The following is a 72,089-nucleotide window of genomic DNA, read 5'->3' as shown; positions in this document are numbered from 1 at the left end:
ATTAGAGCCACAAAAAGAGAAATGAGGAAGAAAAATAAAATAAAAGGCAGGAATTATAAGGCCTAAGATCCATGTGCTTGCACTTAACAGGATGCAAACTTTCGGATTCATAATCAAATGGTAACATAGGGGTTGACATATGGCAACATAACGGTCATAGGCCATGATTGAAAGAATGAAAAACTCATTGCTTGCCATATACAGATAAAAATACAGTTGTATAAAACACCCACTCATAGAAATATAATAGTTCTTTCTTAGCAAGATATCCAGCAGTTTGGGGAGAGTGACTGTAGTGCAAAAGATGTCTAGAAATGACAAGTTACCGAGGAAAAAGTACATGGGGGTGTGTAGGTGAGAGTCCAGGCACGTAATAGTGATCATAGTGAGGTTCCCCATTAGGATAATCAGGTAAATCAGTAAAAATAGAAAGAAGAGAGGAATCTGCAACTCTGGAAATTCAGGAAACCCCAAGATGATAAATTCTGTCACTGTGGTAAAATTGACCTTTTCCATTGGATTCTGCGATAACAAAAACAATCAAATATTTATTACTTGTTCATCCATTTTCACGAGTGAGGAGGCTTGTTTGAAAGACTTCTAGGTCTATGGAGTTTTATGGGGCTTTTTTAAATTTCTCACTTTGCATTAACTGCATGTAATACATGAAATCACTGAAGAAATAAATAATCTCTTCTTCTCTGAATTCTCTTAAAATGTATTTATTTTCCCATTTTCTGAATTAAGACTTTTGTATCCTATTTTCTATGTTCATACTATATAAAGCATTACAGACCCTAATTTTATTTGTATTACTCTTGTTGCATTACTAAGACTAATCGTGCACCTTGCTTTTATTAGATTGTAAGCAGTAAAATGGGCAAATAAATTAAATCCATTTTCTTACCTTTAAAATACCAGACGTTTTTCCATTATCTCTGATCTGATCATCCTAAGCTGTACCGTAACACTTATACTCTTTTGTAGGTCCATCTGGGAATTGAGCCCAGAAGCTGGAAATATGAAATTAAAGTGCAAATAGCAAGATTGAAAAGAAATTGAAGGCAGTTCTGTGACTGGCTGTATTCAGCTGTGTGCACCTTGGTTGAGTGCACAGAAAAGTGATAACCCACAAAGCACTGTGCACTATACTATACAGGACAATTTAAGTTCTTTCTTTCTTTCTTTCTTTCTTTCTTTCTTTCTTTCTTACATTTGTATCCCACATTTTCCCACTTATGAGTAGGCTCAAAGTAGCTTACATAGTTCCCGTGAGGTGGTTACAGACTCCGGTGTGAACAAATACAGTAAAGAAATATCAGTAAACATGTTGGGGAGTTTCATCTCAGTCGAAATGCTAGGGAGTGATCATGTGCCGGGGATGAGCACTGTCCATTTCCTGATTAAATTGCCATATAAATTGCTCACCCACAGGATTCCTGCCCCAACCATTATTTTACCTTTGACCATGTCTCACAATTCTCCTTATGCTCATTCCTCAATCTCTTCCTCTCCATCCTTCCTACTCCTTACCCCATCCCAATCTCTTCTCCTTTTGCTCATCCTATCTTTGTTTACCTCTCCATGCTCAATTTACATATCCTCAAAACCTCACTACTACTATGTTTACTACAACTTGTAACATTCTCCTTCAAGACTTTGTAATTCTATTTATTACGTAAGCTACATTGAACCTATGTGTGGGAAAGCGCGGGGTACAAATGTAATTAATAATAATAATAATAATAAATTATTCGGTATTTATGTCAGATCTGTGGGGTATACCTTCTTGAAAAGGTGAGTCTTTAGGTTTTTTTCGGAATTCAAGATGATTATTCGTGGGCGTTTTGGTAGTGTATTCCAGAGCTGTGTGCGTACGTAGGAGAAACATGATGCATTTGTTGATTTATACTTCAGGTTTTTATAACTTGGGAAATGAAGAGTTTCTAATTGGTAAGTCGATTAGTTCAGTCATATAGCTCGGAGCTAGACGATGTATTCATCTTTAGGGGTCTTATACTACAGTGCATTAAATCTATATTTAACGTGCTGTAATGCAGGATTTTACCATGTGACAACTCCAGATCTAAGGTGGCATGTAGTAGTGGCATGTGGCATGTGGCAATTTTGCCATTAATATGCAGGACCAACACACTGTTAATGCAGATCCACTTAACACCTCCTATTGAGGAGCAAAAAGTGCTTCTCCATTACTGGCATGTCATTTGGTTAGCACACGGTAGATCCAGTGTATTAATCCCAGATTCTATAAAGATGATCAAAAATTGTGAGCATAAATTTAGGTGCAACCCCAATTTGCAGGTACAGTTTATTTAACACATTTATATCCCACATTTTCCCACTTAGTTGCAGGCTCAATGTGGCTTACACAATACCGGAGAGGCAGGCTCTGGTTCGATAAAATACAAATACACAATCAACATGGAAGAAACATAAGCATAGAGCAACAGAGAAATAAAGAGAGGGTGGTGATAGAAGTCCAGTAAGGTCCATAGTTTTTCTGTGTTGCAGGAAGTAGAAAGTTAATTTGGGTCGGGGGGATAGGCCTTCTTAAACAAGTAGGTTTTCAGTACTTTCCTGAAGTTGAGATGGTTATGAATAGATCTCAAGGTTTTGGGCAGAGCGTTCCACAGTTGTGTACTTATGTAAGAAAAGCTGGATACATAAGTTGATTTTTATCTAAGACCATTGCAGTCTGGGTAGTGCAAATTTAAGTAAGTTAGGGATAGGCTGGTATGGTTTCTGGGTGGTAGATTTATGAGGTTTGACATATAACCAGGAACTTCACCGTAAATAATCCTGTGGACCAGACAGCAAACCTTGAAGGCAATATGTTTAATAGAATAATGAGACAATTAGTGCCAGTAATTGGATTTTTAATAAGCAATTGGTATTAATTATAGTTAATTAGAACTAATGCAGATACATTTAGATGCAGAATCTATACCTAAAATTTACACACAGTTCAGAAAAGAGAACACGGAAATGGGAAGGTCAAAAGCAGATCAGACTCCACACAGATTTCATCAATGGTCTTTTTAAAAACCACTATAATCAATCATCTTTGGATTCGCATCATATTTCGAATAAACATATAGACTATTTCAAGACTTTCATCATCATTTTTTCCTTGAACATTAAGACTCCTGATGTAGGCCTTCTGGTCGAAACACAACGTTGTGTCAAGTCATTTATTGTTCAATAAACGTTTGCTTCATTTCCATCATCACTGTTGTCCAGTCTTTGGAAATCCTGGTTCTCATTCCCACTTCCCTTTTCTACTTGAGTTTGTCCGCGGGACTTTTTGAGTTCTTCACGTTTGTGGATTCTCTTTTGTGTTATATACATAATTACAGAATATAGCTGTTCCACGCTTAAATTTTAGTGCCTAATCTTACACATGAAGCACAAAACAGCGAAGATGACTCGCAAAAATAAAAACTAAAATTAAAAAAAGACTAATAAAAAATAAAAATTATAAAAAAAATATGTAATAAAGACAACAATTCTTATGCGAAAACTTAAAAATATTTATTAACCATAAAAAATAATACGAAAATAGGGAGCACAGGACTCGACACAGCTATGTTTCGGCCAGTCAGACCTGCGTCAGGAGTCTTCTCACCATATAAAGGTCTCTTTCTCTATTTGTACATCAGATGGTTTTTTTGTATTGGTATGGAGAAAACCTTATAGGTGACTGTGTTGGAACGTATATGTAAACAACGCTCCGGTTGTCTCTTCTGAAGTTTTGTGGCACTAAAATTCACTCAAAAGTCTAGACTGGAGATGCTCAAATCAGCGTCTCGTATCTATGACCTTTTTACATAAGCATTAATTCTATAAACTGCGCTGAACTTTAGGTGCAGCATATAGAAAACTGTGTAAGTGGGGGTGGGAGGTTGGTGCCAATTTTATAGACGCCATTTATAGAATTCCTCACTGACTGATAACATGAAATATCTCAGTTGGCATCAACAGTGCCTTGACTTTCTCTTCGCACATCTCTGCGACTGTTAAGAGCTGATTTTATGCTCTGCGCCTAGTGTTCTCACTCCATCCGTTTCTCTCCACTGAGAGCTGTGCCACTCTTCTTGTTGCTCTGCTTGCCTAAACGTTAGACTACTGCAATGTTAAATATGCCAGCCTCCCAAATGTTTCCCTCCATAAATTGCAACAGTCCAGAATACCACTATCCATCTTCTCTCTTCCCTGAAGTCTGAGCTTTTGCTATCTCCCTCCTTAAAGCTCATCTGCTTTCCCAGGTGTTTCCCTAACCCTATGGCTTTTCAATTCTTTGATGACAGGTTCCAATAGGCGGTTGGTGGTCTCTGCTTCCTTAACCACCTTAGCTGTTTCTCCCCTTTTCTGACATACTCTGTTTATTTCCCCTGCTCTCCTGATATTGGTGTTTTCCTATTCTCTTCTTTCAATTGTTGATTTGTTGTGAAGGCGCTAAATCAAGTCTCAAATACCACTACTGCTAATCATTTCAATAGCGCTACTAGACATATTTAGCACTGTATACTTTATATGCAGGTACTTTCTCTGACCTTAGAGAGCTCACAAACTAAGTTCTCATACCTGGGGTAATGGAGAGTTAAGTGACTTGCCCAAGGTCACAAGGAGCTGCAGTGGGAATCAAAACCAGGTTGCCACACTCAAAGTCCACTGCACTAACCATTAGACTACTCCTAAATGCAGGGAGCCCATAATGCACCCAGAAAAGCCTCCTAACAAAAAAAAAAACCTCCATTAACATATGACTTGCCATGCACTAGTAGAGCTTTTCCCACAAAAGCAGCTGTCCTTCGCTATGCCTCCGTCCCTGCCACTGCAGTTGAGGATATCCAAAATGTGCATGTTTCTGTGAGAAGGAAGTCCATGCCTTTGCTATGCCTCTGACATCCCCTTTATTTATTTGGATTTTGGATCATAAGTAGTAGCAGTGGAATTTGAACTGACCACCTCTGGATTGCAAGACCAGTGCTCTAGCCACTAGGCCACTCCTCCAGGCCACTCCACTCCCTTGAAATTTGGCCGCCCTGTGTGTGGGGAAGTTCAGGACGTCCAAAATGTTTGAAAGAAGGGCGTCCATGCCTTCGCTATGCCTCCACTGACACACACATACCTCCCCCCCCCCCCCCAGGGACCTGAGTATGACATTTCAGGCTGGCAATAAAAGGTTTTTAGGTTGTTTTTTTTAATTCCTACAAGATCAAGACAAGACCAGGAGCTGAATGATGAAAACACAAAGCTTTCTAACTCTGCACTAACATTTAACAGTGCATGTTATTAAGGCATTTAAGTAAATTAGTCCCCATTCACATAAATGCCAATCTCATTAATGTAACCACTAAAGCACATTATAAAGACACAGTTTGATAGTCAGCTGTGGGAGTTAGCATTTGCTTAAACACCATCAGACTGTATTCTGTTCTAAAATACTTGTGAGATGGACGTCCATTTGTGATTCACAAACTGGAATGTCCATATTCTGAGTTCTACATCCTTTCTAAAATGTCCTTTCATATTAAAAGGGCCAAAAAGCCTTCATTTAACTACTTTACATATACATAGTAACATAGTAGATGACGGCAGAAAAAGACCTGCACGGTCCTTCCAGTCTGCCCAACAAGATAACTCATATTTGCATTTAACTACTTTGAAAGTTGACACCAAATAGTAGAAGTGGAGGAGTGGCCCAGTGGTTAGAGCACCGGTCTTGCAATCCAGAGGTGGCCGGTTCAAATCCCACTGCTGCTCCTTGTGATCTTGGGCAAGTCACTTAACCCTCCATTGCCTCAGGTACAGACTTAGATTGTGAGCCCTCCTGGGACAGAGAATATCCAGAGTACCTGAATGTAACTCACCTTGAGCTACTACTGAAAAAGGTGTGAGCAAAATCTAAATAAATAAATAAAGATTCTGGAATCTTAAAGAGTGACAAGGTTCCATGCAGAATCTCAAAGAGTAGCGACATTCCATGTAGAACCCCAAAGAACAGCAAGATTTTGGAGTGGAGGAGTGGCCTAGTGGTTAGAGCACTGGTCTTGCAATCCAGAGGTGGCCGGTTCAAATCCCACTGCTGCTCCTTGTGATCTGGGCAAGTCACTTAACCCTCCATTGCCTCAGGTACAAACTTAGATTGTGAGCCCTCCTGGGACAGAGAAATATCCAGAGTACCTGAATGTAACTCACATTGAGCTACTAGTGAAAAAGGTGTGAGCAAAGTCTAATTAAGTAAATGCATTTTATTTCTTCACATTTATTTGTTAAATGTATTTCACCAAACCAAATACAGTTTCTTCAGAGTGAAACATAATAAAACAAGCAAGCTATCAAGAGAATAATAAACTTGAAATGTGATAATTACAACTACAACAATCAATCATGATACACAGTGAGGATGTTTTATATTAAATGTCAAAAATCTGACTAGGAAATAAGCCCATTTTTTGAAAAAAGAAAAACAACTCTCCCCCCCCCCCTCACAAAAAATGCCAGGTATTGAATACTTGGGACTCAATGGTCACATAGAAGTTAACTGGGCATCAGCTAGTCGTCACACCAGTGCATGGATAACGTCAATGTATATGTTAGGGAAGCCTTTTGATCGTCCTAACTTTGTGCAGTTACTTATGGCTTCTTTCACTAAGGTGCATTGAAAAATGGCCTGCACTAGTAAAGATGCATACAATGGATGCACGAAAGGTCCATTTTTCAACGCACCTGCCAAAAAAAGGCCTTTTTTTGTCCAAAAATGGACATGCGGCAAAATAATAATTGGCTGGCGTCTATTTTGGGCCTGAGACCTTACTACCACCCATTTACCTAGTGGTAAGGTCTCGCGCATTAACCAGGCAGTAATGATCTATGCGCTTACAATGTCAATTACCGCCCAGTTTGCGCTACGTGCCAGAAAATCTCCAGCTCACTTAGTGGACGTGCGTAAAAATGTAATTACTGCCCGGGTCATGCGGTAGCTGGGCGGACGTTCAAAATTGATGCACGTAGGATGTGTGTAGGCACCTACGCAGCTTAGTAAAGGGCCCCTAAGCCGGTTACTGTACTGAAAATTGCTGCTAATTGACCAAGTAGAGGCTCCTCCCATAGACCTCTCTTGGCCTGCTCTAACTTTAACCAGTTAGGAGATGGCCAGATTGCAGAGATATTCAGTGGCATTAACCAGTCAAGTTTTTTTGAATACCATGGGTCAGGTCGCTTAGCGGGGTTTAACCAGGTAGGTGCATCTGCTGCCCAGTTAAACTCTTTTGAAAATCACACATAGTTTTCAATGGAAACCTTTTTCCAAGCGCTGTTTTCACATCCTTGTTTTTCATACTGTAAATTAAAGGGTTAAACATTGGAATTAGACTATTATGCAATACAGAAATAACTTTGTTTTGATTCATCGATTGCATGGATTGTGGTCTCAAATACACACATATCAAAGTCAAATAGAACAGACATACGACCGTGAGATGGGAGGAGCAGGTGGAGAAGGCTTTACGTCTTCCCTCGGTGGAACGGATCCTCAGGATGTTGGAAATGATATAGACATAAGATGTGATGGTTGCCATAAAGCAAGGAAAAGCCAGAAATGCCCCCAAAATGTAAACTACACTTTGAAGAGTTGAGGTGTTGGAGCAAGAAAGCTTTAGCAATGCTGAGCAATCACAGAAGAAATGATTAATCTCATTAGAGCCACAAAAAGAGAAATGAGGAAGAAAAATAAAATAAAAGGCAGGAATTATAAGGCCTAAGATCCATGTGCTTGCACTTAACAGGATGCAAACTTTCGGATTCATAATCAAATGGTAACACAGGGGTTGACATATGGCAACATAACGGTCATAGGCCATGACTGAAAGAATTAAAAACTCATTGCTTGCCATATTCAGATAAAAATACAGTTGTATAAAACACCCACTCATAGAAATATAATAATTCTTTCTCAGCAAGATATCCATCAATTTGGGGAGAGTGACTGTAGTGAAAAAGATGTCTAGAAAGGACAAGTTACCGAGGAAAAGTCATGGGGGTGTGTAGGTGAGAGTCCAGGCACGTAATAGTGATCATAGTGAGGTTCCCCATCAGGATGATAAGATAAATCAATAAAAACAGAAAGAAGAGAGGAATCTGCAGCTCTGGAAATTCAGGAAACCCCAAGATGATAAATTCTGTCACTGTGGTAAAATTGACCTTTTCCATCGGATTCTGTTATACAAAGACAATCAAGTGTTTATTACTTGTTCATCCAATTTTACGAGTGAGGAGGCTTGTTAGAAAGACTTCTAGGTCTATGGAGTTTTATGGGGCTTTTTTAAATTTCTCACTTTGAATTAACTGCATGTAATACATGAAATCACTGAAGAAATAAATAATCCCTTCTCTGAATTCTCTTAAAATGTATTTATTTTCCCATTTTCTGAATTAAGACTTTTGTATCCTATTTTCTATGTTCATACTATATAAAGCATTACAGACCCTAATTTTATTTGTATTACTCTTATTGCATTACTAAGACTAATCGTGCACCTTGCTTTTATTAGATTGTAAGCAGAAAAATGGGCAAATAAATAACTGCATTTTCTTACCTTTAAAATACCAGAAGGTTTTCCATTATCTCTGATCTGATCATCCTAAGCTGTACCGTAACACTTATACTCTTTTGTAGGTCCATCTGGGAATTGAGCCCAGAAGCTGGAAATCTGAAATTAAAGTGCAAATAGCAAGATTGAAAAGAAATTGAAGGCAGTTCTGTGACTGGCGTATTCAGCTGTGTGAGTGCACAGAAAAGTGATAACCCACAAAGCACTGTGCACTATACTATACAGGATCGTTTAAGTTCTTTCTTTCTTTCTTTCTTTCTTTCTTTCTTTCTTTCTTTCTTTCTTTCTTATCCCACATTTTCCCACTTCTGAGTAGGCTCAAAGTGGCTTACATAGTTCCCGTGAGGTGGTTACAGACTCCGGTGTGAACAAATACAGTAAAGAAATATCAGTAAACACGTTGGGGAGGTTCATCTCAATCGAAATGCTAGGGAGTGATCATGTGTCGGGGATGAGCACTGTCCATTTCGTGATTAAATTGCCATATAAATTGCTCACCCACAGGATTCCTGCCCCAACCATTATTTTACCTTTGACCATGTCTCACAATTCTCCTTATGCTCATTCCTCAATCTCTTCCTCTCCATCCTTCCTACTCCTTACCCCTCCCAATATCTTCTCCTTTTGCTCATCCTATCTTTGTTTACCTCTCCATGCTCAATTTACATATCTTCAAAACCCCACTACTACTATGTTTACTACAACTTGTAACATTCTCCTTCAAGACTTTGTAATTCTATTTATTACGTAAGCTACATGGAACCTATGTGTGGGAAAGCGCGGGGTACAAATGTAATTAATAATAATAATATTAAATTCAGTATTTATGTCAGATCTGTGGGGTATACCTTCTTGAAAAGGTGAGACTTTAGTTTTTTTCGGAATTCAAGATGATTATTCGTGGCCGTTTTGGTAGTGTATTCCAGAGCTGTGTGCGTACGTAGGAGAAACATGATGCGTATGTTGATTTATACTTCAGGTTTTTATAACTTGGGAAATGAAGAGTTTCTAATTGGTAAGTCGATTAGTTCAGTCATATAGCTTGGAGCTAGACGATGTGTTCATCTTTAGGGGTCTTATACTACAGTGCATTAAATCTATATTTAACGTACTGTAATGCAGGATTTTACCATGTGACAACTCCAGATCTAAGGTGGCTGATTCAATTGTGTTTCTAATTGGTAAGACGATTAGTTCAGTCATATAGCTCAGAGCTAGATGATGTATTAATCTTTAGGGGTCTTTTACCACAGCGTATTAAAATTTAACATGCTGTAATGCAGGATTTTACCATGTGCAAAGTTCAGATCTAAGGTGGCATGTAGTAGTGGCATTCTGGGCATGTGGCAATTTTGCCATTAATATGCAGGACCAACACACTGTTAACGCAGATCCACTTAACACCTCCTACTGAGGAGCAGTAAGTGCTTCTCCATTACCGGCATGTTATTTGGTTAGCACACAGTAGATCCAGTGTATTAATCCCAGATTCTATAAAGATGATCAAAAATTGTGAGCATAAATTTAGGTGCAACCCCGATTTGAAGATACAGTTTATTTAACACATTTATATCCCACATTTTCCCACTTAGTTGCAGGCTTAATGTGGTTTATACAATACCGGAGAGGCAGGCTCCGGTTCGATAAAATACAAATACACAATATAGTAATCAACATGGAAGAAGCATAAGCATAGAGCAACAAAGAAATAAAGAGAGGGTGGTGATAGAAGTCCAATACGGTCCATAGTTTTTCTGTGTTGCAGGAAGTAGAAAGTTAATTTGGGTCAGGGGGATAGGCCTTCTTAAACAAGTTGGTTTTCAATAATTTCCTGAAGTTGAGATGGTTATGAATAGATCTCAAGGTTTTGGGCAGAGCGTTCCACAGTTGTGTACTTATGTAAGAAAAGCTGGATACATAAGTTGATTTTTATCTAAGACCATTGCAGTCTGGGTAGTGCAAATTTAAGTAAGTTCGGGATAGGCTAGTACTGTTTCTGGATGGTAGATTTATGAGGTTTGACATATAACCAGGAACTTCACCGTAAATAATCCTGTGGAACAGAGAGCAAACCTTGAAGGCAATACATTTAATAGAATAATGAGACAATTAGTGCCAGTAATTGGATTTTTAATAAGGAATTGGTATTAATTATAGTTAATTAGGACTAATGCACATACATTTAGATGCAGAATCTATACCTAAAATTTACACACAGTTCAGAAAAGAGAACACGGAACTGGGAAGGTCAAAAGCAGATCAGACTCCACACAGATTTCATCAATGGTCTTTTTAAAAACCACTATAATCAATCATCTTTGGATTTTCATCATATTTTGAATAAACATATAGACTATTTCAAGACTTTCATCATCATTTTTTACTTGAACATTAAGACTCCTGATGTAGGCCTTCTGACCGAAACACAACGTTGTGTCGAGTCATTTATTGTTCAATAAACTTTTGCTTCATTTCCATCATCACTGTGGTCCAGTCTTTGGAAATCCTGGTTCTCATTCCCACTTCCCTTTTCTACTTGAGTTTGTCCGTGGGACTTTTTCTCTTTTGTGTTATATACATAATTACAGAATATAGCTGATCCACGCTTAAATTTTAGTGCCTAATCTTACGCATGATGCACAAAACAGCGAAGATGACTCACAAAAATAAAAACTAAAATTAAAAAAAGACTAATAAAAAATAAAAATTATAAAAAAAATATGTAATAAAGATGACAATTCTTATGCGAAAACTTAAAAATATTTATTAACCATAAAAAATAATACGAAAATAGGGAGCACAGGACTCGACACAGCTATGTTTCGGCCAGTCAGACCTGCCTCAGGAGTCTTCTCACCATATAAAGGTCTCTTTCTCTATTTGTACATCAGATGGTTTTTTTGTATTGGTATGGAGAAAACTTTATAGGTGACTGTGTTGGAACGTATATGTAAACAACGCCCCTGTTGTCTCTTCTAAAGTTTTGTGGCACTAAAATTCACTCAAAAGTCTAGACTGGAGATGCTCAAATCAGCGTCTCATATCTATGACCTTTTCACATAAGCATTAATTCTATAAACTGCGCTGAACTTTAGGTGCAGCATATAGAAAACTGTGTAAGTGGGGGTGGGAGGTTGGTGCCAATTTTATAGACGTCATTTATAGAATTCCTCACTGACTGATAACATGAAATATCTCAGTTTGCATCAACAGTGCCTTAACTTTCTCTTCGCACATCTCTGCGACTGTTAAGATCTGTTTTTATGCTCTGCGCCTAGTGTTCTGACTCCATCCGTTTCTCTCCACTGAGGGCTGTGCCACTCTTCTTGTTGCTCTGCTTGCCTAAACGTTAGACTACTGCAATGTTAAATATGCCAGCCTCCCAAATGTTTCCCTCCATAAATTGCAACAGTCCAGAATACCACTATCCATCTTCTCTCTTCCCTGAAGTCTGAGCTTTTGCTATCTCCCTCCTTAAAGCTCATTTGCTTTCCCAGGTGTTTCCCTAACCCTATGGCTTTTCAATTCTTTGATGACAGGTTACTACTACTACTACTACTACTTAACATTTCTAGAGCGCTACTAGGGTTACGCAGCGCTGTACAAATTAACAATTAAGGACGGTCCCTGCTCGGAAGAGCTTACAATCTAAAGGACGAAATGTCAAGTTGGGGTAGGTAAGTTTTCCTGAGAAGAGGTGAAGTGGTTAGGTGCCGAAGGCGATATTGAAGAGGTGGGCTTTGAGCATTGATTTGAAGATGGGTAGGGAGGGGGCACGGCGTATGGGCTCAGGGAGTTTGTTCCAGGCGTGGGGTGAGGCGAGACAGAAGGGGCGGAGCCTGGAGTTGGAGGTGGTGGAGAAGGGTACTGAAAGGAGGGATTTGTCTTGAGAGCGGAGATTACGGGTAGGGACGTAAGGGGAGATGAGGGTAGAGAGGTACGGAGGGGCCGCAGATCGAGTGCATTTGTAGGTGAGTAAGAGAAGCTTGAACTGTATGCGGTATCCGATTGGGAGCCAGTGAAGTGACTTGAGGAGAGGGGTGACATGAGTATATCGGTTAAGGCGGAAGATAAGACGTGCGGCAGAGTTCTGGATGGACTGAAGGGGAGATAGATGGCTACGTGGGAGGCCGGTCAGGAGTAGGTTGCAGTAGTCAAGGCGAGAGGTAATGAGAGAGTGGATGAGAGTTCGGGTGGTGTGCTCGGAGAGGAAGGGGCGAATTTTGCTAATGTTGTAGAGGAAGAAGCGACAGGTCTTGGCTATCTGCTGGATGTGCGCAGAAAAGGAGAGGGAGGAGTCGAAGATGACACCAAGGTTGCGGGCAGATGAGACGGGGACGATGAGGGTGTTATCAACTGAGATAGAGAGTGAAGGGAGAGGGAAGTGGGTTTGGGTGGGAAAACAATAAGTTCAGTCTTAGACATATTCAGTTTCAGTTCCAGTAGGCGGTTGGTGGTCTCTGCTTCCTTAACCACCTTAGCTGTTTCTCCCCTTTTCTGACATACTCTGTTTATTTCCCCTGCTCTCCTGATAGTGGTGTTTTCCTATTCTCTTCTTTCAATTGTTGATTTGTTGTGAAGGCGCTAAATCAAGTCTCAAATACCACTACTGCTAATCATTTCTATAGCGCTACTAGACATATTTAGCACTGTATACTTTATATGCAGGTACTTTCTCTGACCTTAGAGAGCTCACAAACTAAGTTCTCATACCTGGGGTAATGGAGAGTTAAGTGACTTGCCCAAGGTCACAAGGAGCTGCAGTGGGAATCAAAACCAGGTTGCCACACTCAAAGTCCACTGCACTAACCATTAGACTACTCCTAAATGCAGGGAGCCCATAATGCACCCAGAAAAGCCTCCTAACAAAAAAAAAAAACCTCCATTAACATATGACTTGCCATGCACTAGTAGAGCTTTTCCCACAAAAGCAGCTGTCCTTCGCTATGCCTCCGTCCCTGCCACTGCAGTTGAGGATATCCAAAATGTGCATGTTTCTGTGAGAAGGAAGTCCATGCCTTTGCTATGCCTCTGACATCCCCTTTATTTATTTGGATTTGGGGTCATTAGTAGTAGCAGTGGAATTTGAACTGACCACCTTTGGATTGCAAGACAAGTGCTCTAGCCACTAGGCCACTCCTCCAGGCCACTCCACTCCCTTGAAATTGGGCCGCCCTGTGTGTGGGGAAGTTCAGGACGTCCAAAATGTTTGAAAGAAGGGCGTCCATGCCTTCGCTGTGCCTCCACTGACACACACATACCTCCCCCCCCCCCCCCCCCCCCCCCCCCCCCCCCCCAGGGACCTGAGTATGACATTTCAGGCTGGCAATAAAAGGTTTTTAGATTGTTTTTTTTAATTCCTACAAGACCAAGACAAGACCAGGAGCTGAATGATTAAAACACAAAGCTTTCTAACTCTGCACTAACATTTAACAGTGCATGTTATTAAGGCATTTAAGTAAATTAGTCCCATTCACATAAATGCAAATCTCATTAATGTAACCACTAAAGCACATTATAAAGACACAGTTTGATAGTCAGCTGTGGGAGTTAGCATTTGCTTAAACACCATCAGACTGTATTCTGTTCTAAAATACTTGTGAGATGGACGTCCATTTGTGATTCACTAACTGGAATGTCCATATTCTGAGTTCTACATCCTTTCTAAAATGTCCTTTCATATTAAAAGGGCCAAAAAGCCTTCATTTAACTACTTTACATATACATAGTAACATAGTAGATGACGGCAGAAAAAGACCTGCACGGTCCTTCCAGTCTGCCCAACAAGATAACTCATATTTGCATTTAACTACTTTGAAAGTTGACACCAAATAGTAGAAGTGGAGGAGTGGCCCAGTGGTTAGAGCACCGGTCTTGCAATCCAGAGGTGGCCGGTTCAAATCCCACTGCTGCTCCTTGTGATCTTGGGCAAGTCACTTAACCCTCCATTGCCTCAGGTACAGACTTAGATTGTGAGCCCTCCTGGGACAGAGAAATATCCAGAGTACCTGAATGTAACTCACCTTGAGCTACTACTGAAAAAGGTGTGAGCAAAATCTAAATAAATAAATAAAGATTCTGGAATCTTAAAGAGTGACAGGATTCCATGCAGAATCTCAAAGAGTAGCGACATTCCATGTAGAACCCCAAAGAACAGCAAGATTTCGGAGTGGAGGAGTGGCCTAGTGGTTAGAGCACTGGTCTTGCAATCCAGAGGTGGCCGGTTCAAATCCCACTGCTGCTCCTTGTGATCTTGGGCAAGTCACTTAACCCTCCATTGCCTCAGGTACAAACTTAGATTGTGAGCCCTCCTGGGACAGAGAAATATCCAGAGTACCTGAATGTAACTCACATTGAGCTACTAGTGAAAAAGGTGTGAGCAAAGTCTAATTAAGTAAATGCATTTTATTTCTTCACATTTATTTGTTAAATGTATTTCACCAAACCAAATACAGTTTCTTCAGAGTGAAACATAATAAAACAAGCAAGCTATCAAGAGAATAATAAACTTGAAATGTGATAATTACAACTACAACAATCAATCATGATACACAGTGAGGATGTTTTATATTAAATGTCAAAAATCTGACTAGGAAATAAGCCCATTTTTGAAAAAAGAAAAACAACTCTCCCCCCCCCCCCTCACAAAAAAATGCCAGGTATTGAATACTTGGGACTCAATGGTCACATAGAAGTTAACTGGGCATCAGCTAGTCGTCACACCAGTGCATGGATAACGTCAATGTATATGTTAGGGAAGCCTTTTGATCGTCCTAACTTTGTGCAGTTACTTATGGCTTCTTTCACTAAGGTGCATTGAAAAATGGCCTGCACTAGTAAAGATGCATACAATGGATGCACGAAAGGTCCATTTTTCAACGCACCTGCCAAAAAAAGGCCTTTTTTTGTCCAAAAATGGACATGCGGCAAAATAATAATTGGCTGGCGTCTATTTTGGGCCTGAGACCTTACTACCACCCATTTACCTAATGGAAAGGTCTCACGCGTTAACCAGGCAGTAATGATCTATGCGCTTACAATGTCAATTACTGCCCAGTTTGCGCCACATGCCAGAAAATCTCCAGCTCACTTAGAGGACGTGCGTAAAAAATGTAATTACTGCCCGGGCCATGCGGTAGCTGGGCGGACGTTCAAAATTGATGCATGTAGGATGTGCGTAGGCACCTATGCAGCTTAGTAAAAGGGCCCCTAAGCCGGTTACTGTACTGAAAATAGCTACTAATTGACCAAGTAGAGGCTCCTCCCATAGACCTCTCTTGGCCTGCTCTAACTTTAACCAGTTAGGAGATAGCCAGAGAGCAGAGATATTCAGTGGCATTAACCAGTCAAGTTTTTTTAAATACCATGTGTCAGGTCGCTTAGAGGGGTTTAACCAGGTAGGTGCATCTGCTGCCCAGTTAAACTCTTTTGAAAATCAGACATAGTTTTCAATGGAAACCTTTTTCCAAGCGCTGTTTTCACATCCTTGTTTTTCATACTGTAAATTAAAGGGTTAAACATTGGAATTAGAGTATTATGCAATATAGAAATAACTTTGTTTTGATTCATCGATTGCATGGATTGTGGTCTCAAATACACACATATCAAAGTCAAATAGAACAGACATACGACCGTGAGATGGGAGGAGCAGGTGGAGAAGGCTTTACGTCTTCCCTCGGTGGAACGGATCCTCAGGATGTTGGAAATGATATAAACATAAGATGTGATGGTTGCCATAAAGCAAGGAAAAGCCATAAATGCCCCCACAATGTAAACTACACTTTGAAGAGTTGAGGTGTTGGAGCAAGAAAGCTTTAGCAATGCTGGGAAATCACAGAAGAAATGATTAATCTCATTAGAGCCACAAAAAGAGAAATGAGGAATAAAAATAAAATAAAAAGCAGGAAGTATAAGGCTTAAGATCCATGTGCCTGCACTTAAGAAGATGCAAACTTTCTGATTCATAATCAAATGGTAACACAGGGGTTGACATATGGCAACATAACGGTCATAGGCCATGACTGAAAGAATTAAAAACTCATTGCTTGCCATATTCAGATAAAAATACAGTTGTATAAAACACCCACTCATAGAAATATAATAATTCTTTCTTAGCAAGATATCCATCAATTTGGGGAGAGTGACTGTAGTGAAAAAGATGTCTAGAAAGGACAAGTTACCGAGGAAAAAGTACATGGGGGTGTGTAGGTGAGAGTCCAGGCACGTAATAGTGATCATAGTGAGGTTCCCCATTAGGATAATCAGGTAAATCAGTAAAAATAGAAAGAAGAGAGGAATCTGCAACTCTGGAAATTCAGGAAACCCCAAGATGATAAATTCTGTCACTGTGGTAAAATTGACCTTTTCCATTGGATTCTGCGATAACAAAAACAATCAAATATTTATTACTTGTTCATCCATTTTCACGAGTGAGGAGGCTTGTTTGAAAGACTTCTAGGTCTATGGAGTTTTATGGGGCTTTTTTAAATTTCTCACTTTGCATTAACTGCATGTAATACATGAAATCACTGAAGAAATAAATAATCTCTTCTTCTCTGAATTCTCTTAAAATGTATTTATTTTCCCATTTTCTGAATTAAGACTTTTGTATCCTATTTTCTATGTTCATACTATATAAAGCATTACAGACCCTAATTTTATTTGTATTACTCTTGTTGCATTACTAAGACTAATCGTGCACCTTGCTTTTATTAGATTGTAAGCAGTAAAATGGGCAAATAAATTAAATCCATTTTCTTACCTTTAAAATAACAGAAGGTTTTCCATTATCTCTGATCTGATCATCCTAAGCTGTACCATAACACTTATACTCTTTTGTAGGTCCATCTGGGAATTGAGCCCAGAAGCTGGAAATATGAAATTTAAAGTGCAAATAGCAAGATTGAAAAAAAATTGAAGGCAGTTCTGTGACTGGCTGTATTCAGCTGTGTGCACCTTGTGTGAGTGCACAGAAAAGTGATAACCCACAAAGCACTGTGCACTATACTATACAGGACAATTTAAGTTCTTTCTTTCTTTCTTTCTTTCTTTCTTTCTTTCTTTCTTTCTTTCTTTCTTTCTTTCTTATCCCACCTTTTCCCACTTACTAGTAGGCTCAAAGTGACTTACATAGTTCTGGAGAGGTGGTTACAGACTCCGGTGTGAACAAATACAGTAAAGAAATATCAGTAAACAGGTTGAGGTGGTTGTTCTCAATCGAAATGCTAGGGAGTGATCATGTGTCGAGGTTGAGTACTGTCCATTTCCTGATTAAATTGCCATATTACATTATTCGGTATTTGTCAGATCTATGGGGTACACCTTCTTGAAAAGGTGACTCTTGAGGTTTTTTTCAGAATTCAGGATGATTATTCGTGGATTTCAAGTGTTTTGGTAGCGTATTCCAGAGCTGTGTGCGTACGTAGGAGAAACATGATGCGTATATTGATTTATACTTCAGGTTTTTATAACTTGGGAAATGCAAAGTTAAGTACGTTCTGGCTGATTCAATTGTGTTTCTAATTGGTAAGTCGATCAGTTCAGTCATATAGCTCAGAGCTAGACGATGTATTAATCTTTAGGGGTCTTTTACCACAGCGCATTAAAATTTAACATGCTGTAATGCAGGATTTTACCATGTGCCAACTTCAGATCTAAGGTGGCATGTAGTAGTGGCATTCTGGGCATGTGGCGATTTTGCCATTAATATGCAGGACCAACACACTGTTAATGCAGATCCACTTAACACCTCCTATTGAGGAGCAAAACGTGCTTCTGCATTACCAGCATGTTATTTGGTTAGCACACGGTAGATCCAGTGTATTAATCCCAGATTCTATAAAGATGATCAAAAATTGTGAGCATAAATTTGCAGCTACAGTTTATTTAACACATTTATATCCCACATTTTCTCACTTAGTTGCAGGCTCAATGTGGCTTACACAATACCGGAGAGGCAGGATCCGGTTCGATAAAATAGAAATACACAATATATTAATCAGCTTGAAAGCAACATAAGTTTAGAACAACAAGGAAATAAAGAGAGGGTGGTGATGGAAGTCCAATATGGTCCATAGTTTTTCTGTGTCACAGGAAGTAGAAAGTTAATTTGGGTCAGGGGGATAGGCCTTCTTAAACAGGTTGGTTTTCAGTAATTTTCTGAAGTTGAGATGGTTATGAATAGATCTCAAGGTTTTGGGCAGAGCGTTCCACAGTTGTGTACTTATGTAAGAGAAGCTGGATGCATAAGTTGATTGCAGTCTGGATAATGCAAATTTAAGTAAGTTCGGGATAGGTTGGTACTGTTTCTGCGTGGTAGATTTATGAGGTTTTAACATATAACCAGGAACTTCACCATAAATAATCCTGTGGACCAGACAGCAAACCTTGAAGGCAATAAGTTTAATAGAATAATGAGACAATTAGTGCCAGTAATTGGATTTTTAATAAGCAATTATTGGTATTAATTATAGTTAATTAGGACTAATGCACATACATTTAGATGCAGAATCTATACCTAAAATTTACACACAGTTCAGAAAAGAGAACACGGAAATGGGAAGGTCAAAAGCAGATCAGACTCCACACAGATTTCATCAATGGTCTTTTTAAAAACCACTATATTCAATCATCTTTGGATTCTCATCATATTTTGAATAAACATATAGACTATTTCAAGACTTTCATTATCATTTTTTTACTTGAACATTAAGACTCCTGATGTAAGCCTTCTGGTCCAGAAACAACGTTGTGTCGAGTCATTTATTGTTCAATAAACTTTTGCTTCGTTTCCATCATCACTGCAGGGACGTAGCCAGACACTCAATTTTGGGTGGGCCTGGGCCCAAGATGGGTGGGCAGAAGAACTCTGCCCTATCCCACAAGTGCTTTGATCTCTTCCTCTCTCGCCTTTATACCATATGGTCTCTCAGACATCCCCCTAACCTTTTAAATAGCAGACTTTCACTGGCAGCGAGCAGCAACTAATACACACTGCTCATGTTGAGCCCCACAGCCTTCCCTCTGATGCAACTTCCTGTTTCCACATAGGCGGGAATACATCAGAAAGAAGGCTGTGGGGCCGGGGTGAGCAGTATGTATCAGTTGCTGCAGGCGAAGATCTGCTATTTACAAGGTATGCAGGAGGGATAGTTGGAAGTTTTTGGCTGGTGGAGCTTAGGAATCCCTGCCAGCCACATCATAGGTGTGCTGGTACTGGGTGGGCCTAAGCCCAAAGTGGGTGGGCCTGGGCCCACCCTCGGCTACGCTGCTGCATCACTGTGGTCCAGTCTTTGGAAATCCTGGTTCTCATTCCCACTTCCCTTTTCTACTTGAGTTTGTCCGTGGGACTTTTTGAGTTCTCCACGTTTGTGGATTCTCTTTTGTGTTATATACATAATTACAGAATATAGGTGTTCCACGCTTAAATTTTAGTGTCTAAACTTACACATGATGCACAAAACAACGAAGATGACTCAGAAAAATAAAAAATTAAATTAAAAAAAAGACTAATAAAAATAAAAATTATAAAAAAAATATGTAATAAAGACGACAATTCTTATGTGAAAACTTAAAAATATTTATTAACCATAAAAAATAATACGAAAATAGGGAGCACAGGACTCGACACAGCTATGTTTCGGCCAGTCAGGCCTGCGTCAGGAGTCTTCTCACCATATAAAGGTCTCTTTCTCTATTTGTACATCAGATGGTTTTTTGTATTGGTATGGAGAAAACCTTATAGGTGACTGTGTTGGAACGTATACGTAAACAACTCTCCGGTTGTCTCTTCTGAAGTTTTGTGGCACTAAAATTCGCTCAAAACAGTCTAGACTGGAGATGCTCAAATCAGCGTCTCGTATCTATGACCTGTCCACATAAGCATTAATTCTATAAACTGCGCTGAACTTTAGGTGCAGCTTATAGAAAACTGTGTAATTGGGGGTGGGAGGTTGGTGCCAATTTTATAGACGCCATTTATAGAATTCCTCACTGACTGATAATATGAAATATCTCAGTTTGCATCAAAAGTGCCTTAACTTTCTCTTCGCACATCTCTGCGACTGTTAAGATCTGTTCTTATGCTCTGCGCCTAGTGTTCTGACTCTATCCGTATCTCTCCACTGAGGGCTGTGCCACTCTTCTTGTTGCTCTGCTTGCCTAAACGTTAGACTACTGCAATGTTAAATATGCCAGCCTCCCAAATGTTTCCCTCCATAAATTGCAACAGTCCAGAATACCACTATCCGTCTTCTCTCACATGCTCATCACTATAAACATGTAACTCTGTCCAATCAGATTACTGCTTATTGTCCTGCTTGTGAGCTCTGCTCAGCATTTGATTCCCATCTGACTTTACCATCTGTTCACTGTTCTCGTCTTTACTCCACTCGTGCCTCTGCATTTTTTTGTTTGGCCCCTTTTCTTTTGGAATTCATTACCTCTTTCCCTGAAGTCTGAGCTTTTGCTGTCTCCCCTACTTAAAGCTCATCTGCTTTCCCAGGTGTTTCCCTAACCCTATGGCTTTTTAATTCTTTGATGACAGGTTCCAGTAGGCGGTTGGTGGTCTCTGCTTCCTTAACCGCCTTTGCGGTTTCTCCCATTTTCTGATATACTCTGTTCATTTCCCCTGCTCTCCTGATATTGCTGTTTTCCTATTCTCTTCTTTCAATTGTTGATTTGTTGTGAAGGCACTATATCAAGTCTCAAATACTACTACTGCTAATCATTTCTATAGCGCTACTAGACATATTTAGCACTGTACACTTTATATGCTGGTACTTTCTCTGTCCCTAGAGAGCTCACAATCTAAGTTTTCGTAGCTGGGGTAATGGTGGGTTAAGTGACTTGCCCAAGGTCACAAGGAGCTGCAGTGGGAATCGAAACCAGGTTGCCAGGCTCAAAGCCCAATGTAGTAACCATTCCTAAATGCAGGGAGCCCATAATGCACCCAGAAAAGCCTCCTAACAAAAAAAAAAAACTCCATTAACATATGACTTGCCATGCCCTAGTAGAGCTTTTCCCACAAAAGCAGCTGTCCTTCGCTATGCCTCCGTCCCTGCCACTGCAGTTGAGGATATCCAAAATGTGCATGTTTCTGTGAGAAGGAAGTCCATGCCTTTGCTATGCCTCTGACATCCCCTTTATTTATTTGGATTTTGGATCATAAGTAGTAGCAGTGGAATTTGAACTGACCACCTCTGGATTGCAAGACCAGTGCTCTAGCCACTAGGCCACTCCTCCAGGCCACTCCACTCCCTTGAAATTTGGCCGCCCTGTGTGTGGGGAAGTTCAGGACGTCCAAAATGTTTGAAAGAAGGGCGTCCATGCCTTCGCTATGCCTCCACTGACACACACATACCTCCCCCCCCCCCCCCCCCCCCCCCCCCCAGGGACCTGCATACTGCTGCAACGGATCTGATTATGACATTTCAGGCTGGCAAAAAAAGATTTTTAAGTTTTTTAGGGTGGGAGGGAGTAAGTGACCACTGGGGGAGTCAGGGGAGGTCATCCCCGATTCCCTCTGGTGGTCATCTGGTCAGTTCAGGCACCTTTTTGAGGTTTGGTAATAACAAAAAATGGACCAAGTGAAGTCGCCTAAGTGCTCCTCAGGGATGCCTTTCTTTTTTCCATTATCACTCGAGGACGCCCATCTGTTAGGCACTCCCAAGTCCCGCCCTTGCTACGCCTCTGACATGCCCCTGGGATCTTTGGTTATCCTTGTGACAGGAAGCAGTTGGGGACATAGGAGCCGACTCTGTGGGTGCTGTGGGTGCTTGAGCACCCCCAATATTGAGAAAATTACTTGTATGTGTCCAAGGAAGGGTTATTTCCACTGTGCTTAGCACCCACAATAATTTTGAAAAGTTGGCCCCTATGGTTGGGGATGCCCAAAATTGGCTTTCGATTATGCCAATTTGGGCGGCCCTGAGAGAAGGACGCCTATCTCCCGATTTGTGTCTTGGGTTCCTTATAAATATGAGAGGTATGCACTCATTATTAGTGTGCACTAAAAACACTACTGCACCTTTGTAAAAGAACCCCCCCCCCCCCCAACTTGGCATTGCCTTCCAGTTTATAATACCTAAATCCAGGGACCTTTTAAAATGTAGGAACTCAGCAGCAGAAGATGTTTTGTTAGGACATTAAAGACACGGAGAAGGCAATTCTATAAAGAGGTAGTGACAGCAGTTGGCCTTGTCGCGTTTAAAGGGGGATTGGACAGATTCCTGAAGGAAAAGTCCATTGATCATTATTACGTTTTTTGGGCTCTGCCAGGTTCTTAGGGCCTGGATTGGCCACTGTCGGAGACAGGATGCTTGATGGACCCTTGGTCTTTCCCCAGTATGGCGGTGCTTATGTGTCTGTTTTTAGGCACCAAAAATGTACCTTTTTTGGAGCCTATTCATTTGAACTTAGGTGAAATTGCTTTTACAAGCCAGATCAGGCCTAAATGCATTGGCCTCGATTCCTAAAGAGCGGTCATTCAGTAAAGCATTTGAAAATCTACGCGTGTAAATGTACACTCTGTCAGAACTCCACCAACACTCCATCCATGTCAATGTGCACCTGAAAAGTATGTGCAATCAAATTTTGGTTCACACTTACAGAATAGCTCATATCTGGAAAATGATTATTTACATGCAGTTGTGTCTCAAACAGCTAATTATTACTTGAATTGGTTATTACTCTATTGACCATTAACCTTCTCTTTGCTTCATGTACAATTTCTCATTCATAATAGATTTTCTAAACCTTAAACATTCATAGCTATCCCAGTACGTTCATGATACTGTATTGTAAAATTAGATTCTTACAACAAATTACTTTTTTATGCATTATTCTTTTTTAAGTATCTTATACTGTTTATCATAAGCCACATTGAACTCAAACTTGTTTGGGATAATATAGGATATAAATGTCACAAGTAAATAAATACACATGCACATGACTGTAACACTGGTATTATATGCATTCTTAAAATGTACATCTAAGCAGTTCCTTGTGGAATTGCCCCATTCACTCTTAAATGTGGACAACAAAGATCTATTGAAGATCATACTCATGGATTTAAATAGGAAATATCTGGGATTATTAGATACCTACTGCCTCATATTCAGTCTGAGCTGATGACAGCCATTGGTTGAACTGATCTGGATATCCAATATTCCGTGCCCACTCAACTTCTCCATGCATGTTAGGACACCCTTTTTGCTGTCCTTTTAAGTTGTTACTTAGCTGGTTAGTGGACTAAATATTACTGCTAAAAGGCTAACCAGATGATCGACCCATGGTCCTCCCCTGGCTTGGCCTTAACTTTAAATAGTTAGTAAATGGCCACTTAACAGTGATATTCACCGGTACTAACAAATCAAGTGACTTCTCATATCACATGCCAGGTCGCTTAGCAAGATTTAGCCAGGCAGAAGACTCTCCTGCTAAGTTAAGGTCTTTTCAATATCGGAAACATTTTTCCAAGGGCATTTTTTACATCCTTGTTTTTCATGCTGTAAATTACAGGGTTAAACATTGGAATTAGAGTATTATGCAATATAAAAATAATTTTGTTTTGACTCATCGATTGCATAGATCGTGGTCTCATATACACAAATATCAAAGTCAAATAGAACAGACATACGACTGTGAGATGGGAGGAGCAGGTGGAGAAGGCTTTACGTCTTCCCTCCGTGGAACGGATCCTCAGGATGTTGGAGATGATGTAGACATAAGATGTGACCGTGGAGATAAAGCAGGGAAAACCCAGAAGTGTCCCCAAAATGTAAACTACACTTTGAAGAGCTGAGGTGTTGGAGCAAGAAAGCTTTAACAATGCTGAGAAATCACAGAAGAAATGATTAATCTCATTGGAGCCACAAAAAGATAAATTAGGAAGAAAAATAAAATAAAATGCAGGGATCAGAGGACCCAAGATCCATGTGCCTGCACTTAACAGGATGCAAACTTTCTGGTTCATAATCAAATGGTAACACAGGGGTTGACATATGGCAACATAACGGTCATAGGCCATGACTGAAAGAATTAAAAATTCATTAGTATTCAGAGACAGATACAAGTACATCTGTATAAAACACCCAGATATAGAAATATGATGGTTATTTTCTAGCAAAATATACAACAGCATAGGAAGAGTGACTGAAGTGCAAAAGATGTCAAGAAAGGACAAGTTAATGAGGAAAAAGTACATGGGGGTGTGCAGACGAGAGTCCAGGCACGTAATAGTGATAATAGTGAGGTTCCCCATCAGGATGATCAGGTAAATCGATAAAAATAGAACGAAGAGAGGAATCTGCAGCTCTGGAAATTCAGGAAACCCCAAGATGATAAATTCTGTCACTGTGGTAAAATTGACCTTTTCCATTGGATTCTGCGATAACAAAAACAATCAAATATTTATTACTTGTTCATCCATTTTCACGAGTGAGGAGGCTTGTTTGAAAGACTTCTAGGTCTATGGAGTTTTATGGTTTTTTTTTTAAATTTCTCACTTTGAATTAACTTCATGTAATACAAGAAATCACTAAAGAAATAATCCCATCTTCTGTGAATTCTCTTAAAATGTTTTTATTTTCCCATTTTCTGAATTAAGACTTTTGTATCCTATTTTCTATGTTCATATTATATAAAGCATTACAAACCCTAATTTTATTTGTATTACTCATTGCATTACTAACACTAATAGTGCACTTTGATTGTGAGCAGTAAAATAAATAAATGTCTGTTCTTACCTTTTAAAAGAATAGAATAGAAGGTTTTCCATTATCTCTGATCTGATCAGTCTCGGCTGTACCTTAACACTTATACTCTTTGCAGTTCCATCTGGGAATTGAGCCCAGAAACTGGAAAAATGAAATGAAGTGCAAATAGCATGGCTGAAAAACACATTGAAGGCAGTATTCAGCTGAGTGCACCATGGCATGTGTGAGTGCACTGAAAAGTGATAACCCATAATGCACTGTGCACTATTCTAAGAGGACCACTTAAAGTTATTTAGGGGTCTTTTACTACAGTGCATTAAATCTATATTTAACGTGCTGTAATGCAGGATTTTACCATGTGCCAACTCCAGATCTAAGGTGGCATGTAGTAGTGGCATTCTGGGCATGTGGCAATTTTGCCATTAATATGCAGGACCAACAAACTGTTAATGCAGATCCACTTAATACCTCCGATTAAGGAGCAAAAAGTGCTTCTGCATTACCAGCATGTTATTTGGTTAGTACACAGTAGATCCAGTATATTAACCCTTGACTATATGAAGGTCATCAAAAATTGTGAGCATAAGTTTAGGTGTGACCCCGATCTGCACACACAGTTTAACAGAATGAGACAATTAGTGCCAGTAATTGGCTTTTTAGCAAGCAATTATTGGTATTAATTATAGTTAATTGGGACGAATGCACATACATTTACAATTACAATCTATATCTAAAATTTGCACACAGTCCAAAAAAAGAGAACACACGGAAATGGGAAGGTCATAGGCAGATCAGGGGTGTGGTTTTGAGGTATACATCAAATTTACAAAATATGGGTGCTCCAAGCATAAATTTAGGCTTGGCCATTTGCACCACTTTTCATTTGTGCAAATGGCAGGGTCTAAATGTACCCACGACCTGCCCACTTAAGCATTGTTTCTATAAGCTGCTTTGAACTTTAAGTGCAACTTATAGCAAACTGTGTAAGTGGGGGTGGGAGGTTGGTGCCAATTTTATAGACATCATTTATAGAATTCCTCACTGACTGATAACATGAAATATCTCAGTTTGCATCAACAGTGCCTTAACTTTCTCTTCGCACATCTCTGCGACTGTTAAGAGCTGTTTTTATTCTCTGCGCCTAGTGTTCTCACTCCATCCGTTTCTCTCCACTGAGAGCTGTGCCACTCTTCTTGTTGCTCTGCTTGCCTAAACGTTAGACTATTGCAATGTTAAATATGCCAGCCTCCCAAATGTTTCCCTCCATAAATTGCAGACAGTCCAGAATACCGCTATCCGTCTTCTCTCACATGCTCATCACTATAAACATGTAACTGTCCAATTTGATTCCTGTCTGACTTTACCATCTGTTCACTGTTCTTGTCTTTACTCCATTCGTGCCTCTGCATTTTTTTGTTTGGCCAATTTTCTTTGGAAATCATTACCTTCTTCCCTGAAGTCTGAGCTTTTGCTGTCTCCCTCCTTAAAGCTCATCTGCTTTCCCAGGTGTTTCCCTAACCCTATGGCTTTTCAATTCTTTGATGACAGGTTCCAGTAGGCGGTTGGTGGTCTCTGCTTCCTTAACCGTCTTTGCTGTGTCTCCCCTTTTTTGACATACTCTGTTTATTTCCCCTGCTCTCCTGATAGTGGTGTTTTCCTATTCTCTTCTTTCAATTGTTGTGAAGGCGCTATATCAAGTCTCAAATACTACTATTGCTAATCATTTCTATAGCGCTACTAGACATATTTAGCACTGTACACTTTATATGCAGGTACTTTCTCTGACCCTAGAGAGCTCACAGTCTAAGTTTTCGTAACTGGAGTAATGGAGGGTTAAGTGACTTGCCCAAGGTCACAAGGAGCTGTAGTGGGAATCAAAACCAGGTTGCCAGACTCAAAGCCCACTGCACTAACCATTAGACTACTCCTAAATGCAGGGAGCCCATAATCCACCCAGAAAAGCCTCCTAACAAAAAACTCCATTAACATATGACTTGCCATGCACTAGCAGAGCTTTTGCCACAAAAGCAGACGTCCTTTGCTATGCTTCCGTCCCTGCCACTGCAGTTGAGTTAGAGACCTTCCAGTACTGGTGAGGACTTATTTCAATTGACCATCAATCTCGTCCCAAACACTCACAGATTTTTCACATTGCACAGTCTAATTTGATACCATCTTAATTGATCAACCCAATATTCTGACTAGCGTATAGCTATGACTTTTGAGATGCGTATTAGTAATGCTTAATACTTAGCTTTGGCAGTGATTTTTCAACTGAGTCAAACCTCCACCAGTTGAAAAATCGCTGCCAAAGCTAAGCATTACTGATACGCATCTCAAAAGTTGTAGCTATACGCTAGTCAGAATATTGGTGAAAACTATGTTTAAAATGACAAATATAATTTAAAATATAGTCGGGTTGATCAATGAAGATGTGTACAGCGCCATAAGTATATAGGTCACTGTTCCCAAATGGGACATGCTATCAGTTATTCTGATGATCCCCGTAAAGAAAAAAATTAGAGAAATGAAGATGGTATCAATTTAGACTGTGCAATATGAAAACTCTGTGAGTTTTTAGGACTAGATTGATGGCTAATTAACAAGTTGCATTTAATGTTGAAGGGGAAATAATCAATGGAAGCTCCCTTAATCATTCCTGTTAAGCCTGGGTGAAATGTGCACTTTTAGAAAACAGAAGTAGCAGCTGTAAATTTTGATGTAAAATATGTGAACATCTAAATGGAGAATACACATGTAGGGTTTGGTTCTACCAAGTCCCATGGAAGAGCTACCCAATCCCCATCCCTTTGTTACCTACATATAGCTAAGTTATATATGTGTAAAGCCTGGCTTTCTATTGGGGTTTACACTGGTATAATCCCCCATGAAATTTGGATTACTAAAGAAAGTGAGTCCCTCTGAAAAGTCACTGAGGGGAGTGAGTGGGAGGTCCCTGGGTGGGAGGAAGCCCAGCTCATGGGAGTGTGAGGAAAAGTGCCCTGGTATAGAAGAGTGACGTGGGAGGTGGAATTAAGAGTTAATAAAATTGTGTGTTTGCCCTTTTTTAGGGGGGGGGGGTTGGTTTGGTTTGCTTTTTCTTTGTGGATTTTGGTGCTTCTGGCTAGCAGAGCTGATAGGAGAAGCTTGAGGAGTTGGGGGTCTGGAGGCTAGAGAAGAGCCTGGCCCATGGACCAGGTTGATATGTGGAGAGTGGACATCATTGGGGAAGGGTTTAATCAAGAGGGTTGAACTTGCTGAGAAAGTGTTCTCTAGGAGAGAGAGGACGCAGTTTTGATATCCAAAATCCTACTCGGTGCAAACTGCATAGGGTAACTTTATATAATTGTACATATATTTAACTATCCTGAGTATCCCTGTAAGTATACCTGGAAGAGAGGGGACAGTACTCCCTTTGAGGAACCATGGAAGAGAGAACGAGAGGTTTGATGCATTATCAGACTATTTTAATTCTGTAATCAGCAGCTTCACTCAATTCAATAGGAAAAATAAAGAGTTTCAGTTATTTTGTAATAAACTGCTGACTGTGGAGTGGTTGTGTTGGACTGAACAGTGTGTGGTGCCCCTGAGACAGATGATATTTAACTGACAGTTTTGCTTCCCCCTTAGACTGAGGTGCCCTTTTACAAAATGTCGGTAAGTCCAACACGGGCTTACTGAATGCTAAAACAGAACTACCGTTGGCCCAACATGGCCACCGGTGGTATTTCCGCCTCAAGTGTGTGCCATTTTGGGGAGAAAACAAAAAAACCAAGAAATGGTTAGAGCGGCAGTAATCAGGCATCACCATGTACTTCCCAGTGGCGGTAAGGGCTATCTGCCGCATGGCCATGTGCTGAGATCTCTTACGACATGTCCATTTTTTGGGGCTTTTTACCTGCTGAAGTAAAGGTGTCCGGGAATAACAGCCCCTGCCGCTACCTCATGGCCCTTTTGATTGCTTGCAGCTTGGTAAAAAAGACCCCTGAGTTTCCTGGGGGAGAAGAGTCACCCCACCCGCTAACACTTCTGTCCCCAGGTGGATGCACCGCTTGCGGAGTGAACGAGTAAGTGAGGGACCAATGGAGACTACCTTCGTGAGGATCCAGCCCACTCAGGCCCAGACCCAGAAAGCGCCCAGGCAACAGGATGTTACACTGGTATTTAATTTAATACAACACATTTATATTCCAGTCAACTAGACAGTTCAGAGTGGATTATGACATAAAATTTCACATTGCATACAATATTAAATCTTATAACAGTAAAATAATTCTAAACAATGTTTGAATTTCCAGTCAGATATTATCTAAAAAATCAAATTATTATGAAATGGCATATCACTCTTAATATTCCTAATGGAAATTGGGAGGAGATTCCACAACTCGGCTCCTTTACCAATTAATATTTGTTGCTCTGTAATCCACAGCCTACATTGGGCCTTAGAGTATTTTAATTTCTTTCACTGAAGGGACATCTTGAGGAAGAATAAAGCTTTAGAATATTTTAATTTCTTTCACTGAAGGGACATCTTGAGGAAGAATAAAGCTTTAGAATATTTTTAATTTCTTTCACTGAAGGGACATCTTGAGGAAGAATAAAGCTTTAGAATATTGTTTAGATAGTTAAGACTGAAATCATAAACCTTAAATTCAACTCTTGCTTTTAATGGCAGCCGGTTCAATCGGACCACATGGTTATTCAATTTGCAATGACTTCCTTTGTTGGATGCCTAACTAAGGACCTCTTTTAGAAAACTAAGCTATTGATTCCCAGTGCGGCAAACGAGAGGAAGTCCATTCAATTCCTATTGGTTTCCTCTCATTTAACACATGGGAATTCCTAGCATGGTTGAGTAAATGAACGGCTGTGCCTGATGGACGTTAATCCCCTCGATATAGCTTGCTTCTCTTGAAGAAGATTCCAAAATGTGGTTCCGCATTGAGAAGCAGAGAAATATGTAGTGGCTTTTCTGGTGGAGGAGAAACAAATGAGCTATTCGTTTCTTCATTTGTGGGAACGAGTGGTGACATGGAATGATTTAAGAAAAGAACACAGCTGAGTAATTTAAACATCCAGTCAATGTGGGAAACTAAATATCTCATGTATATCCCAGGAGTTGCGATCTTCACTGATTGAAAGACGTTACGCCACGGTTTGGTTGGCAACTATATATATTGGAATCCGATTGAGATTGAGGACTCGGTTTAAGGACATATGGTTTATATAAAGGACTCGAATTTGATTGTTTGATCTTTGTATAAATGTATATTGATTAAGATTCTGTCACTGCACTACAAAGTATGAGACGATTGGGTGTGAGGTATATTGTGTGTGAATAAGGAGTTGAGCAGTGCCTTATTAAATGTGATACAATTTTGAATTAAATAGAAATTGGTGAGGTATATTTATTTGTATAATTGAGTAAAAGAGGCCCTTAACTTCTAAAAAGGAATATATTAAATATTAATCTAGAGTGCTTTAATTTTGAACCAGGACGAGGAATCTAATCTTAGATCGATTTGAATCCAGGGTCTTAGGCCAGTGGAGCCTCTAACTTGGCGCTTTTACTAAGGCAAGTAGGCGCCTACCCATGTGCAACGTGTCAAATTAGAACTACTGTCCGGCTACCACGTGCCCTGGGCGGTAATTCTAATTTTTACGTGCGTCCGATATGCGCGGCAAAAAATATTTCTTATTTTCTACCACCTGGTGCTAACTGGGTGTTAATCAGCAGTATACGCGTACTGATGATTACCGCCCAGTTAACATGTTAGACCTTAGCGCTAAGTCAATGGGTGGCAGTAAGGTCTCAGGCCCAAAATGGACGCACGCCAATTTTTATTTTGCCGCACGTCCATTTTCAGAGCCCTGAAAACTGGACCTGTGTGCAACCAACACATGCGCCTACACCTGTGCAGGCCATTTTGTTTTGGAGCGCTTTCGTAAAAGGGCCCCTTAATTCACCCAGGGGTCCTTTCACAAAGGTGCACTAGCGTTGTTAGTGTGTGCTAAAAATAAACACGAGCTAAATTTTAGAGAGGCAAGTGCTCATTATAAGTATGCACTAAAAACACTACTGCAGCTTTGTAAAAGAACCCCACCCCCCACCCCCAACTTGGCGTTGCCTTCCGGTTTATAATACCTAAATCTAGGGACCTTTTTAAATGTAGTTACTTAGCAGCTGTAGATGTTTTGTTAGGACATTAAAGACACATAGAAGGTAATTCCATAAAGCGGTGTCTGTTTTTAGGCACCAAAAATGTACCTATTTTGCAGCCCATTCATTAGAACTTAGGTGAAATCGCTTTCGCAAGCCACAGAGCTGGTCTGAATGCATTGGCCTCGATTGCTAAAGAGCAGTCGTTCAGTAAAGCATTTGAAAATCTGCGCGTGTAAATGTACGCCCTGTCAGAACTCCACCAACACTCCATCCATGTCGATGTACACCTGAAAAGTATGTGCAATCAAATTTTGGTTCACACTTACAGAATAGCTCATATCTGGAAAATGATTATTTACATGCAGTTGTGTCTCAAACAGCTAATTATTACTTGAATTGGTTATTACTCTATTTACCATGAACCTGCTCTTTGCTTCATGGACAATTTCTCATTCATAATAGATTTTCTAAATTTTAAACTTCCATAGCTATTCCAGTACGTTCATGATACTGTATTGTAAAATTATTTACAACAAATTAATTTTTTATGCATTATTCTTTAAGTATCTTGTACTGTTTATCATAAGCCACATTGAAATCAAACTTGTTTGGGATAATGTAGGATATAAATGTCACAAGTAAACACACATGTACAAGACTGTAACATTGGTATTATATGCGTTCTTAAAATGTACATCTAAGCAGTTCCTTGTGGAATTGCCCCATTCACTCTTAAATGTGGACAACAAGATATGTTGAAGATCAAACTCATGGATTTAAATAAGAAATATCTGGGATTGTTAGATACCTACTGCCTCGTATTCAGTCCATGGCACTATGTGGCGTCTGAGCTGATGAAAGCCACTGGTTGAACTAACCTCGATATCCAATATTCAGTGCCCACTCAACTTCTCCATGCATGTTAGGACACCCTTTTTTGCTATCCTACTTTTAAGTTCTTACTCAGCTGAATAGTGGACTAAATATTACTGCTAAATGGCTAAGCAGATGATCCACCCATGGCCCTCCCCAGCCTGTCCTTAACTTTAAGTAGTTAGTAAATGGCCACTTAACACATTCCTAAACCTTCATTACCCAAGCTGCAAGGGTCTAAAGTATAAATCCACATATGCTTCATCCTTCTCCTTCATCAGCTCACAACTATGGAATGCTTTGTCAAAAACTATAAAAACTGAAGACCCATCTTATTTGGAAAAGCCTACCTCAAGGACTCAGCCTGTGTCTCCACTGCTTGATACACATCAATTTAATGACAATTTTGGGCACATCCACCCTTCCCTCCTTTCCCCTGGTTTCCCTGTTCCTTTCGTTCCTTCCCCATCCCCTCCATTATTTCTTATATAGGTTTTATCTTGTATTAGCTTAATTTACTGGATTAGCGTTTGCCTTTGCGGTATGATGTAAGCCACATTGAGCCTGACGCAGTTGGGAAAATGTGGGGTATAAATGTGATAATAAATAAATAAAAATATTCACCAGTACTAATAAATCAAGTGACTGCTCATATCGCTTAGCAGGGTTTAGCCAGGCAGAAGACTCTCCTGCCCAGTTAAGGTCTTTTCAATATCAGAAACATTTTTCCAAGGGCATTTTTTACATCCTTGTTTTTCATGCTGTAAATTACAGGGTTAAACATTGGAATTAGAGTATTATGCAATATAGAAATAATTTTGTTTTGATTCATGGATTGCATAGATCGTGGTCTCATATACACAAATATCAAAGTCAAATAGAACAGACATACGACTGTGAGATGGGAGGAGCAGGTGGAGAAGGCTTTACGTCTTCCCTCCGTGGAATGGATCCTCAGGATGTTGGAGATGATATAGACATAAGATGTGACCGTGGAGATAAAGCAGGGAAAACCCAGAACTGTTCCGAAAATGTAAATTACACTTTGAAGAGTTGAGGTGTTGGAGCAAGAAAGCTTTATCAACGCTGAGAAATCACAGAAGAAATGATTAATCTCATTGGAGCCACAAAAAGAGAAATGAGGAAGAAAAATAAAATAAAATGCAGGAAGTATAAGGCTTAAGATCCATGTGCCTGCACTTAAGAAGATGCAAACTTTCTGGTTCATAATCAAATGGTAACACAGGGGTTGACATATGGCAACATAACGGTCATAGGCCATGACTGAAAGAATTAAAAATCCATTACTATTCAGAGACAGATACAAGTACATCTGTATAAAACACCCACATTTAGAAATATGATGGTTATTTCCTAGCAAGATATACAAAAGCATGGGAAGAGTGACTGAGGTGGAAGAGAAGTCAAGAAAGGACAAGTTACCGAGGAAAAAGTACATGGGGGTGTGTAGGCGAGAGTCCAGGCACGTAAGAGTGATCATAGTGAGGTTCCCCATCAGGATGATCAGGTAAATCAGTAAAAATAGAAAGAAGAGAGGAATCTGCAGCTCTGGAAATTCAGGAAACCCCAAGATGATAAATTCTGTCACTGTGGTAAAATTGACCTTTTCCATTGGATTCTGTGATACAAAGACAATCAAGTGTTTATTACTTGTTCATCCATTTTCATGAGTAAGGAGGCTTGTTTGAAAGACTTCTAGTTTTATGGATTTTTTTGAATTTCTCACTTTGGGTAAACTACTTGTAATACAAGAAATCACTAAAGAAATAAATAGACTCACCTTCTCTGAATTCTCTTAAAATGTATTTCTTTTTCTATTTTCTGAATTGTCTATCCTATATTCTATGTTCATATTATAGAAAGCATTACAGACCCTGATTTTATTTGTATTTATCTTATTGCATTACTAACAGTAATCGTGCACTTTGCTTGTGAGCAGTAAAATAGGTAAATAAATAAATGTCTGTTCTTACCTTTAAAAGAATAGAAGGTTTTCCATTATCTCTGATCTGATCAGTCTCCGCTGTACCTGAACACTTATACTCTTTGCAGTTCCATCTGGGAATTGAGCCCAGAAGCTGGAAAAATGAAATCAATGTGTTTTTCAGCCTTGCTATTTGCACATTGAAGGCAGTTCTATAACTGGCTGTATTCAGCTGAGTGCACCATGTATGTGTGAAAGTTGAGTTAAATGTACACCCTTCCCCCGCTCTCAGCAGTGTGTTCCTAGACACTCGGTTTGACTACAAATATTAACATCTGGTATCCTGTGGACACACTCTTTATGCTGCGAGTCCCCAGGGGACGGGGTTTACATTAGTTGGCACCATTTGTACCCCCCACTCATGGCAGACTCAATGCGGCTTACATGGGGCAATGGAGGGTTAAGTGACTTGCCCAGAGTCACAAGGAGCTGCCTGTGCCTGAAGTGGGAATCGAACTCAGTTCCTCAGTTCACCGGGACCAAAGTCCACCACCCTAACCACTAGGCCACTCCTCCACTGTTGCTACTATTTGAGATTCTACATGGAATGTTGCTATTCCACTAGAAGTCGGCCCTTGCAGATCACCAATGTGGCCGCGCAGGCTTCTGCTTCTGTGAGTCTGACGTCCTGCACGTACGTGCAGGACGTCAGACTCACAGAAACAGAAGCCTGCGCAGCCTTCTACATGGAATGTTGCTAGTGGAATAGCAACATTCCATGTAGAATCTCCAATAGTAGCAACATTCCATGTAGAAGTCGGCCCTTGCAGATCACCAATGTGGCCGCGCAGGCTTCTGCTTCTGTGAGTCTGACGTCCTGCACGTACGTGCAGGATGTCAGACTCACAGAAACAGAAGCCTGCGCAGCCTTCTACATGGAATGTTGCTAGTGGAATAGCAACATTCCATGTAGAATCTTCAACAGTAGCAACATTCCATGTACAATCTCCAATAGTAGCAACATTCCATGTAGAAGTCGGCCCTTGCAGATCACCAATGTGGCCGCGCAGGCTTCTGCTTCTGTGCACAGAAAAGTGATAACCCATAATGTACTATGTACTATTCTATCTAGGACCATTTAAGTGTTCCTCGGGGATGCCTTTCTTTTTTCCATTATCACTCGAGGACACCCATCTGGTAGGCACGCCCAAGTCCCATCTTCGCTATGCCTCCGACACGCCCCCGGGAACTTTGGTCGGCCCCACGGCAGGAAGCAGTTGGGGACGCCGATTTGGGCGGCCCTGAGTGAAGGACTCCCATCTTCCAATTTGTGTCGAAAGATTGGCGCCCTTCTCTTTCAAAAATAAGGCTGATCATCAAAGAAAACACTTATATTCTATTTATATTTTTCATTTGATAAGCAGCTTTGTTTTATATTCACATTTTCTTGGGTTCCTTATAAATATGACAATCACCATTTTAGATAGAACATAGAAAACTGAATTGATACATCAGTGTTCAGATACCTTTAATTCCAGTATTATGTTAGAAAAAGATCTGCAGGAGTGGCTGTACACCTGTTGACACACGTGGCAGGGGTCATCCAATTTACAAAGATGCAAAATAAAATAATGAATGGCGAAACCCCACAAATTACATCTGTAAGCTGACAAGCTGACACTATGCAGTTTACCTGTGTGTTACACATTCATATCTGTCATATTGAAAATCTATATATATATAGATGCTGCTAATTAACAAGTTGCATTTAATGTTGCAGGGGAAATAATCACTGGAAGCTCCCTTAATCATTCCTGTGCACTTTTTGAAAATTTATTTATTGCCTTTGTATCCCACATTTTCCCACCTTTTTGCGGGCTCAGTGTGGCTTACAATATATTGTGAATGGTGGAAGTACAATTTGTTGCATTACGATTATAGGTTACATAGTGAAGAGTTATGGGAAGACAAAGTCAACGTCGAAATATAGTATGGGGAGTAGAACAATGTAATGTAACAATGGGGAATTGATAGGGCGATAAAACAATAACAAGAGGGTAGAGATTTAGGTGTGGTGAGAATACGGGGGAAGAGAACTCAGAAGAGAGTGTACTGATACATTTCTCTTAGTGTGTGTGGACTTCATGTTTTTTGATCCTTGCAGTAAGTTTTCTCAAAGAGATGAGTCTTCAATAGTTTGCGGAAGTCGGTTAGTTCGTAGATCGTTTTCAGGTTGCGTGGTAGTGTATTCCAGAGTTGCGTGCTCTTATAAGAGAAGGTTGATGCGTGCAGTACTTTGTATTTTATGCCTTTGCACTTAGGAAAGTGGAGATTGAGGAGAGTTCGGGATGATCTTTTAGCATTTTTGGGTGGCAGGTCTATTAAATCAGACAAAAGTAGCAGCTGTAAATTTTGATGTAAAACATGTGAACATGTAAATGGGGAATACACATGTAGGGTTTGGTTCTACCAAGTCCCATGCAAGAGCTACTCAAACCCCAGCCCCTTGTTATCTACATATAGCTAAGTTATATATGTGTAAAGCCTGGCTTTCTATTGGGGTTTACACTGGTATAATCCCCCATTAAATTTGAATTACTAAAGAGAGTGAGTCCCTTTGAAAAGTCACTGGGGGAGTGACTGGGAGGAAGTCCAGCTTATGGGAGTGTTTATGAAACAAAATGCAGAGGAAAAGTGCCCTGGTATAGAAGAGTGACAGGGGAGGTGGAATTAAGAGTTAATAAAATTGTGCATTTGCCCTTTTTTAGGGGGGGGGGTGTGGTTTGGTTTGCTTTTTCTTTGTGGATTTTGGTGCTTCTGGCTAGCAGAGCTGGTAGTAGAAGCTTGAGGAGTTGGGGCACTGGAGGCTAGAGAAGAGCCTGGCCTATGGACCAGGTTGATCTGTGGAGAGTGGACATCGTTGGGGAAGGGTTTAACCAAGAGGGTTGAACTTGCTGAGAAAGTGTCCTGAGGACGTGGTATTGAAATCCAAAACCCTACTCAGTGCAAACTACATAGGGTAACTTTATTCTAATTGTACATATATTTAACTATCCTGGGTATCCCTGTAAATATACCTGGGAGAGAGGGGACAGTACTCCCTTTGAGGAACCATGGAACAGAGAACGAGAGGTTTGATGCATTATTTATCATCAGACTATTTTTCCTATTGAATTGACTGAAGCTGCTGATAACTGAAACTCTTTATTTTAATTCTGTAATTTTGTACTGAACTGCTGACTGTGGAGTGGTTATGTTGGACTGAACAGTGTGTGGTGCCCCTGAGACAGATGATATTTAACTGAAAGTTTGCTTCCCCCTTAGACTGAGGTGCCCTTTTACAAAATGTTAGTAAGTCCAACACGGGCTTACTGAATGCTAAAACAGAACTACTGCTGGCCCAACGCGGTCACAGGTGGTATTTCCACCTCAAGCGTGTGCCATTTTGGGGGGAAAACAAACCAAGAAATGGTTAGCATGGCAGTAACCCAGCGGTAATCGGGCATCGCCACATATTTCCCAGTTACCGCCAAGTTACTGCGGGAGCCCTTACCGCCACCTCGATGGGTTGCGGTAAGAGCTATCTGCCGCATGGCCATATACTAAGAGTTCTCTTACGACATGGCCATTTCTTTAGGGCTTTTTACCTGGTGCCTGGGAAAAGCAGTCCCTGCCGCTACCTCAGGGCCATTTTGATTGCTTGCAGCTTGGTAAAAAAGACTCCTGAGTTTCCTGGGGGAGAAGAGAGTCACCTCACCCGCTAACGCTTCTGTCCCCAGGTGGATGCACCGCTTGCCAAGTGAACGAGTAAGTGAGGGACCAATGGAGACTACCTTTGTGAGGATCCAGCCCACTCAGGCCCAGACCCAGAAAGCGCCCAGGCAAAGGGACGTAACACTGGTATTTAATTTAATACAACACATTTATATTCCAGTCAACTAGACAGTTCAGAGTGGATTACGACATTAAATTTCATATTGCATACAATATTAAATCTTTATAACAGTAAAACAATTCTAAACAATGTTTGAATTTCCAGTCAGGTATTAACTAAAAAATCATGTTTTCAAATTATTATGAAATGGCATATCACTCTTAATATTCCTAATGGAAATTGGGAGGAGATTCCACAACTCGGCTCCTTTACCAATTAATATTTGTTGCTCTGTAATCCACAGCCTACATTGGGCCTTAGAGTATTTTAATTTCTTTCACTGAAGGGACATCTTGAGGAAGAATAAAGCTTTAGAATATTGTTTAGATAGTTAAGACTGAAATCATAAACCTTAAATTCAACTCTTGCTTTTAATGGCAGCCGGTTCAATCGGACCACATGGTTATTCAATTTGCAATGACTTCCTTTGTTGGATGCCTAACTAAGGACCTCTTTTAGAAAACTAAGCTATTGATTCCCAGTGCGGCAAACGAGAGGAAGTCCATTCAATTCCTATTGGCTTCCCCTCATTTAACACATGGGAATTCCTAGCATGGTTGAGTAAATGAACGGCTGTGCCTGTGCCTGATGGACGTTAATCCCCTCGACATAGGTTGCTTCTTCTGAAGAAGATTCCGAAGTGTGGTTCCGCATTGAGAAGCAGAGAAATATGTAGTGGCTCTTCTGGTGGAGGAAAAACAAAGGAGCTATTCTTTTCTTCATTTGTGGGAACGAGTGGTGACATGGAATGATTTAAGAAAAGAACACAGTTGACTAATTTAAACATCCAGTCAATGTGGGAAACTAAATATCTCGTGTATATCCCAGGAGTTGTGATCTTCACTGATTGAAAGACGTTACGCCACGGTTTGGTTGGCAACTATATATATTGGAATCCGATTGAGATTGAGGACTCGGTTTAAGGACATACGGTTTATATAAAGGACTCGAATTTGATTGTTTGATTGATGGTTGTATAAATGTAAATTGATTAAGATTCTGTCACTGCACCACAAAGTATGAGATGATTGGGTGTGAGGTATATTGTGTGTGAATAAGGAGTTGAGCAGTGCCTTATTAAATTTGATACAATTTTGAATTAAATAGAAATTGGTGAGGTATATTTATTTGTATAATTGCGTAAAAGAGGCCCTTAATTTTGAACCAGGACTAGGAATCTAATCTTAGATCGATTTGAATCCAGTGTCTTAGAACAGTGGAGCCTCTAACTTAGGGGCTCTTTTACTAAGGCGAGTAGGCGTCTACCCATGTGCAACATGCGTCAAATTAGATCTAATGTCCGGCTACCACGTGGCCCGGGCGGTAATTCTAATTTTTACGCACGTCCGATATGCACGGCAGAAAATATTTATTTTCTACCACCTGGTGCTAACCGGGTGGTAATTGGCAGGGTATGCACGCTGATGATTACCACCCAGTTAACATGTGAGACCTTACCGCTAAGTCAATGGTTGGCAGTAAGGTCTCAGGCCCAAAATGGACGCGCGGCAATTTTAATTTTGCCGCATGTCCATTTTCGGGAAAAAAAAGGCCTTTTTTGCAGGAACACTGAAAAATGGACCTGTGTGCATCCAACACATGCGCCTACACCAGTGAAGGCCATTTTTTGGAGCGCTTTAGTAAAAGGGACCTCTTAATTCACCAAGGGGTCCTTTCACTAAGGTGTACTAGCGTTGTTAGTGCATGCTAAAAATAAACACGCGCTAAATTCTAGAGAGGAATGTGCTCATGATTAGTGTGCACTAAAAACACTACTGCACCTTTCTAAAAGAACCCCCCCCCCCCACCCACCCAACTTGGCGTTGCCTCCCAGATTATAATACCTAAATCTAGGGACCTTTTAAAATTTAGGAACTCAGCAGCAGAAGATGTTTTGTTAGGACATTAAAGACACAGTGAAGGTAATTCTATAAAGCGGTGTCTGTTTCTCGGCACCACAGAGCTGGTCTAAATGCATTTGCCTTGATTGCTAAAGAGCAGTCGTTCAGTAAAGCATTTGAAAATCTACGCGTGTAAATGTACACCCTGTCAGAACTCCACCAAAACTCCATCCATGTCAATGTGCACCTGAAAAGTATGTGCAATCAAATTTTGGTTCACACTTACAGAATAGCTCATATCTGGAAAATGATTATTTACATGCAGTTGTGTCTCAAACAGCTAATTATTACTTGAATTGTTATTACTCTATTTACCATGAACATTCTCTTTGCTTCATGGACAATTTCTCATTCATAATAGATTTTCTAAACCTTAAACATCCATAGCTATCTCAGTACGTTCATGATACTGTATTGTAAAATTAGATTCTATCAACAAATTACTTTTTTATGCATTATTCTTTGTTATGTATCCTATACTGTTTATCATAAGCCACATTGAACTCAAACTTCTTTGGGATAATTTAGGATATAAATGTCACAAGTAAATAAATACACATGTACATGACTGTGACACTGGTATTACATGCGTTCTTAAAATGTACATCTAAGCAGTTCCTTGTGGAATTGCCCCATTCACTCTTAAATGTGGACAACAAAGATCTATTGAAGATCATACTCATGGATTTAAATAGGAAATATCTGGGATTGTTAGATACCTACTGCCTCATATTCAGTCTGAGCTGATGACAGCCACTGGTTGAATCGACCTGGATATACAATATCCAGTGCCCACTCAACTTCTCCATGCATGTTAGGACACCCTTTTTGCTATCCTTTTAAGTTGTTACTTAGCTGGTTAGTAGACTAAATATTACTGCTAAATGGCTAAGCAGATGATCCACCCATGGTCCTCCCCTGGTAGTTAGTAAATGACCACTTAAGACCATTACAGTTTGGGTAATGAAGGTTTAGGTATGTGTTAAGTATAAATCCACATATGCTTCATACTAGGGGCGTATCTGCATGGGGCCACAGGGGCATGGGCCCCCGCAGATTTCGCCCTAGACCCCCCTACCGCCGTCAACTCTCCCCCGCCATCTCCGTCACCTACCTTTGCTGGCGGGGGACCCCAACCCCCGCCACCCGAGGTCCTGCACATACAACGTGCTGCGACATCAGACTCCGAAACTGCTTTGAACAGCACGAGCCGGACGAAGAAGAACTTAAAAGACCTCGGCTAGACTGGCAGGGGTTGGGGTTCCCCGCCAGCTGAAGGAATATTTTTAAAGGCAGCGGCAAGAGGAAGCGGTCCCCCGCCAGCAAAGGTAGGTGACAAGCGGCAGGGGGGTCGGCAATGGCGGGGGGGGGCTATAATGTGCCTCCCACTCTGGCTCTAGCCCCCCCCTACTGCTGCAGTTCAGATACGCCCCTGCTTCATCCTTCTTCTTCATCAGCTCACAACTATTGAATTCTTTGCCAAAAACTATAAAAACCATCCAAAACCATCTAAATTTCAGGAAATCTCTTAAGACCATCTTATTTGGAAAAGCCTACCCCAAGGTCTCAGCCTGTGTCTCCACTGCTCGATACACATCAATTTAATGACAATTTTGGGCACATCCACCCTTCCCTCCTTTCCCCTGGTTTCTCTGTTCCTTTCTTTCCTTCCTCATCCTCTCCATTATTTCTTATGTAGGTTTTATCTTGTATTTGCTTCATTTACTGGATTAGCATTTGCCTTTGCGGTACGATGTAAGCCACATTGAGCCTTACGCAGTTGGGAAAATGTGGGGTATAAATGTGATAATAAATAAAAACTATTCACCGGTACTAACAAATCAAGTGACTTCTCATATCATATGCCAGGTCGCTTAGCAGGGTTTAGCCAGGCAGAAGACTCTCCTGCCCAGTTAAGGTCTTTTCAATATCAGAAACGTTTTTCCAAGGGCATTTTTTACATCCTTGTTCTTCATGCTGTAAATTAAAGGGTTAAACATTGGAATTAGAGTATTATGCAATATAAAAATAATTTTGTTTTGATTCATCGATTGCATGGATCGTGGTCTCATAAACACAAATATCAAAGTCAAATAGAACAGACATACGACCGTGAGATGGGAGGAGCAGGTGGAGAAGGCTTTACGTCTTCCCTCCGTGGAACGGATCCTCAGGATGTTGGAGATGATGTAGACGTAAGATGTGACAGTGGAGATAAAGCAGGGAAAACCCAGAAATGTCCCCACAATGTAAACTACACTTTGAAGAGCTGAGGTGTTGGAGCAAGAAAGCTTTATCAATGCTAAGAAATCACAAAAGAAATGATTTATCTCATTGGAGCCACAAAAAGAGAAATGAGGAAGAAAAATAAAATAAAATGCAGGAATTATAAGGCTTAAGATCCATGTGCCTGCACTTAACAAGATGCAAACTTTCTGATTCATAATCACATGGTAACACAGGGGTTGACATATGGCAACATAACGGTCATAGGCCATGACTGAAAGAATTAAAAATTCATTAGTATTCAGAGACAGATACAAATACATCTGTATAAAACACCCAGATATAGAAATATGATGGTTATTTTCTAGCAAGATATACAAAAGCATAGGAAGAGTGACTGAAGTGGAAGAGATGTCAAGAAAGGACAGGTTACCGAGGAAAAAGTACATGGGGGTGTGCAGACGAGAGTCCAGACACGTAACAGTGATCATAGTGAGGTTCCCCATCAGGATGATAAGGTAAATCAATAAAAACAGAAAGAAGAGAGGAATCTGCAGCTCTGGAAATTCAGGAAACCCCAAGATGATAAATTCTGTCACTGTGGTAAAATTGACCTTTTCCATTGGATTCTGTGATACAAAGACAATCAAGTGTTTATTACTTGTTCATCCATTTTCATGAGTAAGGAGGCTTGTTTGAAAGACTTCTAGGTTTATGGGTTTTTTTTAATTTCTCACTTTGGGTAAACTACATGTAATAGAAGAAATCACTACAGAAATAAATCCCATCTTTTCTGAATTCTCTTAAAATGTATTTATTTTTCTATTTTCTGAATTGTGTATCCTATATTCTATGTTCATATTATATAAAACATTACAGACCCTAATTTATTTGTATTATTCTTATTGCATTACTAACACTAATAGTGCACTTTGCTTTTAGTATCTTATAAGTGGTAAAATGGGCAAATAACTACATAAATGTCTGTTCTTACCTTTAAAAGAATAGAAGGTTTCCCATTATCTCTGATCTGATCAGTCTCGGCTGTACCTGAACACTTATACTCTTTGCAGTTCCATCTGGGAATTGAGCCCAGAAGCTGGAAAAATGAAATTAAAGTGCAAATAGCAAGGCTGAAAAACACATTGAAGGCAGTTCTATAACTGGCTGTATTCAGCTGAGTGCACCATGTATGTGTGAGTGCACAGAAAAGTGATAACCCATAATGCACTGTGCACTATTCTAAGAGGGCCACCTAAAGATTTTTAGGGGTCTTTTACTACAGTGAATTAAAATCTATATTTAACGTGCTGTAATGCAGGATTTTTACCATGTGCCAACTCCAGATCTAAGGTGGCATGTACTAGTGGCATTCTGGGCATGAGGCAATGTTGCCGTTAATATGCAAGACCAACACACTGTTAACGCAGATCCACTTAACACCTATTGAGGAGCAAAAAGTGCTTCTGCATTACCAGCATGTTATTTGGTTAGTACACAGTAGATCCAGTATATTAACCCTTGACTGTATGAAGGTCATCAAAAATTGTGAGCATAAGTTTAGGTGTGACCCTGATCTGCACACACAGTTTAATACAATAATGAGACAATTAGTGCCAGTAATTGACTTAAGCAATTATTGGTATTAATTATAGTTAATTGGGACGAATGCACATACATTTACATGTAGAATCTGTACCTAAAATTTGCAGAAGGTCCAAAAAAAGAGAACACGGAAATGGGAAGGTCATAGGCAGATCAGGGGTGTGGTTTTGAGGTATACATCAAATTACAAAATATGGGTGCTCCTATCATAAATTTAGGCGTGGCCATTTGCACCACTTTTCATTTGTGCAAATGACAGGGTCTAAATTTACGCATGACTTGCCCACTTAAGCATTAATTCTATAAACTGCGCTGAACTTTAGGTGCAGCTTATAGAATACCACTTCAGTGGGGGGGGGGGGGGGGGGTTTGGTCCAAATTTTTAGGCTTCATTTATAGAATTCCCCACTGACTGATAACATGAAGCATCTCAGAGTTTGCTTCGACAGTGTCTTAAGTTTCTCTTCGCACATTTCTGCTACCGTTAAGAGCTGGTTTTATTCTCTGTGCCTAGTGCGCTCACTCCATCCGTTTCTCTCCACTGAGAGCAGCGCCAGTCTTCTTTTCACTCTGCTTGCCTAAAGAATAGACTCCAGCAATGTTAAATATGCCAGCCTCCCAGATGTTTCCCTCCGTTAATTGCAGACAGTCCAGAATACCGCTATCCGTCTTCTCTCACATGCTCATTGCCATGATCCTGTAACTCCACTCTTAAAAGAATACCATTGGCTTCCCATTAAATACTGGATTACTTATAAAATTCTGACCCTCACTTTTGAGGCATTTTGCTTGGGTTTGCCTTCATATCTGTCCAATCTGGTTATTCTTTATTGTCCTGCTCGGGAGCTCTTCTCAACATTCCCATCTGGCATTACTATCTGTTCACTGTTTTCAACTTTGCTTCACTCGTGTCTCTGTATTGTTTTGCTTGGCCCCTTTTCTCTCAAATTCATTACCTCTTTCCCTGAAGTATGAGCTTTTGCTCCCCTGTTTTTGCTGCCTCCTTAAAGCTCATGTTTTCCCAGGCATTTCCCTAACCCTATGGTTTTTCAATTCTTTGATGACAGGTTCCAATAGGCGTTGGTGGTCTCTGGTGCCTTTGCTATTTCACCAGTTTTATTTCCCCCTGCTCTCCTGATATTGGTGTTTTCCTATTCTCTTCTTTCAATTGTTCATTTGTTGTGAAGGTGCTATATCAAGTCTCAAATACTACTACTATTAATCATTTCTATAGCACTACTAGACATATTTAGCACTGTTCACTTTATATGCAGGTACTTTCTCTGACCCTAGAGAGCTCACAATATAAGTTTTCGTAGCTGGGGTAATGGAGAGTTAAGTGACTTGCCTAAGGTCACATGGAGCTGCAGTGGGAATCGAACCCAGGTTGCCAGACTCCTAGCCCATTGCACTAACCATTAGACAACTCCTAAAGGCAGGGAGCCCATGATTCACCCAATAAAGTCTCCTATCAAAAAACTCCATTAACATATGAATTGCCATGCATTAGCACAGTTTATACCACAAAAGCTGTTAATATGTCCTTGTGTTAGCTGATACAGCAGGCTAAACTGTAAATATGCTGAGAGGCAACTTAAATAAAGAGCATTTCAATACACAGTCAAATACCAATGTTCCCTTTAAGGTAAATGTGAGTCCTCCACCATTGTTACTATTCATCATGGATGTCCTGAAAACCTGACTGGCAAGGGGGTACTCCAGGACCAACATCAGAAACAATGCCCTAGTGCTTGGGTGGGCAACCTTGATCCTCAAACAATGCCAACTAGTTGGTTTTTCAGGATTTCTTCAATGAATAAGCAAGCGATCTTCTTACATACAATGGAGGCATCACATGGAAATAAACCTTATTTACATTCATTGGGAAATCCAAAAACACAACTGGGTTGTGACCCTCAAGGACAAAGGTTGCCCACCCCTGCCTCAGAGGGAGCATTGCTCAATGAAAAAGACCATTTTATAGTTCTAAAATTGGCAGCATGCATTTTTGTCAACTAATCGATCTCAGTTTATCCTGGCACAGATTCTTGGGAAAGATTTTCTTTAGCTTTTTAAAGTCAAATTTTAGTCCAGGAAAACTCTGAGATTCCTTTTCTCCTTAAGGAAATGAAGAGCTCATCTCCATTTTACATTAGAACTACATAGGAAGGAGTCTACTTGTACATTTTCTGTCTTATTTACACTGAAAGAGGAATTCTATAAATGGTGCCCAGAGTTATGTGTCGGGAAGATGTGTACCAGACGCATATTCTGCACAGGGTGCTCTGTGGGTAGCACTCTTTGAGGAATGCAAGTTTAGTGCGGATCTCATACTATTGCTTGCAGGAACCTGGTGTAAATGCTAGCACACAATTAACTTATTTGACTTATCTTCTTTGCATTGCCCAAGGCCAAAACTCCTTAGTACGCATAATCAAACAAAGCACTTTTATTTTATTTTTTTTTTCATTTGATGAGCACTGTTCTTTTATATTCACATTTGTGGGGGTTCTTTATAAACACGAGAATTACAATTTAGAAAGAACATAGAAATCAGAATTGATACATCCATGGTGAGCATCTACAATTCCAGTCATGTATTAGAAAAAGATCTGCAGGATTGGCTGTACACTTGTTGGCACTCATGGTGGGGGGGGGGGGGGGGTCAACCCAATTTACGAAGATACAAAGTAATATAATGAATGGTGAAATCCCACAAATTGCATCTGTAAGCTGACACTGTGCAGCTTACCCGTGTATGTTACACATTCATATCTGCCATATTGAAAATCTATACTTATAAATGCTGCTAATTAGCAAGTTGCATTTAATGTTAAAGGGGAAAATAACCAATGGGAGCTCCTTAATCATTCTTATAAAGACTGGCTAAAATGTACACTTGACATGTAGAGTTTGGCTTGAAGATAATAAACACAGTTATGCACCCTGGAGTAGAGTCAAAGGGCAATGGCCATAAATCGTGAGGCCCAGGAACTTATGATCTGATATGACATCCTTATGGGCAAACAGGCCAGGGAAAGGAAGAAGCATAAACAAACATGAGAATGTGGTTTAGCAGGTGAGGGAAACGAGATAGTTTTGAAAGAAGACCAGATGATCCTGAGTAAGATAACTGGCTGAAGCCTTGTAAATCATTGTTAAACACAAGTGCATAGAAATAGCTGTTTCAGCTCAGTATGCTGGAGTGATAGATCCAGCGAGCATATGTATGCAGTAGCTCTATCCTCCCATGAGAAAATTTGAAATTGTATCAATACTTGGTAAGTAAATAAATTGCTTTTCTCCTAAAGAAATGATTAGACCTTTTTACCACCTCTACAAATCTTCACATGCCAGTTACCCACAATTTGTAGAGATAAAAGACCAAGACTGCCATGTGGGTTTAATTCAGGTTCTACCCAAGTCCCATGCAAGAACTATCCAAACCCTATCCCCTTGCTATCTACATACAGCTAAGTTATATATGTGTAAAGCTTGGCTTTCTATTGGATTTTACAAATTTCTATTCCAGGCAACCAGCCAGTTCAGACTGGAGGACAAAAGAAACATTAATACAGCATATTGAATCATATAATAGTAAAATAATTCTAATAATCTAACATTTCCAGTCAGACATTTTCTAAAAGCCAAGTTTTCAAATTACTATGAAAACTTGTTAATATTCCTAATGAAAATTGGAAGGAGATTCCACAACTCAATTCCTTTACCAGCTAATAATCACTGCTCCGTAACCCGCAGCCTACAATGGGACTTAGACAACTTTACCAATTTAATTTCTTTCAGAGAACAGAGACAACTTGAGGAAGTATAAAGTTTTACTAAATCGTTTAGATGGTTAGGACTGGAAGCAAAGGATTTTAAAGACAAAAATTGAAACCTTAAATTCAATTCTAGCTTTTAATGGCAAACAGTATAATCAGATCAAGTGGTTATTCAATTTACAATTGCTTCCTCTATTTGGGTGCCTACCTTAGGGACTCTTTTACTAAATCACTCTGGTGATCCCTGGTGTGGAAAACAAGAAAAAAAAACATTCAGTTCCTATGGACCTTCTCTCATTTGCCACGTGGAAATTCGTAGTGGGGATTAGTAAAAGAAGCCCTTAAGTACTAAACAAGGAATAAGTTAAAAACTGATCTAGATTGCCTTAATTTTGTACCAACACTCGGCATCTAACTCTAATTTTAGATGAATTTGATTCTGATATCTTAAGCTAGGACAGCTGAGCCTCTATCTTAATTCACCCAACTTGGCAGTGCCATCCAGTTAATAATACCTAAATCTAGGGACCTTTTTAAAATATAGGAACTCAGTAGCAGAAGATGACTTGTTGGGTCGTTAAAGGCATGTGCAGAGTAATTCTATAAAGAGGTGCCTGTTTTTAGGCATCACAGATGGACCTATTGGGTGAAATCACTTTCAAACGTCATCGAGCTGGCATAAATGAATGCACTTTGACATGGATGGAGTTTGGGTGGAGTTCTGACAGGGAACACATTTACATGTGTAGAGTTTCAATTACTTTACTGCATATCTGCTCTTTAATAATCAATGTACACCTGAAAAGTAGGTACCATCAAATTTTGGTGCGTACTTGAACAGTAGCTCATAGCCGGAAAATGACTATTTACATGCACATGTGTCCATATATGATTAAATTGGAGTGTGGAACATACAATCGCTAGATATAAATGAACAATGCTTTCCACGTGTTGAAAATGTGTCAAACTGCAGTAGTAAAGAAAGTACTTGCATCAAAAGTACTTGCAACGAAGGAAAAATGGCCTCACAGAGCTCCTGGAATAATACAGTCTATTAGAGCTGAAATGGATCTTTATATGATCCTCTGTTCATCATTGGCCATAAAATAACCTTCAAAATGCTATAAAGTCACTAGCTGCTACTGTAGCAATGTTTGCTATGTAACTTTCAAATGATAAATGCTATGTCTACAGTAAGCCACGTTGAGCCTACAGCTAGTGGGATAATGTGAGGAATAAATGTATTAAATAAATAAAGTAAACAGATGTATAGAAAATTCTTATGACTGAAAGACCACTTATCTTTCAAATGCAATTGCTACCGACACTTGTAGCTTCTGTTGCAAGAGCTAATTTCTTCTCTCCTCTCCCCAAGCCGACGATGGCCACCATTTCGTACTGCTGCTTCAGGGTCTTGGTTGCGGAATCAACTTTGAAACTGGCACTAGTTAAGCTGTTCAGTGTCTCTCTGGGTTCTAATAGATTGTATTAATCCAGGAGCTCTGTGAGGCCATTTTTTCCTTCGTTGCAAGTACTTAGCTATTACTGCAGTTTAACACATTTTCAACACGTGGAAAGCATTGTTCATTTGTATCTGGCATGTGTCTACATATACACGTCCATGACTATAACACTGGTATTCTATGTGTTCTTGACACCTACATGTAGGCAACTCTTTATGGAATTGTCCCATAAACTGTTAAATGTAGACACGTAGATCTGTTGAACATCAAACTCTCAGATTTGAATAGAAAATCTTTGGGATTGTTATTGCCTCATAGTCAGCCCATGGCGGTGTGCGGCGTCTGAGCTACTGGAAGCCACTGGCTGAACTGATCCTGGATATTCAATGCCAGGGAATGCACAGCTCCCAGGATTGAACATTAGGGCATAAATGGTCACCCAGGGAACCAGCCAGTATTCAGACCTGAGCCCAGTTAGTCCTCTAACCAGCTAAAAGGCTGTTCTAATATATATGGTGAGGTTATCTATTAGACAGTTGGCAGCAATTTTCAATCTACCCAAAGTCTGCCCTTGACCTGATCCTAACTTTAACCAGTTAGGAGATGGCCAGTTAGCAGTAGAAAAACTCCAACACTAACCAGTCAAGCGCCTTTGAATATCATGTCTGAGGTCAATTAGCGGGGATTAACTGAGCAGGAGCACTTCCTGCCCAGTTAAGGTCTTTTAAATATCAGGCAGATAGTTTTCTATGGAAATGTTTTCCAAGGGCATTTTTAACGTCCTTGTTTTTCAAGCTGTAAATTACAGGGTTAAATATCGGAATTAAAGTAGTATGCAATATAGAAATAACTTTGTTTTGATTAATCGATTGCACAGACGATGGTCTCATGTACAACCACATTATAGTAAAATAGAACAGAATTACAACCGTGAGGTGGGAGGAGCAGGTGGAGAAGGCTTTACGTCTCCCCTCTGTGGAACGGATCCTCAGGATGTTGGAGATAATGTAGACATAAGATACGACAGTTGAAATGAAACAGGGAAATGCCATAACTGCTCCCAAAATGTAAATTGCATACTCAATACTTGAGGTGCTGGTGCAAGAAAGCTTTAACAATGCTGATAAATCACAGAAGAAATGATTAATCTCATTGGAGCCACAAAAAGATAACTTAGGAAGAAAGATAAAATAAAATGTAGGCATCAGAAGACCTAAGATCCATGTGCCTGCACTTAACAGGATACAGACTTTCTGATTCATAATCAAATGGTAACACAGGGGTTGACATATGGCAACATAACGGTCATAGGCCATGACTGAAAGAATGAAAAATTCATCACTCAGCAAAGACAGGTACAAATACAGCTGTATAAAACACCCACATTTAGAAATATGATGGTTATTTCCTAGCAAGATATCCATCAGCTTGGGAAGAGTGATTGAAGTGCAAGAGATGTCAAGAAAGGACAAGTTACCGAGGAAAAGGTACATGGGGGTGTGCAGACGAGAGTCCAGACACGTAATAGTGATCATAGTGAGGTTCCCCATCAGGATGATCAGGTAAATCAATAAAACAGACAGAAGAGAGGAATCTGCAGCTCTGGAAATTCAGGAAACCCCAAGATGATAAATTCTGTCACTGTGGTAAAATTGACCTTTCCCATTGGATTCTGTGATACAAAGACAAATATGTATTACTTGTTCATCCATTTTCATGAGTAAAGAGGCTTGTTTGAAAGACTTCTAGGTCTATAGAGTTTTATGGATTTTTTGAATTTCTCACTTTGGGTAAACTACTTGTAATACAAGAAATCACTAGAGAAATAAATAGATTCATCTTCTCTGAATTCTCTTAAAATGTATTTCTTTTTCTATTTTCTGAATTGGGTATCCTATATTCTATGTTCATATTATAGAAAGCATTACAGACCCTGATTTTATTTGTATTTATCTTATTGCATTACTAACCCTAATCGTGCACTTTGCTTGTGAGCAGTAAAATAAATAAATAAATGTCTGTTCTTACCTTTAAAAGAGTAGACGGTTTTTCATTATCTCTGATCTGATCAGTCTCAGCTGTACCTGAACACTTATACTCTTTGCAGTTCCATCTGGGAATTGAGCCCAGAAGCTGGAAAAATGAAATCAATGTGTTTTTCAGCCTTGCTATTTGCACATTGAAGGCAGTTCTATAACTGGCTGTATTCAGCTGAGTGCACCATGTATGTGTGAGTGCACAGAAAAGTGATAACCCATAATGCACTGTGCACTATTCTAAGAGGGCCACTTAAAGGTTTTTAGGGGTCTTTTACTACAGTGAATTAAAACCTATATTTAACGTGCTGTAATGCAGGATTTTACCATGTGCCAACTCCAGATCTAAGGTGGCATGTAGTAGTGGCATTCTGGGCATGTGGCAATTTTCCCATTAATATGCAGGATCCACTTAATACCTCCTATTGAGGAGCAAAAAGTGCTTCTGCATTACCAACATGTTATTTGGTTAGCACATGGTAGATCCAGTGTATTAACCTTTGACTCTATGAAGGTCATCAAAAATTGTGAACATAAGTTTAGGTGTGACTCCGATCTGCGCATATAGTTTAATAGAATAATGAGACAATTAGTGCCAGTAATTGGCTTTTTAGTAAGCAATTATTGGTATTAATTATAGTTAATTGGGACGAATGCACATAAATTTACATGCAGAATCTATATCTAAAATTTGCACACAGTCCAAAAAAAGAGAACACTGAAATGGGAAGGTCATAGGCAGATCAGAGGTGTGGTTTTGAGGTATACATCAAATTACAAAATATGGGTGCTCCAAGCATAAATTTAGGTGTGGCCATTTGCACCACTTTTCATTTGTGCAAATAGCAGGGTCTAAATTTACACATGACCGGCCATTTAAGCTTTAATTCTATAAACTGCGCTGAACTTTAGGTGCAGCTTATAGAATACCACTTCAGTGTGTGTGTGTGTGTGGGGGGGGGGGGGGGGGTCCAATTATATAGGCTTCATTTATACAATTCCCCACTGACTGATACCATGAAACATCTCAGAGTTTGCTTCGACAGTGTCTTAAATTTCTCTTCGCACATTTCTGCTACCATTAAGAATGTTTCTATTCTCTGCGTCTTGTGCGCTCACTCCATCCATTTCTCTCCACTGAGAGCAGTGCCAGTCCTCTTTTCACTCTGCTTACCTAAAGATTAGACTACTGCAATGTTAAACATGCCAGCCTCCCAGATGTTTCCTTCAATTAATTGCAGTCAGTCCAGAATACCGTTATCCATCTTTCACATGCTCATCGTCATGTTCCTGTAACTCCACTCTTAAAAGAATACCATTGGCTTCCTATTAAATACTGGATTACTTATAATTTTCTGACCCTCACTTTTGAGGCATTTTGCTTCGGTTTGCCTCCATATCTGTCCACTCTGATTACTCCTTATTGTCCTGCTCTGGTGCTCTTCTCAACATTCCCATTTGGCCTTACTATCTATTCACTGTTTTCAACTTTGCTTCACTCATGTCTCTGTATTGTTTTGCTTGGCCCCCTTTTCTCTTGAATTCATTACCTCTTTCCCTGAAGTATGAGCTTTTGCTACCCTGTTTTTGCTTTCTCCTTAAAGCTCATTTTTTCCCAGGCATTTCCCTAACCCTATTGTTTTTCAATTCTTTGATGACAGGTTCCAGTAGGCGTTGGTGGTCTCTGGTGTCTTTGCTATTTCTCCAGTTTTATTTCCCCCTGCTCTCCTGATATTGGTGTTTTCCTATTCTCTTCTTTCAATTGTTGATTTGTTGTGAAGGTGCTATATCAAGTCTCAAATACTACTACTATTAATCATTTCTATAGTGCTACTAGACATATTTATCACTGTACACTTTATATGCAAGTACTTTCTATGACCCTAGAGAGCTCACAATTTAAGTTTTCATACCTGAGGTAATGGAGAGTTAAGTGACTTGCCCAAGGTCACACGGAGCTGCAGTGGGAATCGAACCCAGGTTGCCAAGACTCCAAGCCCACTGCACTAACCATTAGACAACTCCTAAATGCAGGGAGTCCATGATCCATCCAATAAAGCCTCCTCATAAAAAACTCCATTAACATATGACTTGCCATGCATTAGCAGAGTTTGTACCACATAAGCAGTTATTATGTCCTTGTGTTAGTTGATACAGCAGGCTAAACTGTAAATATGCCAGGAGGCAACTTTAATAAAGAGCATTTCAATACACAGTCAAATACCAATGTTCCCTTTAAGGTAAATGTGAGTCCTCCACCATTTTTTACTATTCATCATTGATGTTGATGTAGAATGGGTGGCAGAGCTGGTGGTTGGGAGGCGGGGCTAGTGCTGGGCAGACATATACGGTCTGTGCCGGGGCTGGTGGTTGGGCAGCGGGAATAGTGCTGGGCAAACTTATACGGTCTGTGCCAGAGCCGGTGGTGGGAGGCGGGGATAGTGCTGGGCAGACTTATACGGTCTGTGCCAGAGCTGGTGGTGGGAGGCAGGGATAGTGCTGGGCAGACTTATACGGTCTGTGCCAGAGCTGGTGGTTGGGAGGCGGGGATAGGGCTGGCCAGACTTATATGGTCTGTGCTGGGGCTGGTGGTTGGGAGGCGGGACTAGTGCTGGGCAGACTTATACGGTCTGTGCCGGGGCTGGTGGTTGGGCGGCGGGGATAGTGCTAGGCAGAGTTATACGGTCTATGTCAGAGCCGGTGGTGGGAGGCAGGGATAGTGCTGGGCAGACTTATACGGTCTAGGGCCAGAGCTGATGATTGGGAGGCGGGGTTGGTGGTTGGGAGGCGGGGATAGGGCTGGCCAGACTTATACGGTCTGTGCACTGAAGAGGACAGTACAAATAAAAAAGTAGCACATATGAATTTATCTTCTTGGGCAGACTGGATGGACCGTGCAGGTCTTTTTCTGCCGTCATCTACTATGTTACTATGTTACTATGATGTCCTGAAAACCTGACTGGCAAGGGAGTACTCCAGGACCAACATCGGAAATAATGCCCTAGTGCTTGGGTGGGCAACCTTGATCCTCAAACGATGCCACCCAGTTGGGTTTTCAGGATTTCTTCAATGAATAAGCAAGAGATCTTGCATACAATGGAGTTATCACATGCAAATAAATCTTATGTACATTCATTGGTAAATCCAAAAAAACACAACTGGGTTGTGACCCTCAAGGTTGCCCACCCCTGCCTCAGAGGGAGCATTGCTCAATGAAAAGACCATTTTATAGTTCTAAAATTGGTAGCATTGATTTTTGTCAACTAATCAATCTCAGTTTATCCTGGCAAAGATTCTTGGGACAGATATTCTTTGGCTTTTTAAAGTCAAATTTTAGTCCAGGAAAACTCTGAGATTCCTTTTCTCCTTAAGGAAATGAAGAGCTAATCTCCATTTTACATTAGAACAACATAAGAAGGAGCCTACCTGTACATTTTCTGTCTTATTTACACTGAAAGAGGAATTCTATAAATGGTGCCCAGAGTTATGTGTCGGGAAGATGTGTACCAGACGCATATTCTGCACAGGGTGCTCTGTGGATATCACTCTTTGAGGAATACAAGTTTAGTGCGGATCTCATACTTATGCTTGCAGGAACCTGGTGTAAATGCTAGCACACAATTCACTTATTTCATTTATATTCCTTGCATTGCCCAAGGCCAAAACTCCTTAGTACGCATAATCAAACAAAGCACTTTTATTTTATTTTTTTTCATTTGATGAGCACTGTTCTTTTATATTCACATTTGTGGGGGTTCTTTATAAACACGAGAATTACAATTTTAGAAAGAACATAGAAATCAGAATTGATACATCCATGGTGAGCATCTACAATTCCAGTAATGTATTAGAAAAAGATCTGCAGGATTGGTTGTACACCTGTTGGCATTCGTGGTAGGGGTCGTCCAATTTACGAAGATACAAAGTAAAATAATGAATGGTGAAATCCCACAAATTGCAACTGTAAGCTGACACTATGCAGTTTATCCAGGTAAGTTACACATTCATATCTGCCATATTGAAAATCTATACGTATACATGCTGCTAAATAACAAGTTGCATTTAATGTTGAAGGGGAAATAACCGATGAGAGCTCCTTAATCAATCTTGTAAAGACTGGCTAAAATGTACACTTGACATGTAGAGTTTGGTTTGTAGATAATAAGCACAGTTATGCACCCTGGAGTAGAGTCAAAGGGCAATGGCCATAAATCGTGAGGCCCAGGAACTTATGATCTGATATGATATCTTTATGGGAAAACCTAAGAAGACCAGATGATCCTGAGTAAGATAACTGGCTGAAGCCTTGTAAATCATTGTTAAACACAAGGATATAAAAATAGCTGTTTCAGTTCAATATGTTGGAGTGATAGATACAGAGATCATATGTATGCAGTAGTTCTATTCTCCCATGAGAAAATATTAAATTGTATCAATAAATTGCTTTTCTCCTAAACGCCAGCCTTGGTCTTTTATCTCTACAAATTGTGGGTAACTGGTATGTGAAGATTTGTAGAGGTAGTAAAAAGACCTAAACATTTATGTGGGTTTAATTCAGATTCTACCCAAGTCCCATGCAAAGAACTATCCAAAGCCCAGCCCCTTGCTATCTACATACAGCTAAGTTATATATGTGTAAAGCTCAGCATTCTATTGGATTTTGCACTGATATTTAATTTAGTTCAACACATTTCTATTGCAGGCAACCAGCCAGTTCAGACTGGAAGACAAAAGAAAAATTCATACAGCATACAATATTGAAAAATGTAATTCTAAACAAACATTTCCCGTCAGATATTTTCTAAAAGCCAAGTTTTCAAATTACTATGGAATGATATATAACTGTTAATATTCCTAATGGAAATTGGGAGGAGATTCCACAACTCAATTCCTTTACCAGCTAATAATCACTGCTCCGTAACCCGTAGCCTACAATGGGACTTAGACAACTTTACCAATTTAATTTCTTTCAGAGAACAGAGACATCTTGAGGAAGTGTAAAGCTTTACAAAATCATTTAGATGGTTAGGACTGAAAACAAAGGATTTTAAAGACAAAAATTGAAACCTTAAATTCAATTCTAGCTTTAATGGCAGCCAGTATAATCAAATCAAGTGGTCATTCAATTTACAATTGCGTCCTCTATTTGGGTGCCTACTTTAGGGACTCTTTCACTAAACCACTCTGGTGATTCCTGGTGTGGAAAACAAGAAAAAAAAACCCATTCAATTCCTATGGGCCTTCTCTCATTTGCCACATGGAAATTCGTAGTGCGGGTTAATAAAAAGAAGCCCTTACAAGGAATATGTTAAAAACTGATCCAGATTTACTTAATTTTGTACCAACACTTGGCATCTAACTCTAATTTAGATGAATTTGATTCTGATATCTTAAGCTAGGACAGCTGAGCCTCTATCTTAATTCACCCAACTTGGCATTGCCATCCAGTTTTTAGGGACCTTTTAAAATATAGGAACTCAGTAGCTGAAGATGACTTGTGGGTCGTTAAAGGCATGTGCAGAGTAATTCTATAAAGAGGTGCCTGTTTTTTAGGCATCAAGATGGACCTGTTGGGTGAAATCACTTTCAAATGTCATCGAGCTGGCATAAATGAATGCACTTTGATTATTAAAGTACAGATATGCAGTAAAGTAATTGAAAAAAATGTGTTCCCTGTCAGAACTCCACCCAAACTCCATCCATGTCAATGTACACCTGAAAAGTAGGTACCATCAAATTTTGGTGCGTACTTGAACAATAGCTCATAGCCGGAAAATGGCTAACTACATGTACACGTGTCTACATATACACGTACATGACTATAACACTGGTATTATATGTGTTCTAGGCAGCTCTTTGTGGGATTGCCCCATAAACTGTTAAATGTAGACACTTAGATCTGTTCAACATCAAACTCTCAGATTTGAATAGAAAATCTTTGGGATTGTTAGATACATATTGCCTCATATTCAGTCCATGGCGGTGTGCGGCGTCTGAGCTACTGAAAGCAACTGGCTGAACTGATCCTGGATATTCAATGCCAGGGAATGCACAGCGCCCAGGATTGAATATCAGGGCACAAATGGTCTCCCAGAAGTTATCAGGGAACCAGCCAGTATTCAGGCCTGTGCCCAGATAACCTCACCATATATATTAGAACAGCCTTTTTGCTGTCCTTCCTTTATGTTGTTAATTAGCTGGTTAGAGGACTGAAACTTGCTGCTAACTGGCTAAATAGATAATCTACCCAAGGTCTGCCCTTGACCTGATAGCAATGAAAAACTCCAACACTAACCAGTCAAGCGCCTTTGAATACCACGTCTGAGGTCACTTAGCGGGGATTAACTGAGCAGGAGCATTTCCTGCCCAGTTAAGGTCTTTTAAATATCAGGCAGATAGTTTTCTATGGAAAAGTTTTCCTAGGGCATTTTTAACATCCTTGTTTTTCAAGCTGTAAATTACAGGGTTAAACATCGGAATTAAAGTATTATGCAATATAGAAATAACTTTGTTTTGATTCATCGATTGCATGGATTGTGGTCTGACGTACACACACATCAAAGTCAAGTAGAACAGACATACAACCGTGAGGTGGGAGGAGCAGGTGGAGAAGGCTTTACGTCTCCCCTCTGTGGAACGGATCCTCAGGATGTTGGAGATAATGAAGACGTAAGAAGTGAGGGTTGAGATGAAGCAGGGAAATGCCATAACTGCCCCCAAAATGTAAACTGCATTTTCAATAGTTGAGGTGCTGGTGCAAGAAAGCTTTAGCAATGCTGATAAATCACAGAAGAAATGATTAATCTCATTGGAGCCACAAAAGATAAATTAGGGAAAAAAATAAAATAAAATGCAGGGAACAGAGGACCTAAGATCCATGTGCTTAAACTTAACAGGATGCAAACTTTCTGATTCATAATCAAATGGTAACACAGGGGTTGACATATGGCAACATAACGGTCATAGGCCATGACTGAAAGAATGAAAAATTCATTACTTAGCAGAGACAGATACAAATACAGCTGTATAAAACACCCATATATAGAAATAGGATTGTTATTTCCTAGCAAGATATCCATTAGCTTGGGGAGAGTGACTGAAGTGCAAGAGATGTCAAGAAAGGACAAGTTACTGAGGAAAAAGTACATGGGGGTGTGTAGACGAGAGTCCAGGCACGTAACAGTGATCATAGTGAGGTTCCCCATCAGGATGATCAGGTAAATCGATAAAAATAGAAAGAAGAGAGGAATCTGCAGCTCTGGAAATTCAGGAAACCCCAAGATGATAAATTCTGTCACTGTGGTAAAATTGACCTTTTCCATTGGATTCTGTGATACAAAGACAATCAAGTGTTTATTACTTGTTCATCCATTTTTATGAGTAAAGAGGCTGGTTTGAAAGACTTCTAGGTCAATTCAAGAAATTACTGAAGAAATAACTATGGCTATCTTCTCTGAGTTCTCTTGAAATGTATTTACTACTACTACTATAAATCACTTCTATAGTGCTACAAGTCGTACGTAGCGTTTCACAATTTTCTATTTTCTGAATTGTTATGACTTTTTAATCCTGTATTCTATATTTGTATCATGTAAAGCATTACGGACCCTGATTTTATTTGTATTTAACTTATTGCATTACTAACACCTTGCTTCTATGAGCTTTTAAGCTCTATATTTTAATAAATAAATGCATTTTCTTACCTTCAAAATAGCAGACGTTTTCATTATCTCTGATCTGATCACCCTCAGCTGTACCGTAATACTTATACTGTTTTAGGTGCATCTGGGATTTAAGCCCAGAAGCTTCAAATATGAAATTAAAGAGCAAGTAGCAAGGTTGAAGTACACATTGAAGGCAGTTTTAGATCTGGGTGCATTCAGCTGTGTGCATCGTGTATGTGTGAGTGCACAGCAAAGTAATAAGCCACAATACACTGTGCACTGTTCTACATAAGTAATGCCATACTGGGAAAAGACCAAAGGTCCATCGAGCCCATCATCCTGATCCCAATCTAGGTCAAGGGCACCTGGCAAGCTACCCAACGTTCAAACATTTTATACAAGTTATTCCCGAAATTGTGGATTTTTCCCAAGTCCATTGGTAGCGGTCTATGGACTTGTCCTTTAGGAAACCCATCCAGCCACTTTTTAAACTCTGCCAAGCTAACCGCCTTTACTACGTTCTCCGGCAATGAATTACAGAGTTTAATTACGCGTTGGGTGAAGAAACATTTTCTCTGATTTGTTTTAAATTACTACACTGTAGTTTCATCGCATGCCCCCTAGTCCCTAGTATTTTTGGAAAGCGTGAACAGACGCTTCACATCCACCCTGTTCCACTCCACTCATTATTTTATATACCTCTAGCCTGTCTCCCTTCAGCCGTCTCTTCTCCAAGCCTGTAAAGCCCTAGCCTCCTTAGTCTTTCTTGCAGTTCTTTAGGGGTCTTTTACTATAGTGCATTAAAATCTAGATTTAACGTGCTGGTAATACAGGATTTTTATCATGTGGAATGTCCAGATCTGACGTGACATGTACTAGTGTCCATTCTGTGCATGTGGTAATTTGCAATTAAAATGCAGAACCAACACACTGTTAAGGCAGATCCACTCAACACCTCCTATTGAGAATTGATAAGTGTTTTCTGCATTAACAGCATGCTTTTTATTTAGCACATGGTATATTCAGTCTATTAAACCCCAGATTCTATAAAGGTTAAACAAAAGTCAAATTTAGGCATGATCCCAATTTGCCCGTGCAATTTAATAGAATAGCAAGCCAATCAGTGCTAATTAGATTTCATTGCTACTAAGCCGCTTAGATTTACCACACAGTGCAGAAAAGGAGGAACAGAAATGAGAGGGTTCATGGGCTTTTCTTGGTGGATCGTGAGTGTGGTTTTGAGTTGTACGCATAATCATAGAATATGGGGCTCCACACGTAAATTTAGTCGTGGAGCATTTGCGCCATGTTTTTCATTAGTGTAAACGGCAGTGCCTATATTTATGAACCAACCTGTCTGTATAAGCGTTAATTCTATAAAATGCCTGGAACTTTATGTGCTGCTTAAGAGAGGGGTTCTGATTCTTTTTAAGGCGTCATTTATAGAAGTTCCCCACTAAACGCAGGGAGCCCATGCTCCGCCCTGTAAAGCCTTCTAACAAACCAACTCCATTAACATATGAATTGTCACACGCTAACAGAGTTTCTACCAACATGAGAAGTTAATATGAACTTGGCCTAGTTGTTATAGCATGATATATACTATGCAATAACTGCTAACACAGCTTAGAGCAAAATTTGAGTACCTGAAAAATTCACACTGTTAGCTATTCTATAATCCTTACTCTGAGTTAGATACTGTTTCTGGAATAATACACAGCACCAAGAACTATCCCGAACATTTAGCTGTGAAAACGTATAACTGAAACCTGGTGTAAATCCTTGCACTTAAATTAGGCCTGAATCCCCCAAACTATATATTACTTTATGTGTATGAGTTCAACAAAACCTTTTTGTTTTCTCATGGAGGAAGAACTAAAGCAACCAGTTGGCTCCCTGATTCTACCCATTCAGCTTGGAGCTTCAGATCCCATAATGCTTCAGGATAGGGTTTTTGAAACCCAAATGGGCCTACATTTTATATCCTGGAACTGGGTAACATGACAGCTCTGTAAAGGTAGAAGCCACTTGGGAATGAATATTTCATTTAGAATCTCCATGTGTACTTACAATTGTGCACTTTACACATGATTCATAGACAGTTTCGGTTTAAAATATGTTTGAAAGACTATCAGGCTTATTTTCGAAAGAGAAGGGCGCCCATCTTCCGACACAGATCGGGAGATGAGCGTCCTTCTCTCAGGGTCGCCCAAATTGGCATAATGAAAAGCCAATTTTAGGTATCCTCAACTGATTTCCATCGCGGGGATGACCAAAGTTCATGGGGGCGTGTCGGCACCGTAGCGAAGATGGGACTGGGGCGTGATTAGGAGATGGGCATCCTCGGCCAATAAGGTAAAAAAGAAGGGTGTACCTGACAAGCCCTCGGCCGACTTTACTTGGTCCATTTTTTCTTGCGACCAAGCCTCAAAAAGGTGCCCGAACTGACCAGATGACCACCGGAGGGAATCGGGGATCACCTCCCTTTACTCTTCCAGTGATCACTAACCCCCTCCCATGCCTCAAATGCCATACTCAGGTCTATCGCAGTAGTATGCAGGTACCTGGAACAGTTGTAGTAGGTGCAGTGTACTTCAGGCAGGCGGACCCAGGCCCATTCCCCTCTACCTGTTACACTTGTGGTGGTAAATGTGAGCCCTACAAAACCCACCACAAACCCACTGTACCCACATGTAGGTGCCCCCCTTCACCCCTTAGGGCTATGGTAGTGGTGTACAGTTGTGGAGAATGTGTTTTGTGGAGGGTTTGGGGGGCTCAGCACATAAGGTAAGGGAGCTATGCACCTGAGGATAATTTGTGAAGCACTGCAGTGCCCCCTAGGGTGCCCAGTTGGTGTCCTGGCATGTCAGGGGGGATCAGTGCACTATGATTCTGCTCCTCCCATGACCAAAGGGCTTGGATTTGGTCATTTTTGAGATGGACTGTCCTCTGATTCCATTATGGTCGAAAACCGGGGATGACCATCTCTAAGGTTGGCCATCTCAACATTAAGTTCGACCATCTCTAAGGTTGACCTAAATGTTGAGATTTGGGTGTCCCTGACATATTTTTGAAATGAAAGATGGACGCCCATCTTATTTTTCGAAATTATACGGGTTTCCCTGCCCCTTTGCGGGGCATCCTGCGAGGAGCACCCTCATGAAAACTTTGGTGCCCCATTCACTATGACCCTCCACAGGTTCAAAAAACAATCAACCATTCCCCACAATATCTTTCATGACACCTCCCCTATGCCCATTATTCTTAACAGTGCATTCATTGAAGAAACATCAGCATCAAAATCCCAATGACCAACTTTTTCATGAGGTCCAGTCATGACTTTTGATTCCTTCTCCTCTTCATGTAATCTTATGCTGAGCTGAGCTATTAATGAAAATCTGAGAGAAATGCTGGTAAAGGCAGCCATTTTAGACATCTACATACGCTTATATCAGAAATTGCAGCACAGAGGTGGAAATAGCGATTAAATTAGGACTTGTATCAGTAAACAAAATGTGGAGATTAAGAGGGTACAGTCTTTTGAAAAACCAGAGGCAGATTTAAAAGATGGGCAAACCTCAAAAAACAATCTCAATTACTGAAAATTAAGCAGACTGTGAAATTTCAATAAGCAACCTCTGGTTCTCTGCCCTGCTCTTTAGCCGGCTAATATAAACACTATCTGTACCTCCATATGGATGTTGTGTGCCATTTACTAATATAGAGTCCCTCTACTATCACATTTCGGTTTGTAAAGAAAGGGGCGGGGAAACCCGTATTATCGAAACAAGATGGACGTCCATCTTTCGATAATAATAATCTTGACATTTAGGTCATCCTTAGAGATGGTCATCCCTAGACTTGGTCCTTTCTGTTTCTCGGCGATACTGGAAACCAAAGACGCCCATCTCAGAAATTACCAAATGCAAGCCTTTTGGTCATGGGAAGAGCCAGCATTCGTAGTGCACTGGTCCCCCTGACATACCAGGACACCAACGGGCACTCTAGGGGCACTGCAGTGGACTTTGGTCATCCCCATAACGGAAAATAGTTGGGGACACCCAAAATCGGTTTTCGATTATGCTGATTTCGGTGACCCTGGGAGAAGAACGCCCATCTTCCGATTTGTGTCGAACGATGGGCATCTTTCTCTTTCGAAAATGAGCCTAATTTTGGTAAAATATACTATGCAAAATTCATTCAGTCCAAAAGCCGCTACATATTTTTCTCAAAACTGCTGCTGATGACTGTGTGTAAGTGAATAGAAGACCACATTTCCAAAATTCACGCACACATCTCTTTTTAAAAATTATTATTTTCTCTTAGTAGAAATATGTGTTAGTGAATTAATTAAAAACTTCTGGCTAGCAAACCTCTGATGCCCTTTTGAAGAACATAACACATTGGAATCATTAAGATGTAAATTGAGGTTTTTTTTAATTATTATTTTCTTATATTTTTGTAGGGTTATATGATTTTAAGGCCTTTTTACCAAAGGATAGGGTCCATTCACTTTAATGTATGTTTCATTAAGATTTTATACTGAAGTGTGAGAAAAAGGGGATTTTAACATGGAAACAGCAGGAAGCCATTTTGAATCTGAATTCAATTGTACACACACAAAGGGGTTTTTTAAACATTAATTCACTTTTGTGTGTGTGTGTGGGAAAACATATTTGATTGAGAATCAGTATAAAACTCCTTGGAATAGTTCCCACCTATGCTGGTTCCAGTCTAAAAATGGCTGCTGAAACTCATGGCAGCCATTTTGATTGCAGATCTGACATTGACAGAATAGAGTGGGGATCCCTTCTTCCCAAAATAGGTTATTGAGCCTCTATGACTGGCTGAATGACAAGCAGATCTGTGCATTAGATCACAGGGTTGGAAATAAATCAATAACACTAGTGTAAAAAATGTGATACTTCCTATCAAAAACATCTAAGAATAAAAATAATCATCATCTTTTAAGCAGGCTACAGGCAGCCAATACAGCACATTCAAAGAACATATAGTTTAATAAAGATTTGATATACTGCTATTACAAACAATAGAACAAAAATAATCCCAAAATAAATGCCCTGTATGAACAAATACAAGGTGGTGATGTGGTAGAATAAGGTTCATGTGTGGTAGATACATTAGGGGATCTTAGAGAAGAGGAGTTAAACTATGTCCATTATGAACTTTGGTTTCGTTGTGTTGCAGATTCAGGCTTTTATGTTGGGTCGGTGGGGTATGCCTTTTTGAACAGGTTTGATTTTACCGATTTCCGGATATTTAGTGGTCATACGTTGTTTTTATGACTCTTGGCACTGCGTTCCATAGTTGTGCGCTTAAATAGGAAAAGCTGGATGCATAAGTTGATTTGTATTTGATTCCTTTGGTCCATCAGTACTGTAGTTTCCGTCAAAAGGAGCAGATTTCCTGGGAATCTAATAGATCTTTCCTGCCCCTCACAATTGAAACTATAATGATGCTGCATCACCCTCCTATGGTTAGAACATGGTTAAAGGACTCCCAAGATCTTTACCGGGAGAATTGATGAAATGAGAGACTCAAATACAGGTCTAACATGATGACTATATTTTGTTGCCTGAACGATGCTAATTTGTAAAAAAGAAATCCATAATAAATATATCATTTGATTTTTTTTTTTACAGTCAGATAAGACTTCAGGAGGTTTTCAAGACCTCAGCAAGGAAATGAATAGTGTGGTCTCCAGGTCACATCTTAACAATGCATAATGAAGTCTGAGTTTTACCCACCCATAAATCTTCCATCTTCTACACACTGAAAGGTGAGTGATTCAACATGATCTATTTGTAACCCCCTTTTGATGTCCACAGTGAGATGTCGTCATTAGCGCACCAAACAAAATACCTCTCACATTCTCTCTCCACAGAATTTTAGAAAGGACTTTCAACTCATAATATGGATGTTCAAGTCTATATGTCGGACATGGATGTCCATTTCTCATGTAGTTTAGAACAGGATCTACTGACATACAGCCTGTTTAAAAATACATGAGAAATGAATGTTATGGCCATGTCCAGTATGAACATCCAATTTACAAATGGAAACATTCAAACTATGAACAGGGGAAAGCAAAAGACAAGAATGTCGGCATGACAGCAGAAGAATGTCCATATTATAAAATGGCCACTATGACATCCACGTGAAGGAGTCGTTAATAGTTAGGGCAGAGCAGTGTGCATGAAAACAAGGCCAGTGCAAGTCTCATTGCAGCTTTTTGTAATTTCTTTACTTTTCTCTTTAATTGTCCAGGGATGGGAAAACATGGATTGTGATTTCCCTTGCTCCATTCACTGGAGGCCTGCTCAATCAAATCACCTTTCTGTTTCCTGGACATGCCAAGTACCAGCTCTAAATATGGATGTTCATCTTTTTGAACGTGGATGTCCCGTCTCCTTCTGCAGCTGGAGCTGTATATCCACATTTTGGTGCTACGCTAGTCTTGTTCGAAACATGCAAAGATGCAGCTCCTTTTGTCATATGGACGTTTAGCAGATTTAGACATCCACATTCTGGCATTATAACATCAGTTATGGATGTCTAAATGCCAGTTTTCAAAAGTCCAAAACACTAACAGAGCTTCTAAAATAAGCACCATATACTTGGTTATTCAGTTGAAAATGACTTCCTCTATTTGGGTGCCTAACTTAAGTACAAATCAAGAAATGTATTAAAAACAGATCTAGAGTGCCTTAAATTTGTACATGTTGGATTATTTGTAGTAAATAATTAGCAGATTTTAGTACACACAGCTTCAGCTTTAGAAATGTTAATTTCTTTCTTCATCCCTCTCTCATTCACCCCTGAATAATTCACTGCTGAGTCACTTTAAAGTTGAAGTAACAAAACATCTGTTTACTCACAGTTTGTAGTTAGATTATAATCAGACAGGCTTTATATACATATTACTATACATTTGTATTATCAGCTCCTTCCATGTGCTTAGATGGTAATGGATGCTCACACCACCATAGATCCTCTCAGGTTAGGAGAGATCATGAGCTCCATGTGCTCCATGTGCTGCATCTGCTGTGTCTAACCCCCACAGGAAGTTGCATAGCTGTGTGACCTCTCTAAGTAATTCACATCAGAGGTCACAGAGTAATCACAGAGAAATAATAGGTGACAGGCAATGCATGTAAAATACAATACATTCCAACAAACCCTTCTCATGCATAACTGTCATGCAATTATTTATTCATACAAAGTCCAAGCTTTATACGCAGATTCACAAAATGTTCTCTGGGTAACGGTTTGGTCATGATGTCAGCTGTCATCTCACTGGTGTGACAATAGTGTAGACTGATGACCCCTTCTTTCGCCAACTCTCGCACGTTGTGGTATTCGTTGCGATGTGCTTGGTGCGTGACTGAACCTTGTCATTCTGTGACAGTCGGATGCAGCTCTGATTATTCCATTATCTGGATTGGTCTCTTTTCAGCTATTCCAAAATCCAGCAAAAGTTTTTCAATCCACATCAGTTCTCTGCACGCTTCCGATACAGCCACATATTCAGCTTCTGTAGAAGACAAACTCACAATACTTTGTTTATGACTGGCCCATGAAATTTGTACATTTCCATACATAAACACATATCCACTTGTGGATTTATAATCAGAATGATCCCCTGCCCAATCTGAATCACAGTAACATATAGTTTTGGATTACTATTGGCTGAAATCTTTAATTTACAATCAATGGTACCCTTTAAATACCTTACCATCCTTTTAACTGCAGTCCAATCTGATTTGGTAGGTGAGCTGACCCTTCTGCTCAAAATTCCTACTGCATTTGCTATATCAGCCCTGTATGTGGTAGCTAGATATAAAAGCTTACCTATGGCTGATCTATATTGGATGTTATCTGGTAAAGGTTCTCTTACTGTTTCATCCTTCAGAAAATCAGTGATCATGGGAGTGCTTACAACTTGGGCATCTTGCATACCTAACTTTCAATAAGCTCATTTATTTTCTGCTTCTGGCTTAGAAGATAAGAACCATCATTTTGTTTCTCAATTTCTATACCAAGATAGTATGACACATTACCAAGTTCTTTTATCTCAACATTGTGGTTTAAATATTTTACAATGTCCTTGTACTCTGCTCACTTTTGCTTGCAATGAGCAGATCATCAACAAAAGCTAAAATGTATGCATATTGTCCATTTGTGCACCTAGTGTACAAACATTTATCTGCTTCACCTTGCTTAAATCCTAAATTTGTCATATTTCATGCAATTTTTCATTCCAACATTTTGCACTTGCTTTAATCCATAAAGACCTTTGTTTAATTTACACACTAGCTGTCTTTGTTTTGTATTTATGAAACCTGGTGGCTGTTCCATGTACAAGTCTTCAGTTATATCTCCGTGAAGAACGCTGTTTTCACATCAATGTGGTTGACTTGCATGCCTTTTGAGACTGCAATGCTCAGAAGTGTTCTGATTGTCGTGTGTTTCACTACAGGTGCAAACACTTCATCAAAATCTTCTCCATATTTTTGAAGATATCCCTTTGCCACTAATCTGGCTTTATACCTTTCCACTTTTCCTTGTGCATTCCTTTTTAACTTGAATACCCATTTGCATCCTATAGCTTTCTTGCCAGGAGGTAATTTTGTAAGAATCCAAGTATATTTTTATCCAATGCATCAATTTCTTCTTGTGCAGCTTTACGCCATTCAGCAGCTTCTTCTGCTGGCATTTTCTCAATCTCATCCCATGTTAAGGGCTCTTGAGCTTCTGCTGACTTTGTTAGGTAAGACAGTCTTGGGGTGGAACACCTTTGTTTTCCCTGGATGAGCGTCTGACTACAGGTTGGTCCGACCTTTCCGCATCCTCTAAATCTGAGAGTTCTTCTCCAATTGATTCCCCTTCTCCAACTGTACTGTCTTCTTCAATGATCCTTTCTGTTCTGCTTCCTCTGCCTGTTCCTCGTTAGATACAGATGAGTTGCTTTCAGACATCTGCCTTGGTATGGCATTTATATACACTGGCATGTCTATTATGGTTCTAGTTTCATATTCTGGATGATAAGGCTCATCTGGGATAATCCAGCCTTTATCAACCCTTTTGTTTTCATCAAAATATGTAACATGTCTTATGCCAACAATGCCAGTTTTCAGATTCAAAATTCTATATCCTTTGTGTCCTGGAGCATAGCCAACTAAAATGCCCCTTTCTGTTGTGGAATCCAGCTTATGCCTTCTTTGCTTTGGTACATGAGCATATGCTGTACTTCCAAATGTTCTTAGTGTGACAGGTTTGGCTTCCTACCATGCCATGTCTCATGTGGTGTGCGCTCAGCGCCTTTAGTTGGCATTCTGTTTTGTAGGTACACTGCTGTGAGAATGGCTTCCCCCCATAGTCTTTTAGGGAGATTGCTATCTGACAGCATACATCTGGTCATTTCCACAAGTGACCTAAATTTTCTCTCTGCAACAGAATTTTGCTCTGGTGTATAAGCTACTGTTGTGATATGCTGAATGCCTTCTTGTTCTAGAAATGTGCGCATGCTTTGTGAAGTGAACTCACCACCATTGTCGGTCTGAAGAACCTTTGGTTTTCTTTCAAATTTATTGCTCACCATGGCTACGTATTTCTTCAGCATGTCTGTGACTTGACTTTTCTCTTTCAGCAAATAGGCCACACATATCTAGAGAAATCATCCAAGAATATTAGCACAAATCTGTTATTTCCCAATGATGGGATATTAAACGGTCCACATAAGTCACTGTGTATTAAGTCCAGTACTTTATTACTCCTATTTCCTGTGTATGCAGGAAATGAGGGTCTCACACCTTTTTGAGTAACACAGTCTATGCATTTCTCCATTTTACCAGCATCTGCACTTATCTGAATGCCGGTGGCCAGTTGCTTACTGTAAAGATCCTGGATCACCTTAGAATCACGATGTCCCAGGCGGCGGTGCCAGATTTCCAGACTACATTTACCATCATTCTTCCTTACTTGCGCCATATGTGAGGCTTCACCTGAAATGTTCAGCTTAAACATCATTATGCATAAAAGCTTCAGCATACACTTCATCATTTTTAGATATGTGCACTTTTTTCAAAATGAATCACAAATCCCTTCTTATCTAATGTAGATACACTAAGCATATTGCAAACTGCTTGGGGAATATACAAGACATCACTTACAGGAATTTCTTTAACTTCATTAGACACTTTGCATTTTAAGAATCCAATACCTTTTGCTTGGATCTTAGCAGTCCCTGCGTTTGCAGTTTTAAGAATACCTTCCTCTGGACACATTTCCTGAAAGAAATCCTTACAATTGGTTAAATGGCATGTGCTCCCCGAATCCAAAATCCAAGTACTTTCATTTGAATTATTATTTACCATAGTCAAAGATTTTTCTGCCATTAGAAAGCCCTTGTGTTTATCTTTGTCCTTCATACATTTCCTGGTTTGAAAATTCTTTAGTTCCATTGGCTTAGGTGAGCTAGAGGGAGTGCTTTGTGTTTCCTTACACCATTTAGATACATGTCCCTCCTTTCCACATGAGTAGCAAATCAGCTTGCCCTTGGGTGGAGTTTTCCCATAGCTCCGCCTTCCTCTGTTCTTTGCCAAGAAATTTGTTTCATTTCTCTCTGACTTGCTTTGAGAACACATCTCCTCAGAATCATTTATTATGCATTCCTGCCTTAGTTTTGATGTTGCCTGTTCAAAAGATTGCCCTTCAATGGCCTCATTTACAGACCTAAAAACATCAAACTTCTTTGATAGTGAGGTAAAAAGAAATGCTCTTTTCAATGCATCACACATGGGAATTCCAGAAAGTTCTAGCTTTGAAATGAAGACATAAGATGCATAATGTGATCATTACATTTACTTTTATCCCTTAATTTGGTTTCATTCAACTCTGCTAACCAAATTGGTTGCTGCTTTGCATATGTAGTTGCATACATAGTTCTCAGTTTATATAAAATGTCCTTTGGTGTATCTTTTCCCTCCACTAATATGGCTTGTTTCTCTGAGAGAGCTTCCAAAAGCATGCACTTCACATAATAGTTTGCATTGTCCCATTCAGCCATATTTTCAGCTGTTCTGTCTTGGTCTAAGCATATATCTAATCTTTTTGCTCGAAGGAACATATGAATCTTAATTCCCACTGCTGATAATTAAACTCAGTTAATCTAGGCACCTTGAGAATAGAACAATGGTGAATTTCTTCCCTCAGCCATTTTCTTAGCCTTCTGTCTGCTGTGTGGGGGGAGAGAGAGACAGACTGAATCTTTCCTTTAAAACTTAAGAGAAAAATGTGGCCTTTTTTCTGCCTGGTAATTTTCTCTTCTTTTTCAATTCCTGGACCCTGGGCCCATAACCCTTTTGTTGGATTATTTGTAGTAAATAATTAGCAGATTTTAGTACACACAGCTTCAGCTTTAGAAATGTTAATTTCTTTCTTCACCCTCTCTCATTCACCCCTGAATAATTCACTGCTGAGTCACTTTAAAGTTGAAGTAACAAAACATCTGTTTACTCACAGTTTGTAGTTAGATTATAATCAGACAGGCTTTTATATACATATTACTATACATTTGTATTATCAGCTCCTTCCATGTGCTTAGATGGTAATGGATGCTCACACCACCATAGATCCTCTCAGGTTAGGAGAGATCATGAGCTCCATGTGCTCCATGTGCTGCATCTGCTGTGTCTAACCCCCACAGGAAGTTGCATAGCTGTGTGACCTCTCTAAGTAATTCACATCAGAGGTCACAGAGTAATCACAGAGAAATAATAGGTGACAGGCAATGCATGTAAAATACAATACATTCCAACAGTACAAACACTAAACATCTCACTAATTTTACATGAATTTGATTCCGGTGTCTTAACTTAGCCTCTAACTTAATTCACCCAAATTGGCATTGTTATCCAGTTTAATTAATCTAGGTACCTTTTAAAATATATAGGAACTCAGTAGCCAAAGATGTTTTGTAATAATCGAAAAATGTACTTATTGGAAGCCTCTTAATGAAAGAAAGGTAACTGCTTGATTTTATTTATAGAATATTAGTGTTACAGATCAAAAACATGTCTAGAGTTAGGTGAAATCACTTTCACAAGCCATAGAGCTGGTATAAATGAATTTGCCTCGATTGTTAAATATAGACATGCAGTAAAGTATTTGAAAATCTACTCGACTAAATATGAGCCCTGGCAGAGCTCCACCCAAACTCCATCCATGTTAATGCACATTGGAAAAGTGTGTGCCATAAAATGTTGGTGCATACTTATACAATAGCTCATAGCCTGGTAATGGTTATTTACATGCAATTGTGTCTACTTATACATGTATGTGACTGTAACATCAGAATTACTTGTATCTTTCAACATTTACATCTAGGCAGCTCCTTGAGAAATTGCCCCATTAACTCTTAAATATAGATGTCTAGATTTGTTGAATATCAAACTCACATATTTGAATAGAAAATCTTTGGGACTGTTAGATAACCTACCCTAGGTCTGCCCTTGACCTGATCCAAACTTTAACCAGTTAGCAGCGATAAACACCGGAACTAACCTGTCAAGTGTTTTTGAATGTCACCTGCGAAGTCGCTTAGCATTTCCTGCCCACTTAACATCTTTCAAATATCAGGCAGATAGTTTCAATGGAAAAGTTTTCCAAGGGCATTTTTAACATCCTTGTTTTTCAAGCTGTAAATTACAGGGTTAAACATCGGAATTAAAGTATGCAATATAGAAATAACTTTGTTTTGATTGATCGATTGCATGGATTTTGGTCTAACGTACACACACATTAAAGTCAGTAGAACAGACATACAACCGTGAGGTGGGAGGAGCAGGTGGAGAAGGCTTTACGTCTTCCCTCTGTGGAACGGATCCTCAGGATGTTGGAGATGATGTAGACATAAGATACGACAGTTGAAATGAAGCTGGGAAATCCCATAAATGCCCCTAAAATGTAAACTGCATTTTCAATAGTTGAGGTGCTGGTGCAAGAAAGCTTTAACAATGCTGAGAAATCACAGAAGAAATGATTAATCTCATTGGAGCCACAAAAGATAAATTAGGAAGAAAAAATAAATAAAATGCAGGGAACAGAGGACCTAAGATCCACGTG

At 39.8% G+C, this 72,089-nt stretch overlaps 3 protein-coding genes and 1 pseudogene across 3 annotated transcripts in view; all 4 read right to left on the bottom strand.

Moving 5' to 3' along the window:
• Positions 1-16,025: 16,025 nt before the first annotated feature.
• Positions 16,026-17,006, bottom strand: LOC115457128 (olfactory receptor 5F1-like). The gene has a single exon (XM_030186552.1). The coding sequence runs from the start codon at positions 17,004-17,006 to the stop codon at positions 16,026-16,028; it is 981 nt and encodes a 326-aa protein (XP_030042412.1).
• A 7,072-nt stretch (positions 17,007-24,078) lies between these two features.
• Positions 24,079-45,013, bottom strand: LOC115457127 (olfactory receptor 151-like). The gene is made up of 6 exons (XM_030186551.1): positions 44,955-45,013; positions 43,388-43,472; positions 42,827-43,022; positions 42,600-42,667; positions 34,382-34,486; positions 24,079-25,020 (listed from the first exon to the last, which is right to left on the bottom strand). Exons 1-6 carry the CDS (start codon positions 45,011-45,013, stop codon positions 24,079-24,081), a joined length of 1,455 nt encoding a protein of 484 aa, XP_030042411.1.
• A 12,653-nt stretch (positions 45,014-57,666) lies between these two features.
• On the bottom strand, positions 57,667-58,601 carry LOC115457126 (annotated as a pseudogene).
• Positions 58,602-71,613: 13,012 nt separating this feature from the next.
• The window catches only part of LOC115457125 (olfactory receptor 5V1-like), a 916-nt gene continuing 440 nt past the window's right edge, over positions 71,614-72,089 (bottom strand). The window contains 3 exon segments of the mRNA XM_030186550.1: positions 71,614-71,774; positions 71,777-72,031; positions 72,034-72,089. The exon segment at positions 72,034-72,089 is cut by the window's right edge and continues 440 nt beyond it. Of these exon segments, the coding sequence (XP_030042410.1) occupies positions 71,614-71,774; positions 71,777-72,031; positions 72,034-72,089 (472 nt within the window).

Source organism: Microcaecilia unicolor, chromosome 14 (genome assembly GCF_901765095.1).
Source record: "Microcaecilia unicolor chromosome 14, aMicUni1.1, whole genome shotgun sequence".
In the NCBI taxonomy this organism is placed as follows: Eukaryota; Metazoa; Chordata; class Amphibia; order Gymnophiona; family Siphonopidae; genus Microcaecilia; species Microcaecilia unicolor.
This window is presented reverse-complemented; position numbering and strand designations above follow the sequence as displayed.

Coding starts and splice junctions, on each gene's coding strand:
- LOC115457127 (XM_030186551.1), bottom strand. CDS start 45,013: ATGAGCTTTAAGGAGGCAGCAAAAACAGGGGAGCAAAAGCTCATACTT. Junction 43,473..44,954: donor CTCATACTTCAGGGAAAGAG/GTAATGAATTTG, acceptor CTCAATTCCCAG/ATGGAACTGCAAAGAGTATA. Junction 42,668..42,826: donor CCCCATGTACTTTTTCCTCG/GTAACCTGTCCT, acceptor TAATTCTTTCAG/TCATGGCCTATGACCGTTAT.
- LOC115457128 (XM_030186552.1), bottom strand. CDS start 17,006: ATGGAAAAGGTCAATTTTACCACAGTGACAGAATTTATCATCTTGGGG.